At 51.7% G+C, this 55,032-nt stretch overlaps 2 protein-coding genes across 6 annotated transcripts; one reads left to right on the forward strand and one right to left on the reverse strand.

Moving 5' to 3' along the window:
• Positions 1–3,367: 3,367 nt before the first annotated feature.
• On the reverse strand, positions 3,368–15,053 carry ANKRD16 (ankyrin repeat domain 16). The gene is made up of 7 exons (XM_016189765.2): positions 14,577–15,053; positions 12,902–13,122; positions 10,806–10,848; positions 9,206–9,314; positions 8,052–8,213; positions 6,118–6,196; positions 3,368–4,465 (listed from the first exon to the last, which is right to left on the reverse strand). The coding sequence occupies exons 1-7, from the start codon at positions 14,891–14,893 to the stop codon at positions 4,296–4,298; spliced, it is 1,101 nt and encodes a 366-aa protein (XP_016045251.2). The 5' UTR covers positions 14,894–15,053; the 3' UTR covers positions 3,368–4,295.
• On the forward strand, positions 15,018–54,832 carry FBH1 (F-box DNA helicase 1). 5 transcript variants are annotated; one of them, XM_060192411.1, is made up of 22 exons: positions 15,360–15,417; positions 26,229–26,293; positions 27,374–27,535; positions 29,243–29,802; positions 29,947–30,077; positions 30,174–30,309; positions 32,560–32,750; positions 33,915–34,007; positions 37,046–37,137; positions 38,065–38,233; positions 38,840–39,062; positions 39,920–40,007; positions 40,086–40,172; positions 42,002–42,138; positions 46,046–46,145; positions 46,240–46,361; positions 49,373–49,448; positions 49,981–50,178; positions 50,532–50,657; positions 51,985–52,091; positions 53,191–53,322; positions 54,102–54,832. In XM_060192411.1, exons 1-22 carry the CDS (start codon positions 15,362–15,364, stop codon positions 54,270–54,272), a joined length of 3,222 nt encoding a protein of 1,073 aa, XP_060048394.1. In that variant the 5' UTR covers positions 15,360–15,361; the 3' UTR covers positions 54,273–54,832. The 5 variants fall into 5 exon arrangements, with proteins under 5 accessions (XP_060048395.1, XP_016045257.1, XP_016045256.1 ...); XM_060192412.1 differs by lacking the exons at positions 15,360–15,417; positions 26,229–26,293 and adding an exon at positions 15,018–15,108; XM_016189770.2 differs by lacking the exon at positions 26,229–26,293 and having other exon boundaries at positions 15,329–15,417.
• The last annotated feature ends 200 nt before the right edge of the window (positions 54,833–55,032 follow it).

Below are 55,032 nucleotides of genomic sequence, written 5' to 3' on the forward strand. Positions count from 1 at the left end.
CACACATTTCGTGAGCATGATGCAGTTACAGTTCAGTAAGATTTCTAATGGAAGTATCAGGACGTGTGACATCAGCAACCTTCAGCACATGCTGACATGCTTGCTGCTTGTCCAGCTATGATGGGCTGCACCTCCCCACCAGCCCATCGTCCTGATGGCATTCCTGGGAAAGCCCCTTCTTATCCCCTGCAGGAAGAGGACAGCCCTGCAGATGTTTCTGTCTCTCTGTCCCCCCATCAATTTCTGTCTGTATCCAATAAATAAATACACATTAAAAAGGGGGCCGGGGGGAGTCAGGTGGTAGCTCAGTGGGTTAAGTGTAGGTGGCGCGAAGCACAAGGACCAGTGTGAGGATCCCGGTTTGAGCCCCCAGCTCCCTACCTGCAGGGGAGTCACTTCACAGGCGGTGAAGCAGGTCTGTAGGTGTCTTTCTCTCCTCCTCTCTGTCTTCCCCTCCTCTCTCCATTTCTCTCTGTCCTATCCAACAACGAACAACAATAATGACCACAGCAAAGATACAACAACAAGGGCAACAAAAGGGGAAAAAATGGCCTCCAGGAGCAGTGGACTCATGGTGCAGGCGCATTGAGCCCCAGCAATAACCCTGGAGGCAAAAAAAAAAAAAGAAAAAAGAAAAAAAAGAAAGCCTGAAGCCCCAGAAATCCCTGGTTCAGTGCTCTGTAGTGCCCCATGGCAGAGCTCAGCAGTGTGTGTCCTGGTCTCTTGCTCATGAGCATCTTCTAAAGAACCATTGTGACTCTGCTCCGCCACCTGCTGGTGGGTTCTGGTGGTGTCTCCCACTAGGGAGCTTGAGACCCGAGCATCCTGTTTGAAGTCCCTTCACTTTTATTTTTTGAATGCCTCCGGGGTTACCACTGGGGTTTGGTAGCCTGCACTACAATTCTACTGCTCCCGGTAGCCATTTTTCACTCTCCTCCTCCCCTTCTATCATCTTTGATAGGACAGAGAAAAAGTGAGAAAGGAAGGGGGAGAGATAGAGACACCTGTAGACCTGAAGCAGGTCTGCAGGTGTCTTTCTCCCCCTCCTCTATTTTCCCTATCTCTATCCATTTCTCTCTGTCCTAGGCAACAATGACACTAATCACAACAACAATCACAACAATAAAAACAAGGACAACAAAAGGGAATATTTAAAAATAAATACACCCTTGAAAAGAAGTGAACGACTATCATCCACTTGTTTTTTAATTTATTTATTTATTGGAGACAGCCAGAAGTTGAGAGGGAAGAGGGAGACAGAGAGACACCTGCAGCTCTGCTTCACCCCTTGTGAAGCTCCCCCCCCCTGCACGTGGGGACTGGGGGCTTGAAGCCGGGCCCTTGCATGCTGGAACATGTGCGCTCAGCCAGGTGCGCCAGCACCCAGCCCCGGTGATGTGTTATTTCTCCTTTCAACATCAAGAGGGAGAGGAGACACTCTGGCATCGCCCCACCCCCTGGAACATTGCCATGCAGGTGCTCACGTGTGGTGCCTAGGATTCGATCCTGGATCTGCCTGCAAGGAAGTGTGCCATCAGCTGAGTTCTTTCTTCTGGCCCCTAAAACCTTGCTAAGTTCAAGAACAAGTATGTTGTTAACCTTACACACAGAGAAAGCGAGTGAAAGTCCTGGCCCAAGAGGCTTGCATTCTCAGGGGGAAGACAGACCAGGCAAAATACATCATTGATCAACATACTTAATGGTGGTGAATGCTAAGAAAACAAAACAACAAAGCAAGCAAGTAAACACAAGAGGAGGGAAAAAGACATTGAAAATACTGCAGGAGGGGATAAAGTATTATAAAGGTTGGGAGTCGAGTGGTAGCGCAGCGGGTTAAGTGCACATGGTCCAAAGTGCAAGGACAGGTACAAGGATCCCGGCTCCCCACCTGCAGGGGAGTCGCTTCACAGGCGGTGAAGCAGGTCTGCAGGTGTCTGTCTTTCTCTCCCCGACTTCCTCTCCTCTCTCCATTTCCCTCTGTCCTATCCCAAAACGGCGACATCAATAATAACTACAACAATAAAAAACAAGGGCAACAAATGGAAATAAATAAATATTTTAAAAAAGTATTATAAAGGGTGGCTTGGGAAGGGCTCTGAGGTGATTAAGGCCCAAAGGAAAAGCCACAACTAACTAGGAAGTAAGGGACCGGGCTGGGATGCTGTCACCGTCATTAGTAGCATTCTTGCTGCTATAGTAAGATGCCGTTGTGTTGTCACTGTCCTCCCACGGTTAAGTTAGACACCACCAGCCCCTGGCTTCTGAGCAATGGTGCTGCAGGAGTCGCCATTCACGTTCGGGCTGAGTGGGCAGAGAATCTCCCGAGACAAGTGGCCTGATCATCACTGCCAGTGAGGGCAGAGGCTAAGTGACCGGTGTGAGCAGATGGTGCAGGTGACATGTGTGACCAGGGGACCAGCCCATTTGTCATCCTGTTGGCACAGCCGGATGTCCAAGTAATGGGACCTTGGGCCCCCGAGGGCATCACGCCACACAGAGCGGCTCCAGTCTGCAGATGTCCAGTGTGGTTTAGTCACAAGGCAGGATCCACAGTCACACTGTGTTTCCAGCAGAAAGCTTGCTGGGCTGCCAGGGAGGGCAGGAGCCAGCACCAGCTGGGAACACTTGAGACCTGGAAAGTCGGGAGATGGGCGGCAACACAGCGGGTTAAGTGCAGGTGGCACAAAATGCAAGGACCAGTGTAAGGATCCTGGTTCGAGCCCCTGGCTTCCCACCTGCAGGGGAGTTGCTTCACAAGTGGTGAAGCAGGTCTGCAGGTGTCTGTCTTTCTCTCCCTGTCTCCCATCCTCTCTCCATTTCTCTCTGTCCTATCCAACAACGACGTCAATAACAACAACAATAAAACAAGGGTAACAAAAGGGAAAAAAAAAACAGGCCTGAGAACTGATCTGCTACAGCATTTTTAAAAAGATTTTTAAGTGGTCTGGGAAGTGGTTCAGTGGATAAAACATTGGACTTTTAAGCATGAGGTCCCAAGTTCAATCCCCGGCATCACATGTACCAGAGTGGTATCTGGTTCTCTCTCTCTCTCTCTCATGAATAAATAAATGAAATCTTATAAAAAATTTAAAAAAAAATATTTATTCCCTTTTGTTGTCCTTGTTGTTTTATTGTTGTTATTGATGTCATCATTGTTGGATAGGACAGAGAGAAAATGGAGAGAGGGGGACCTGCAGACCTGCTTCACTGCCTGTGAGGCGACTCCTCTGCAGGTGGGGAGCTGGGGACTAGAACCAGGATCCTTACGCCGGTCCTTGTGCTTCATGCTACGTGCGGTTAACCCGCTACGCTACTGCCCAAGTCTCCTGCTACAGCATTTTTACAGTGACAGCGTCCAGAACCTTCATTCCTTTTAACATTTATTTAACGGCTTTAGTGCCCAGATGGGATGGTACAGTAAACCTGTGGGTTTAAGAAAAAGGAGCCTATTTTTAAATCATTATTATTATTATTATTAACTATTGGATAGAGATAGAAATTGAGAGGAGAGATAGAGAGGAAAGACAGACACCCGCAGCCTTGCTTCACCACTCATGAACCACTCTTGCCAGTGGGGCAGGAGCTCGAACCCGAGTCCTCGTGCACTGTAATGTGAGCACTTAACCAGGTGTGCCACCACCAAGTCCCCGTGAATCCCATCAGTTCACCTAAGGTGACAGGAAAGCTTGAAAAAAATCTCAATGTATTTTTAGGGCACATTTATCACCCGAGGGGTCTGCAGAGAACTTGTCTCCTCCAAAGGAAGACCTCCGGGTTGGAGCAGCACGGCTTAACCAGCAGCGCGGTGCTCAGTGCCCAGTGCTCGGAGCAAGTGGCTTCTGCAAATGCCTGTGTAAACAGATCATCGACATCTCCCTCCTCTTGGCAGAAGTCAAGCTGCTGTAATGTCAAGGAAGACGTTGTTTTATGGTCCAAGCACACAGCAACCTCAGAGTTTCAAAGTTCTTGTTCTTACAGGAAAGGTATGAACATTGCAGGTAACGGAAGTACACAGACACCACACACAACATAGCTTCTCCTGGGGTGCTGGGTACTGGCTCCTCACACTTCAAGGGCAGAAGAAGTGAAATGTGGACAGTGGGGGATGTGTTGTGGCTCCACATATCTCACTGCGCTCACACGCAGCTGGGGCCCAGCTGGGGCCCAGCCTCCCCGTCGCCCGGGGCTCTCCAGCTGGGATGGAGAGGGCTGTTGCCAGAAGAACATCATGGCCCCCGACTGCTTCTCCTGGAAGCCGAACAGGAAGCGAGCCGTCAGGCATCCACCGCCTTCCGTTAGACACCCCCCGGCGCTGTTTCACTGTGGCTGAAGCACCGGAGGATGTCTGCTCTCTCTGTGAGCTGCCGAGCCCAGGAGCCTGAGCTGTCTGGACTATCCTGGAGGCCAGCCTGAAGGAGGAAGTCCACGCAGGCCGCATGCTGCCCTGAGCAGGCCAGATGCAGGGCTGGAGGGAGACAGAAGGCAGGGACTCACTGGGACCCCCTAGAGCCACACCGACCTGGGCAAGGGCCGCCCTAAATCAAAGCAGATCTCCAGCTACATGGGTGTGCTGTTTCCTCACTGCCTGTACAATGTCAGGATGTTTCTGACTCCCCCCACCCCCCTCACCAGAGCTCTGGCTCGTGAACTTGGAACTTCTGGTGCCTCAGGCATGAGAGTCCTTCACATGACCATTATGCTATCTCCTCCACCCTACAGACTTCTTCCAAAGGTGGAGAGTGCAGGAATCTTGGTCATAGCGCTGTAGGAGCCCTTAGCACAGACCTCTAGCCTGAATGGGGGGAGATCTGTCAGCAGTTTTAGTCCCGTATTCTTACTTATGGTGACTTTGTTTTTTTCTTACAAGGAGAATTTACAGTAATTTTGGAAAGATTCTCTTTACCTCTGAAAGTCTCCTATTCTTCTTCCACTTGTTTTGTCACGACACAAGTCTTGAATAGCTTCCCCAACTGGTTTTGTTACCTTTAAGCCTGTTTCAACCCCGATCAGATCAGAAGGCAAACATCCTGATCTTGTACAAGCAGTGAGGAATGTTTTTAAGCCTGGAGAGCCAGCAACATGGATATCCATGCCTGAGGCTCTGGGATCCAAGGTTCAACCCCCAGTACTACCATAAGCCAGTGCTGAGCAGTGCTCTGCTCTCTCTCTGTCTTCCTCTCACTAAAATATCAAAACAAGGGGGTGGATGGTAGCTTACCTGGTTAAGCACAACATGGCACAAAGCGCAAGGATCCCGGTTAGAGCCCCTGGCTCTCCACCTACAGGGGGGTCGCTTCACAAGCGGTGAAGCAGGTCTGCAGGTGTCTGTCTTTCTCTCCCCGCCTTCCCCATCTCACTCGATTTCTCTCTGTTCTACCCAACAACAGCGATAACAATAACAAGGGCAACAAAAATGGGAAAGATGGCCTCCAGAGCAGTGGATTGGTAGTGCAAGCACTGAGTCCCAGTGATAACCCTGGAGGCAAAAAAAAAAAAAAGTGGTCTGGAAGGTGGCACAGTGATAAAGCTTTGAACTTTCAAGCATGAGGTCCTCAGTTCGATCCCCGTCAGCGCGGGTGCCACAGTGACGTTCTTTCTCTCTCCTATCTTTCTCATTAATAAATATATTTAAAAAAACAGTTTTTAGTTTTTAATGTGAAAGTGACCATGTTGTTTGCATTCAGTTCAGTATTCTTTCCGACCCAGCAGGTAGAACAGTGGGTAAAGTATCAGGTAACCAAGTTTGATCTCCAGCATTACACGTGCCCATGAGAGATTCTGGTTCTTTCTCCCCACACCCGGCCCTCACCGATTAATAATCCTTAAGCAAACAAAAAGGCTTCTTTCTTTGCCTGCTGGGGCTTCACACCTGCCTGGTTCCATGGATCCCAACAGACCTCCGCCCCCCCTTCAACTTGAGAGAGACAGAGTGGGAGACTGTGAAGGACAGAGAGAGAGAACACAGCGCCACTCCACTGGCCATGAAAGCTCCCTTTTGCATGGTGCTCCCACGTGGTGCTGGGGGCTCATACCAAGCTCCATGCTCCGGGTGAGGTGTGCACTCTCCTGGGTGAGCTGTTTCCGGGCCCATGCCCATGGCTGTCAAGGCATCCATACCTGATCTGTCTCTGGCGTCCTTTGAGTTGATGGCAGCACCCAAGGATAACAGTGTCTGCACCGTGTCCACGTGTCCTTCCTGGGTATGGAATGAACTTGTCAGCAGTGGGGCAAGTAGCACAGGCAAGCCTGACACACAGATTCTTTCCTTCTTCCCCCTCCAGGGTTATTGCTGGGGCTCGGTGTCTACACTATGAATCCACTGCTCCTGGAGGCCATCCCCCCCCCTTCTGTTGCTATTATTGTCATTGCTGTTATTATTGGATAGGACAGAGAGAAATTGGGAGAGGAGGGGAAGACAGCGGTGGGGGGCTTGGAGGGGGGGGAGAAAGACATACACCTCCCGGCCTGCTTCACCGCCTGTGAAGCGACCCCCCTGCAGGTGGGGAGCTGGGGCTCAAACTGGGATCCTTGAGCTGGTCCTTACGCTTCATGCCATGCACTGAACCCGCTGCGCTACTGCCCAGCCCCCGACACAGATTCTAACGCCCCCTTGGGACTTCTCCCAAACGCTCCACTAGGAAACATATTTTCTATGCCAAGGAAGACTTGCTGCATCACACTCAAGACCCAGTATGAATCAGAGATGTTGGTGGCACTCGGAAACCAGCACAGAGATGATCAGCCGTGGGCCAGAGGATTCCCCACTCCAACTGGGTCTCTTCCAGTGTAAGGACTGGAAATTCTGTGATTCTTTGGTTTTGTATTGTTACCAGTGTTACCACTGGGGCTTGGTGTCTGCAGGACGAATCTACTGCTCCTGGCAACCATTTTTTTCCTTTCTTTCTTTCTTTCTTTGATAGAACAGAGAGAATTTGAGAAGAAAGGGGAAGAGAGAGGGAGAGAGACAGCGGCACCTGGAGTACCTGCTTCACTGCTTGTGAAGCTTCCCTCCCGCAGGTGGGGAGCAGGGGCTCAAACCTGGGTCCTTGTGCCTGGTAAAACTTCCCCCAAATACTCGTTGTGAAAATTTCTAGGGCAGAGATAGACTCACAGAGATGGGCTCCCGACTGGGCTTTTTACCACCACCAGCTTTACTCTCTGTCCACCTGCACACAGTGGGGTCAGTCTACTAGCCCGCGGTGAGACTTCAACCGAGGTGGCAGGTCCAGTCCTCCTGGGGGAGGGACGCCCTCTGGCCTTGTCCCCAGGTCCCTGCCGATTCCATCCTTGGGCTGTGAGAGACTGTGGAAGCCCGCCTCCTTGGACCCCCGCTTTCTCATCAGAAGGAGGGAGATGCACCTGCTGCTTGCCTTGCCGAGCGAAACTCTTCACCTGCGAGTCTGTGCCGAAAGCCCAGTGTTTGCTGGGCGCCCCACACTATAGTCAGAGACACCCCGGCTTTCTAAACTGGCTCGCGACAGAGAACTAGAAGTCCACATGGTGGATCTATATGGCTGCAAGTAATATTCTTCCAGAAAACAAAAAGAAGGGTGCAGGGGGGACTGAGCCCAGTGTCTTTCCTAGAAAGAAAGTCAGGTCTCTCTTTAAATGAACATCGGGTTTCACAATCATCCAACATTTTGGGAATAGATCACTGGTAACTTCTTCCATAGAGATGGTGTCAAAGAAACCAGGGTTTGGGGGCTGGGCGGTAGCGCACTGGGTTAAGCGCACACAGTACAAAGTGCAAGGACTGGCATAAGGATCCCAGTTCGAGCCCCCTGGCTCCCCAACCGCAGGGGAATTGCTTCAGAAGTGGTGAAGCAGGTGTACAGGTGTCTATCTTTTTTCTCCCCAAGTTCTCTCTGTCCTAGTCTATTAAAAAAAAAAAAGGAAAAATGGCCTTCAGGCGCAGTGGAAGCTTAGTGCTGGCACTGAGTCCCAATAACCCTGGAGGCAAAAAAAAAAAAAAAAAAGAAGCCAGGGTTCAGCGGGAGGCCAGCTGTAGGAAGCAAGCGCCCTTCCTTACAATGGCACGAGAAAGAACGAACCTTGGCTGCGCAGTGAAGTGCGGTGAGGTGGGTAGACGTGGCTCTCACATTTACGTCAACGCCCAGGTCGGAGACCAGGAACCAGATGGCTTCACTCTGCCCAGTGACCGCTGCTTTATGGAGAGCCTGGGCCCCCAGAGCGTCCTCGGAAGAAACACAGGCCTGGCGCATCGGAGAGACAGGAAGAGAGTTAGAAGCCTGAAAATGGGGGTCTCTATGCGGGGGCCTTCTGGTGAACTTCACCTGTGTGTATTCTTCTGGGCCAGATTCTTAAAGACTTCCAGATCCGCTGCTCTCGGACAAACTGCAGGGGTGCGGTCTGCAGGAGACATGGTTGTCCCCCACACAGCGGCTACTGGAACAGTGTCACCTCACCCTCACCCAACCCCTGATGAGGTCAAACCCACGGTCACTTTCCAGACGGGAAACTGATGTTGAAAGAGGCCATGAGTGAGTTGGGGGGCGGCAGTGCAGCGGGTTAAGCGCAGGTGGCGCAAAGCGCAAGGGCCAGCATAAAGATCCCAGTTTGAGCCCCCGGTTCCCCACCTGCAGGTGTCTCTCTTTCTCTTCCCCCCTCCATTTCTCTCTGTTCTATCCAATAACAATGACATTAGTAACAATAATAACTACAACAATAAAACAACAAGGGCAACAAAAGGGAAAAAAATAATTAAAAAAAGACTAGGAAAGCTACCGAGGGGAGGCCATGGGATACGGAGCTCTGGTGCTGGGAATTGTCTGGAGTTGTACCCCTCTTATCCTGTGGTTTTTGTCAGTGTTTCCTTTTCATAAATAACAATTTTAAAAAGACAATAACAACAAAAACCAGTATGCTACAATTCTCAAGGACCCAGGTTTGAGCCCCCAGTCCCCACCTGCAGGGGGATAGCTTTGCAAGCGGTAAAGCAGGGCTGCAGGGGTCTCTCTCCCTCCCGTTCTACCTCCCCCTATTCTCAATTTCTGGCTGTCTTTGTCCAATAAATAACTAAAAAAAATTAAAAAATACATAAAAAAAAAGAGGCCACAGAGCTTCAAGGGAGGAGTGTGGCAGAGACAAGATCTGAACCTAGAAACGAAATCACTAAGCTTTCTGCGTAGGGTCCGAAACTTTGCAGAACTGAACCAACCCAACCCAAACCAAACCAGTTCAATACCTTGTGTTTCTCGAGAAGCAGCTTGGCCACGTTGAGGTGCCCACACTGAATGGCGTCCATGAAGGGGGTGAGGCCACAGTTGTCTTTGTAGTCTGGTTCGTACTGGCACCTAGAGTCCAAACCCAAAACGACAGAGCTGAGCAAAGTCACTATTGCCAACGCAGGGGACTGGGGATTCTCGCCCACTGGAGCTGGGTGATGCGTCTGACACCGGCTGTTGAGGAAAACTCCTTCCCCACCGTCTGCTCCTGCTTTAGGGCTCACTGCCCTGTTCACGGCCTGTCGTGACCCACCTATCAAGCCTCAGGGCTACATACCCACTTCCCCGCCTTACCCACTCTCACTCCTCATGACCAACTGTCTAGGCACCAGCCTCTTGTCCTCGTCTTGTGGGCTCCTGCCTTGCTAATGGACTCTCCGGATTATCTTCCCGCCATGTAACATGGCGGTGGCCCGGAAGGGCTCCCTGTCACATAGGGTGACGCCTAGAGCATGACCCCCAGCAGTCTCTGTGCTCTCCTGGCCTCTGGAGTCCTTACATGTGCTCTAGAGCCCAGTGTCTATCAGACAGCAAATAGCTGGTGAATAAGTGAATAGACGATTTTCCCTGGAGTTTGCTATCTTTGATTTACATTCCCTTGAGTTCTTTGCTTGTTTCTCAGTAGCTTAGTTTTTCTCCTTTCATTTTTTAAAAAATATTTATTTATTCCCTTTAGTTGCCCCCTTTTTTTATTGTAGTTACTGATGTAGTTATTGTTGGATAGGACAGAGAGAAATGGAGAGAGGAGGGGAAGACAGAGAAGGAGAGAGAAAGACAGACACCTGCAGACGTGCTTCACCGCCTGTGAAGTGATTCCCCTGCAGGTGGGGAGCCGGGGGCTCAAACCGGGATCCTTGTGCCGGTCTTTGCGCTATGCACCACCTGTGCTTAACCCGCTGCGCCACCGCATGACTCCTTTTTCTCCTTTCTTTCTTCCTTTCTCACCAGGGCCTTTTCACTGAAGCTTGTGTCTATGTGACCCCACTGTTCCTGGCAAACTTTTTTCTTTTAAAATTATTATTATCGTTTTTAAATATTTATCTCTCTTGTTGCTTATTGTTGTAGTTATTACTGTCATTGTTGGATAGGACAGAAAGAAGTGGAGAGAGGGAAAGGCAGAGAGGGAGAGAGAAAGACAGACACCTGCAGACCTGCTTCACCGCCTGTGAAGTGACTCCCCTGCAGGTGGGGAGCCGGGGGCTCGAACTGGGATCCTTACGCCGGTCCTTGTGTTTTACCCCATCTGTGGTTAACTCGTTGTGCTACCGCCTGACTTCCCCCACTTTTCTTTTATTTTTTAAGAGGGAGACACCGAAGCTCTGCTCCACTGTTTGCAAAGCTTCCCCTTTGTCAGGCGTTCCCACGTGGTGGTGGCTGAGGGCTCCAACCCAGCCCTGAGGCTCGGCAAAGGGTGTGCTCAGAGGGTGAGCTATCACCTGACCCTCGTGCCAGTGGAGTTTCTCCCCGAGCTGGCCACCTGCGCGCTGTGCAGGCTCGGCATCAATTCTGCTATGACCACGTTTAGCAAGTATCTCCCTCAGATTGCTGTTTCCTTCTTACCTCTGCAGCAGCACCTGTACTGCCTCCAAGCAGCCATGCATTGCTGGGAGAAGAGGTTGAGAACGAGAGCTTTTTTTAGTGCATATTTGAAACGCTTTTTTTCTCTCCCTGCCCCATCCTTTTAGCCATGACTTGCAGATGGAGTAATTAAATGAGGCCACTGTCAGTGTCCTAGGGGGAAAAAAAAGCTAGGTAAGCGGTAAAGAATGTTTTTTACTTTACAGGCACACGGCCATTACTCAATTATCTTGTCTCCATGGGGACCTTCACAGCAAACGGTCACTCCCCAGCTCGTCTCCTCACTTAAGTGCTACTAATCTGTAGGCCCAGCTGCTTCTCACCCAGGAAGTGGAGAATCTCTATTCTAACCGTGGCTCATGACAAGATAGTTGGGAACTTATTTCTCTCACTTGATTGCCTTCAACCATCAAGACTCTGTCTCTGTGTGCTCCACTGCGTTGTGTGAGTGACAGGGTTCTGTCTCTCCAAACAGCTCCTGAGCAGAGGGCAGTTCTCCTATTCAGCTTCAGGCCCTACCTGTCTCTGTGGTTACAGAATAGCTGTCCGTGTTTCCTGAGCCATGCCTTAGTCTTGTCTCTTAGAGACACTAGACGTTCTCCATTCTTTTTTTTTAAAGAATTTCTTCTTTCTTAATTTATTTTTCCCTTTTGTTGCCCTTGTTGTCTTTTTATTGTTGTTGTAGTTATTATTGTTGTTATTGATGTCATCGTTGTTGGATAGGACAGAGAGAAATGGAGAGAGGAGGGGAAGACCGAGAGAGGGAGAGAAAGATAGACACTGGCAGACCTGCTTCACCTGCTTGTGAAGCGACTCCCCTGCAGGTGGGGAGTTGGGGGCTTGAACCGGGATCCTTACTCCGGTCCTTGTGCTTGGCGCCGCCTGTGCTTAACCCGCTGCACTACCTCCCAACTCCCTAATTTTCCATTCTTTATGTCTGTGAAGCGACTCCCCTGCAGTGGGTGCGCTTACCACCCAACTCCCTTTTTTTTTTTTTTTTACCAGAGCACTGCTCAGCTCTGGCTTATAGCAGTGTGGGGGATTGAACCTGGGACTTGAAAGCCTCAGGCATGAAAGTCTCTTTGCATAACCATTATGCTATACACCCACCCTAGAAGTTCTCCATTCTAATTTAGTGAGCCACCTAGGATAGACATTGTTCATATTTATTGATCTAAATTTTCTTTTAATGCCACTGCTTCCCTCCTTCCTGTGATGCCACTACCCTGGTGGATTTTTTTCTCCTCTTGACAATACAAGGTACAGACAGACAGAGAGAGAAAGAGACAGAACGGTAGTCCAGAAGGTAGCTCAGTGCATAAAAGTGCTGGACATTCAAGCCTGAGGCCCCAGAGTGGCCCCTTGCATCACATGTGCCAGACAGATACTCTTGTTCATTTTCATAAATGATTTTTTTGTATTATCTTGATTTATTGGATAGAGGCAGTTATAAATCAAGAGGGAAAGGGGTGATAGAGAGGAAGAGACACCTGCAACACTGCTTCACCACTTGCAAAGCTTTCCCCCTGCAGGTGGGGACCAGGGGCTCGAACCTTTGGTGGCTTGCACCAAGAGGAATCTTGGAGTCTTTGAGATTAAAAAAAGGAAAAAAGGGGAAAAGACACAGACTGAGGGAGGGATGCCACAACACCACCTACTACTCATGTTTTCCACATGATGCCAGGGGTTTGAGCTCATGCTAAAACAGGCCCCTACAGGGAGAACTGTCTTCCAGCCCTGCAGACTCCCAAGTTCAAGACCCACTCCATCTCAGGCTCTAGTACCTTTGTTTTCAACTAATTTTAAATAATCAAACAAGCAGGTAATTCAGAATAAAGAATAATCACTCCAAATAGCAAAAACTATACTTAAATTTACACTGGACATTATCAACAGATAAATGAAATACAAACTCAGTCTCAGGTATCTAACTGGGGGCGGGGGGAAAGGGGGACCGGGTCAGGAGAGACTTTATGAAAAGTGAACTTATTCAAGAGACACCCCGTTCACAGGCAAGTCACACGAGCTTTAGGAGTCGCGGCCCAAACACACCAGAACTGCTGGCTCCCTGTCAATACCTGCGGTGTGCAGTGGTGTTCTCCTGATTTTGCTCTCAGTCTTCCAGACAGTCGGGCACACCGTGAGCAAATACTGGAGGATCAGGGGGTCGCCTTCTCGGCTGGCAATGTGGAAACAGTTCCAGCCATCCTTGTTCTTCAGAAGAGGGTTGGCACCATATTCCACGAGGTCCTGGATCACTCCAAGATTCCTCTTGGTGCAAGCCATCATCAAAGGAGTCCTATGATCAACCAGGACAAGCTGTCAGCAGGGCAACTGGGATACCGGAAGTGAGGAGATAAATGCACATCCTTGGCAGAGACGAGCCCTCAGCACTTGGCAAAGTGGACAGGGACACAGCTTTGACAGGCAACTTCTCTGTTGGCTGTGAGGACAAGAGCCAACTGTGCTGCATACAAAAATAGCATCTGACAAAGCGTCTAGCCACGCGGAGCTCGGTGGTGCTGACAGCAGGAACACTGTCTGCTCTCAGTTGTGTCCATGGTTGTGGGACCCTGAACATTCGTATTAAGGGAGGACTCTGGCCTTTCTCTTCTCCTATACAAATGATTCTGGGTAAGCCACTTGACATCTATGAGTTTCTCATTCTTGTCTGCAAAATGAGGGAGCTAAGATTCTTGAATCCTGCTTGTCTAGGATCTGTCTTCAAAGATGGCTAAAACAATAATCACCAACACTATATGAGGACTGAGCCTGAGACTTGCTCTGAATCTGTTGCATAAACCACTGAGCTATTTTCCCCCTGTCCAGTCCTTGTCATTTTAATGGACTGGGTGTGTGTGTGTGGGGGCTTTATCACTGAATTGTTTGGATGACTCTGTGACGGAGTGTTCTTCTTCTAAGTGACTTTAAATCAACTCCTACAGCTGCTCATGTAAATAAGTCTACAGCAACCACCCTGCTCTGTGTGTATGTGTGTGTGTGAGCTGAATGGGTAGGGGACTGGGGAAGACAGTCTAATTGTTATGCAAAAAGACTTTCATGTATGAGGCTCCAAGGTTCCAGGTTCAATCCCCAGCACCACTATAAACCAGAGCTGAGCAGTATTCTGATTAAAAATAAAATTAGTCTGGTGCTTAGTCAGAACCAAAGTACAACCCTGAGAACATCACCGGGCTGACTGCTCTCCCCACACCCCGACAGGCAAAAAATTAAAGCACTTCACTTAAGACTCTGTGTGAGTTGTTCGATTAGGTCAGCTGCCTGGAGTGCACCCATGCACACACCGGGTGAAGTCCTAGCATATTTCATAGCCAACGAGTGCATTGTCTGCAGCCATTCCTGGCTGGCCTGCAGTGCGGTGACATGCTAACTTTGGGGGGCAGGGAGTAAGGTGCAGAAGGCCTCTGCAGCTGTCTGGGGCTGTAACGGCACACAGTCATTAAGCTGACTGCAGCCAGGCCCACCCAGTTCATACACTTGACCGCAGGATGGTTGCATGCTGTGGGGGGGGAGTGTGTGGGGGAAGACTGCACCGGGCCCGCCTGGCCGGTTCAGTAACTGCACCGGCTGTAGACTGTCCCACTTGCACCCCTTATCCTGCAATAGTTGGGCAGCTTGCTAACTTTGGGGACCTCCTTGAACGTTCCTCGGCAGCCCACCGCTCTTGGTGTGTCTGGAGGCCCCCCCGCCCCGCCCGCGATGCCCGTGCAGCTTTGCCCCCGTTGCACCCACCAGTCGGCCCTCTTGAGGGAGTCCACCTTGGCGCCGCGCCGCAGCAGGTAGCGCAGGCAGTCGCGCTGGCCCGCGGCGGCCGCCTCGTGCAGCGGGCGCCGGGCGTCACGGTCGGCGGCCTCCAGGTCCAGGTGGCAGGCCTCGACCAGGTGGGCCAGGATGGCGGCGCGGCCGTACCGGGCGGCGCAGTGCAGTAGCGAGGCCCCCGCCGGCCCGGGCCCCACGCTCGCCGCCCCGCGCAGCGCCTCCCGCACCGCCTCCAGCTGTCCCTCTCGTACCAGCCGCCACAGGAGCTGTGGATCCGTGGGCGCCGCCATGTCTCCGGGTGGTCCACCCCCGCGCCTGCGCAGACCACGCAGCCCCCGGAATTAAGGGCGGGGCCACATCCGCGCCTGCGAAGACCACGCCTCTTCGGGCTCGGGGGCGGGGCCTCAAGGCGCGACGGGGCCTGTTGGCGGGGCGGGGCCTCCGAATTGAGAACTCTGGGAGACGAGGAGAAACCTGGGAGATGGGGCGGAGCCTCGGGTATCAGGTGGGTTGCGCGCCCCACCGACAGCCCCTCTCTTATCCCGCCTGCCCCGCTCCGTCCCCCCCCCCGTCGGCCCCGGGACCTCGGAGGAGCTCTGGGAAAGTTTCCACCCGCTCCTGGACCCCAGCGGAAGCAAGGGTAGGGCGGAGCCTGCGCGTCCCGCCTGCCGCGCTCTGCGATTGGACGCAGGGGCCGTCGGTCACGAGGGTGGGTGGGGCGAGCACCCGGAGTCGGAAGTGTTGGTGCAGGGCAAGGCATGCCGGGACGGGGACCGGGAGGCCGGCGGCTGGAGCCTGAGCCCTCGGATCCCCAGTGCGTGAGGCAGTGGGGGGCGGCTGCGGGCGGTGAGGGCCTCCGAGGGTCCTGAAGGGGGGCTGGCGGGGGCGGCCTGGCCGGCGGAGTTGCTAAACCGGGGGGCCCCGGTGCGACCGACCCCGGGACCTGGTGGCCCCTGGGTAGCGGGAGCCCCGGGCTGGGCTGCCGGCGGGCGCGGCATCCTCCTGCCCTGCGGTGCTTTGACCTTGGAGACGAGTCGTTTATTCGTGTTCTCTGCGCCCCGTCCCTCGATTGCACCTCGTACCCGGATGTTTAGGAAGTCGGAGGAGAGGGAGGGGTCCTGCTCGGGGCTGGGGACCGGGACCCGGATAGGGACCCTTCAGGGCCGCAACGGGAGCTGCTGCTGCTCTCCAGGCATAGAAGCGCTCCTGCTCTCCGAATGGCCGCTGCACCCGTTTTTCCTGGAGGATGCTGTTTGTGAATGGGAGAGCCAGGTCGTGTCTTTGGCAAAGGCGATACCCGGATGGAGCTGGGGGTGGGGGGCTCATGGCTGCAAATCCAGAGCTCCAGCACCGCATCGCTCGCTTATGGAGCATGAGCTCCAGGACTCCGGGAACCTCCCCGCGTGCAGAAGCTGCGCCGCCCGCCGCCCCCCGGCCCCTCCCCGCCGGGCTGTCACTTCTCTCCGCGGAGGGGACAGTCGAGGCCCATTGAAGGCGGTGATGACATCTGGGAGGGAAGGAGGGAGCGTCTGCTAGAGCCTGGCACTGTGCTCCTACCCAGGAAGGGAGAGGAAGTGAAATCAGACCCGGGGCCCAGGAAAGCGGCCGCCCGTTACCAGACTGGATTTGGGTCACTAGCTGAGGGACGGGGTGGCCCTGGGAGACAGAAGTCGGTCTGAGTCAGGTTTTTATTTGCTTCTTTACTATTACCATTTTTAGCTTTTTATTATCTTTATTTATTTATTGGAGAGACCGTCAGAAATTGAGAGGGAAGATTGAGATAGAGAAGAAGAAAGAACCTGCAGCCCTGCCTGCTCCACCACTTGCAAAGCTTTCACCTTGCAGGGGGGCACCGGGGGCCTCGGCCGGGATCCCTACGCCTTGTAACGTGTGCTATGCCACCACCCAGCCCCGTTACTTATTACTATTATTATTTTATCAGAGTCCTTATTAGCTCTGACTGGGGACTTTGTAGCCTCCGGCACGAGAGTCTTCGTAGCTAAACCATTATGCCATCTACCTCCGTCCTGGAATCAGTTTTGTTGAACTTCCTGCTCCCTCGGGTCCCTGGTGCTGGGAAATGTCTGGAGTTTTGGCACCTGCCAGGTGCTTTTCTTACAGCCGCTGCCAGGCCTGTTGGAATGAATTGAGCCCCCTGCAGCCTTTGATGCCAGTGCCCTTCCCCTCCTCCATATGGCTGCAAAGGTACCAGCTGTGTAATGCAAAGTTGGGGCTGAGGCACAGTAAGAGAAAATCTGACATCCAGGTGGGTGCTCACTTACCTGGTGTTCTCAGTGCTCTTCCGCCGCTCCTGCTTTCTTCTAGGGTCTTACTTTGGCTTTGGACAGTTAGTTGGATGATAATGTGTGGCTGCCCACAGCTGCTGAGGCTCTCAGGAACAAAGTGGGGTTAAGAAAAGGAGCTCGTGGTCCGGGAGGTGGCGCAGTGATAAAGCTTTGGGCTCTCAAGCATGAGGTCCAGAATTCGATCCCCGGCAGCACATGTGCCAGAGTGATGTCTGGTTCTTTCTCCTATCTTCCTCATTTATAAATAAATAAAATCTTTTTTTTAATGTTTATTTTATTTATTTATTCCCTTTTGTTGCCCTTGTTGTTTTATTGTTGTAGTTATTATTGTTGTTGTTGGATAGGACAGAGAGAAGTGGAGAGAGGAGGGGAAGACAGAGAGGAGGAGAGAAAGACAGACACCTGCAGACCTGCTTCACCACCTGTGAAGCGACTCCCCTGCAGGTGGGGAGCCGGGGTTCGAACCGGGATCCTTATGCCGTCCTTGTGCTTTGCGCCACCTGCGTTTAACCCGCTGTGCTACAGCCCGACTCCCCAAATAAATAAAATCTTAAAAAAAAAAAAAAGAGAGAAGGAGCTCATGGGAGTCGGGCGGTTGTGCAGCAGGTTAAACACACTTGGTGCAAAGCACAAGGACTGATATAAGGATCCGGGTTCGAGCCCCAGCTCCCCACCTGCATGAGGTCGCTTGGCAAGTGGTAAAGCAGGTCTGCAGGTGTCTTATCTTTCTCTCCCCCTCTGTCTCTTCCCCTTCTCTCTCCATTTCTCTCTGTCCTATCCTACAGTGATGGTATCAACAACAGTAAGTACAACAAAACAAGGCAACAAAAGGGAATAAATAAATATTAAAGAGTGAGAAGGCGCTCATTTGACAGGTTTTGTGACCTGTGAGTATGTGCGAGTGAGATAAACTTCAAATTTCAATTTTAGATTGTTTGTCACCAACTTTCTCTCCTTATCTAACCCACCTCTCCTACCTGATTGTAGTTTAAGACTGAATGTGGTTTGGTCTCTGCCCTTAGGAGTTAATCACCAAAGCAATTCAAGTCTTATGTCTCCAGATGTCACCCATACGTGCTTTTTTGAAGACCTGGGCTTAACAGTCCTTCCTGGACTCTAAGCTGTCATTTCACTGATAGCTTGAAAATAAGACACTAACTTGAAAGCTGAAAGCTTTCGCTTTCTCTTCACTCCAGGAAGAAGCGATGCAAAGAAAACCCCTTCTCTGGCCATAATATGGTAATTGCCTTTTAAGTACTAGCTAGAAATGTCAGCTGTCTTTCTTTTTCATTCTTATCAAGGAAGATTTGGTCTTCACACCTTTCGCATTGCTGTTGCTGCAGCTTTCAGTTGCCTGGTTAGTAAAGCCTGACTATCTCTAGCTGCCCAGTTCTCCCTGACCACTATAGAGTGTGGGTTTGTTTTTTTGTTGACCCTGCGCCTAAGCTTAGTGATTCCCTGAATTGCCTTAGGATCAAAGTCAGTATTCTTAAAGAACTCCAGTTTGGGAGCTAGGCGATAGCACAGCGGGTTAAGCGCACAAAGCGCAAAGCACAAAGACTGGCTGGTTCTTGCCCCCAGCTCTCCACCTGCAGGGGTCTCTTTGCAAGCGGTGAAGCAGGTGTCTATCTTTTTCTCCTCCTCTCTGTCTTCCCCTCCTCTCTCCATTTCTCTGTCCTATCCAACAATAACAACAACAGCTATGACAACAACAAGGGCAACAAAATGGGGAAAATGGCCTCCAGGAGCAGTGGATTCATAGTGCAGGCACCGAGCCCCAGTGATAACTCTGGAGGCAAAAAAAAAACCCAAAACACCAAAAAAACAAAACACTCCAGTTTAAGGGCCTGCAGAGTCTGTGCCTCCAGATACTTTTCTCAGCTTCGTCCCCTCCTTGGGACTTTTGTCCTATTGAAACACCACTTTCTGGCCACAGCAGCACTGGCCTGACTCTTGGTGTCTTTGCACACATTTCTTTTGTCTCCTTTGGAGAGCTGAACTGGTGGTAGAACTTTTCCAACCTTCCCTGCTCTGTTGGCTTTTCTCTGCAAGATTTAGTGCATCACACCTGAATCTGGAGTGCTTAAATGTGCTATGCTTGTGTTATAGAGTAACTTGTGTTTGCTTCGATAGCCGCCTTCTGTGTAGACTTAAGTCTTAATTCAGCTTTGTTGTCTTACTGTCTAAAATAGCATTTGATTCCCAAAAGAGCAGCAGAGAAAGCCTCAGAAATTTATAAAGAGGGAGCCGGGCAGTGGTGCAGTGGGTCAAGCGCACACTCACGGACTGGCGTAAGGATGCTGGTTCGAGCCCCTGGCTCCCCACCTGCAGGGGTCACTTCTCAGGCAGTGAAGCAGGTCTGCAAGTGTCTTTCTCTCCTCTTTCTTCCCTTCCTCTCTCAAATTCTCTGTCCTATCCAACAACAACAGCAATAACAACAACGATAAACAAGAACAACAAAAGGGGGAAAATTAAATAAATAAAAGTTAAAAAATATATAAAGAATTGGTGGATGGGTGGTGGCACACCTGGTTGAGCACACATGTTACAATGTGCAAAGACCCAGGTTTAAGCCCCTGGTCCCCCCCACGGGGGAAAGCTTTTTGAGCAATGAAGCAGGGTTGCAGGTGTCTTTCCATCTCTCTCTCTCTCTCTTTTTTTCCACCAGAGCACTGCTCAGCTCTGGCTTATGGTGGTGCAGCGGATTGAACCTGGGACTTTGGAGCCTCAGACGTTGTCGGGTACCTTTGGGGACCAGCCAGCCCAACTCCCACTTCTCCGTCTGGCCTGTTGGCCACCAGGAGACAACAGATGGAGAGTGGGGAATCTCAGGCCAGTAGAGTCAGGGGTGAGCTCGCTGAGGGGTCTCCCCGCGTACCGTGTGGGCGGACGAGGCTGATAGGAAGGTTGGAATTCCCCCAGGTACTGTGACCACATCTCTCTCGACCACAAGGCTGGCATGCCAAGGGGAGTCTGATAGACAAGCTTCTGGGGGGGGGGGGGGTCATCCATCCACGCTCCAACACACTTTAGGCCCACAGTTCCCCCTTTTTTCTTTTGTTAAAGAAGGTCAGCCATGACTTCCAAGTCAGCTGTGGGGATAGGAGAGTAGGGTTGAACCGAGACTCTCTGGATCGTCACTTGGACCATGTTCTGGAGGCGGTTCTTTAGGAACTGCAGGAGCCATGTGGCGACAAGGAGCAGCACGCCAGTAGCAAAGAGGGGTCAGGAGGGGAAGAATCCAAGATAACACGGGGAGGACATCCAAGAGTCCAGGGCTGAGGGAACAAGACTTTTTTTTTTTAAAGTTTTGGGAGGGATGGAGGATTAGTTCAAGAGCAAGATGGCATAGCGCAGATACGCAGGCCAAGATGAACAGTTAAGGCTGGGTGGTGAGGCGAGAGTGTGACAGAGGGCTTGTTCTTGTTGGGTGATCTTATTCTGGATTTGGACAGCTCTGGGGATGGGGATCAGCTGTCAGGAGATAAAAATGCTGGCTATGGGGGAGGAGGAAAACGTGTTATAGTTTTCCGGTAACTCCACTAGCCCATCTATTATCCCATGGGTCATGGATGGTGAACTTGAGGGAGCCTAGGCCCGAGAAATACTGTTTCTTGGGCTTGTATCAGCTATAATATTGGTCATAAGCGTCGGGGACCCCGTGAATATTACATGACCAATAGTGGCATCCTCCATAGTAGTTGACCCACTCTAGGCAGCTCCCGGTATTGTCAAAGGGGAAGCAGACACAGGGACATCCTTGGGCACGGTGGGAGCAAGGTGTCATGGAGGCAGGGGAGACTGGGATGATGATGGCTGACTGGCGTCCTTGGTTGGAGCAATTCCCAGCTCATATAACCTTATTAACCTCATTGTAGGTCTCCCACACCTGAAACTGCCAGAGAGTAGCAGGTGCAGCAGAGGTGGGAAGGGTGGATAATAAGACAAGATACACGGAAAGAGCAAGGGGTAAAAGGTGGGCCGAAGGGGGGATTTTGTCCCTGAGCTCTGTGGATTAGGCCCTTCAGGTCATGCCATGTCATGTTATGAGTCTCGGGGGGCGCTGTTCTGCTGCGGGTCTTCTGGCATCTCCTGTTCTTTGTTAAGGAGAGTCGTGCCATCCTGTGGGCAATGCCGGACATGGCGGGCAGGGACCCAGATGGGTTTCAGAGAGTCCTGTGGAAAAACACATGCAAATCTCCTTCCCATGGTTAGCAGGGGGTCTGGTCCCTTCCAAAGGCCATCTGGGGGCCCTTCCATCTGACCTGTATAGCAGGGAGGGAGTGGGGAGCTTGCCAGTGGTTAACTATAGGGGCTTTTTCAGAATTTTTAGAAATATTAAAGACATTAAGTGTAGTGAGAGCCATGGTGAGCTGAACGCTGAACATTCACAGGGTATATTCCCCCTTTTTCTTTATTAATGATTTTTTTTTTTTTTTTTAGCGTTTGGTGAGCTCTCTCGACGATGCCTTGGCCTTGCGGATTGTAAGGAATACCCGTATTATGAGTAATACCCCATAGTGAGCAAAAGGTTTTGAATTGTTGGCTAGTAAGTGCAGGACCATTATCAGTTTTGACCTGTAAGGGGAGGCCCATAATGGCAAAACAAGATAACATGTGGGACACAAGTTTTTTGGCATTTTCACCAGTTAGGGCTGTATCCCGGATGACTTTTGCCTGCCGAACTGTGGGATGTGGGTGATGGAGATTTGCCACAGAGCATTGGCCTTAAGGCCACGGGGGTTCTGATAAGGGAGGTGCAGGAGGAGCAGGTTCTTCTTCTTCTAGCGTTTGCCCTTCTTCCGTAGCCAGTCAACAGCGTCAGGTTGAGCCTGATGTCTGCTTGTTGCTGGCTTTGAAAGTGACTGGGATCCATGTGGATTCAGTCGGCTAGGAAGGATCGTCAGTTTCCCCAATAAATGGGTACTCACGGGATGCACCACGAGAAGGTTGATCCTTAAGCTGGGCTATAGGAATGTCTGGGAAATGCGCTTGTAAGCCTTTAAGGTTGGTATGGGTACAGCAGCAGGAATGGGTCTTTGGAGAGAGCCACACACAAACCAGTGAGAGGCATTGGGGGGTAGTTTGCAAATCTAAATTTTTGTAAATTTTGAAAAGATTAAGTGTAGCTAAGGCTATGGCTAATTGTATGTTGGAGGAGTATAAAAAAACTAGGGATATGAGTGACCTTAGTGATCAGTACACACCCATGAGTAAAACATGAATATTGTTGTTAAGTCACATAAGCTGAAATTGGATTACAAATAGGGGGAACTTCTTATATTAAGATCTTACCATATGAGCAGTTGGTTCTTCATGTGAAGGCTTGTCACAGCTGTAATCATTCACTTGTGAAGAAAAACTTGTACCAGGTTAGAAGTTCACTAGAATTGGCTTAAATATCTTTATATAATTTTGGAAGGCCTTTTTAACAATAAAATAATTATCATCTCTTTAGTATGATTTAAAGCTGCGTAAACAATTTAAGCACAATATTAGAACTTCGTTTACTGCTAGGATCTTAGCAATTTATTGATTATAGAGTTATCACAAGTTTATTCGATTACTTGCTCATACTCTTATATTTTAGCTGTATTTTATTTTATTTAAAAAAAATTATTTTCCCTTTTGTTGCCCTTGTTGTTGTAGTTAATGTTGTTGATGTCATCATTGTTAGATAAGACAGAGAGAAATGGAAAGAGGAGGGGATGATAGAGGGGGAGAGAAAGACAGACACCTGCAGACCTGCTTAACCACTTCTGAAGCGACTCCCCTGCAGGTGAGGAGCCGGGGGCTTGAACCAGGATCCTTACACTGGTCCTTGCACTTTGCGCCACCTGTGCTTAACCTGCTGTACTACCGCCCGACTCCCTGTATTTTATTTTTTATATAACACCTTTTGAGTGGTTATGAGTAAGGGTGGATATAAGACTTTACTAGATCTTACACTTTAAATTCTGACATGGGCATGCTTGTTGGGAAAGCAGAGGCCAGCAGCAAGCCTCGTGTGCCCTGGATATTTATAGTTTTGTTGAAAGCCCTTTAGATCTTGAAGGGGCCTTATTTAAAACAGAGGCCTTGAAGGCCAAGAAAAATGGCTGGTGTTTAAATGCCACGGTTTTTTTCTGACGCGCAGAGCACTCCCTCTGCCTAAGGAGGGTTGGAGCCAGGGGAGGAGGTTAGTGACATGTAGGCTATCAGAGAAAAGATGGAAAGGGTCTCTGACATGGTGAAGAGCCAGATAGACGCATATAATTCTTTAAGTTGAGGGGAACTGCCGGGGAATTCCTCAAAGAGACTCTGGGGGGGATGGTCAGGGTCATAACTAATAGCTCCCTGAGCACCCCCATCTGTGAAGACGTTGGTGGCGTTAGGGATAGGGGATTCCTGGGAGAGTTTGGGGCTCACCCAGGGCAGATGGGGGAGGTATTAAAGATCAGCAGCTGGAGAGGCAGGGTGGGATCATATCTGGCCAGCTCCATATCTCATAGGGCCTGATTAACCTGTCTGAGGGAGAGGCACTGGGTGTCAGATGCCTGTGGGAGGCAGGGTTCTTATCGATGGGATGGGTATGAGGTCTCTCCATACAAGAATGTAAAGTCCTTTCTTTATATGCAAGAGTAGGGCAGCTTTCACAGCCTCCAGGCAAATAGTGGGGTTATTAGCCCTGCCCTGGGGCAGGACCACCCACTCAAACTGCGCCCCCCCCCCCCCCCCCCCCCCCAGTAATTGAGCACTGCAGCCATGGAAGTGTAGGGTATGGAGAAGAAACAATTCCGAAGTAACTACCATTTTCCAGACTTTTTCTGGATGGTAAATACTGGGGTACTCCTGAGGCTACCACAAGTCACCTATACATGCCCTTTTGAAGACCTCACAGTCCTTCCTGGAGTCTGAGCTGCCATTTCACAGATAGTTTGAAAATAAGACACTAATTTGAAAGCTGAAAGCTTTCACTGTCTAGGCTTTAAGTCATCATCAGCTTCCGGTTTTTCCTTTCTTTCACTATTCCTCTTTCCTGGGTGCGGGAGACACACTCAGATGCAGAGTCCTGTGCTATTGTGAGGGAGTGCTGTCTGCACGGGGAGGGGGACAGGTCCTGCAGGGGGCACAGGGCTTGCACCCTTTGGGGGGCTCAAGAAGCGGGCCGTGGAGCTGGCACCACGGTGTCTTCTTGCTGTGTTGATTGCTTCTAGAACTGATGAGACAGTATTTTTTGGCTTTTTCATTTTGAGTGTACAGTATATTATTATTATTATTACTATTTACCAGCTCTGACTTACGGTGGTCCAGAGAATTGAACTTGGAGCCTCAGGCGTGAAGGCCTTTTGCATAATAAGCAAAGTATGCAGTATTCAGTGATGTTTTCCTTACAACTACTTCCTCTAACACTTGTTGCGAAGCCTTTGGTTATGCTTCACTGTGGTGGGGGAAAAAAAATGACCTTGACACTGAACTTTTCAGAAGGCGCTGTAAATCTGCGTGGGTACAGAATGGAGGCTCAGTCTCCTAGTCAGGCTGCTGTGAGCTCAGGTTTAATTTGGGGGGGGGGGTGGCGGCTGTGTGAGATGAGACGAGAACATGGGAAAGAACTTCAGAAGCCATGGGGTTCCACACTCTTGGCGCCTCGAGGTAGTTGGGGGCTTCAAAGCCAAGGAAGACGGCTTCAAGGTGGGCTAAGGGGAGCGTGGTGCTGCACACCTGTTCACTTGCGGGAGGATGGCGATGGAGCTCCAGGCCCTGTCTCGCTTGCCCCTCTCAAGGCCAGAGCTTTCAGCCCTGCGCTGGGAGACATGGTACTTTAGACACCCCCACCCACCAGCTCTGAATACAGTAGAGCACCCATACCCGAATATGGCAGCTCTCATAGCTAGTGACTGCAGGGGTCTCAGAAACGCTCTGGTGGTCTTACTGCTGCGGAGTGCTTGCTTCCTGGCTGGGGTACGTACGTTCCTGGAGCAGGAGCCAGGGGTGGCGCCGTGAGCTGGGAGAGGTGTGGGGAAATTCGCAAGGGATTTGGTCCTGGAAGGCACTGAGCCCTCAGCAGAATCGTGGGAGACACCCAAGGCCTCGTGTGTGTTTGTCCTCTTCACTGAGACCCTTGGAACAAAGCGGGGTCGGTGGGGACTGGCAGGATGAGGCAGGGCAGCCTGGCAATTTGGTCAGTGCGAGTGCCCCTCTTCTAAGTCACACGCCTTGTCCTGGAGGGCTCCCGTGATCCCCTTCATCTTATAGAAATGGCTGCTGAGCAGAAGGCTTTCACTCCAGACCCTGTAAGTACCCGCCTTCTTCAGTTTGTCTGGCTGGGGCTGTGACCCGTCAGCTTTGGGTCGGTGTCAGATGCTCCTGGAACGACTTGGGTCAAGCTTGACTGCAGTAACAAACAGAGCCTAGGTGTGGATTGACCTCCCAGGGGAAGTTCATTTCCTGACCCCGTAGTATTCCAGAAGCTTCCAGCTGGTCGGAGAGTTTGTGTGTTGGCAAGGAGTGGCAGTCTGCAAAGCAGCGATGGAGGGACTGAGTCTGCTAGCTGCATTTCCTTTTTTGGGTGTGAGCCTTCTAAGACTGTCTTGGGGAGTCTACTCCAGCAGAACTGAAAGGAGAGCAGACCTTGAGAGGCCAATGAGCCTGTCGGGTAGGCCTGCCAGAAATACCCCTTTCGTAGCTTCCATTGGCGGGAGCCCCGTCCTGGCTATGCTTACCCACAAGCAGGAGAGGAAATGCAGAGCAGCTGTGGGGTGCAAACAGACTAATTCAGGAGGATGCGGAGCCTGGCCTTGTCCACAGAACCCTGAGCGCTGTCTGTGATGTATTTGGACCGTCATTTTTAGCAATAAAAATAAGTAAAAAAAAAAAAAAAATGAACGCAGGAATCACAGCTGATGAGTCTGCATCCAGCAAGCCTTTATATATTTGTTGTTTATAATGATAACGTGCTGAACACGCAGGGGTAACGCTCAGGATAATCATGTCTCTGTCCTTCAGAGCATCACAGGCTAGTGGCTCACAGTAGAGGCTTAGTACTTGAAGGGAGACTGGAGAAATGGGCAGGGACAGACTCAGGGTGGAGAAGATGTGGTGTCAGAAGAGCTAGTTTTATTCTGGCCATCTCCTGGAAGTGTTATCCTGCATTTCGTTAGAGCTGTACTTGCAGCCGCCCTCTTTAAAGTATAAGTTTTCTACTTGACAATGATTCTGTGACTCTACTGTACCAACGGAACTAGATCAGAAGTGTGAAGAGTCTCACTTAAACACAGGAAAGAGGGATCAGCTGTCAAAGGACTAAAGGGTAGCTAACTCTCCCTTGCTCTGGAGACAGGACCCTAGCCACAGGGGCTGCTGCCGTGTGCTGTGGAGGACGGCTTTCCCCTCCAGATCTGTCAGGTGTGTTCGACTCCCCCATCTTGTCAGCTCGGTGCTCTGTTCTGGGTGCTCTGGGGGCAGAGAGAGGTTAACAGTGTAGCCACTGCATTCTGTTGCTGAGACTTGGAGAAGCCAGCATGCACAGCTAACAGTGTATGAGTTTGTCTTGGAAAAGTTACAGACAACTGGTAGCTACTCCGGTTACTAGAGAAAGGGAAGTGGCCCAAGTAACGTCAAGGAGAAGGGGCCAGGGCGCAAACTGCCCATTGCTGATAACTGATAACTTTTCTCCCTCTTTCTTTCTTCCTTTCTTTCTTTCTTTCTTCCTTTCTTTCTTTCTTTCTTTCCTTCCTTCCTGCCTTCCTTCCTTCTTTTTTATTATCTTTATTTATTGATTGGATAGAGACAGAAATCGAGAGGGAAGGGAGGGATAGAGAGGGTGAGAAACAGAGAGACACCTGCGGCACTGCTTCACCACTTACAAAGCTTTCCCCCTGCAGGTGGGGACTGGGGGCTCGAACCCAGGTCCTTGCGCATTGTAATATGTGCGCTCAACCAGGTGCGCTACCACCCATCCCCCCCGTTTTTAAATTTTTTGCTGATAATTTTTTTTTTGAATGAGCATTGTACAGTCTGGGCATCTAGAAAAAGTAAGGAGTGAACAAGGCCACATCTTTTTTTTTAAAATTTTTTTTTCTTTTTATTTTCCCTTTTGTTGCCCTTGTTTTTAATGTTGTTTTCGTTGTTAATGTTGTCGTTGTTAGATAGGACAGAGAGAAATGGAGAGAGGAGGGGAAGACAGGGAGCGAGAAAGAGAGACACCTGCAGACCTGCTTCACCGCCTGTGAAGCGACTCCCCTGCAGGTGGGGAGCCGGGGGCTTGAACTGGAATCCTTATGCCGGTCACAAGGCCACATCTTATTTGAGGGTTGTCTTTACAATTCTAAGGAAGAAAAAGCTAAGAAAATACGAAACGACCAGATGTAGCTGGGAGGAGAGGAAAGGAGCTGCCTGGTGGTCCCAGAGTCTGTAGTCTGAAAGCTGTTGGGTTGGTGATGACTAAGGAGTGTCCTGTTTTCTCCTGCCTGGGATCTGACACAGTGAGCCGGTGTAAGCGGAAGCATCTTACAGCCATCGACTGCCAGCACTTGGCTCGGAGGCACTTGGCTGTGACCCAGGCCTTCGGTCAGAGATGGACAAGTCGAGACCCTAACCACGGTCTCTATCCTCGGCCCAGAGCAAAGCGAGGGACGAGGACAAGGGGTATGTCTTTCTAAAAATGTACCTTAGCTTTTGGAATCTCATCTGTGTGTGTGGCCCTTGACACTGCCCAGCACCTGCCAGTGTTGCCGGTGTCATTTTGCAGCCCCTGTGGCAACAGCTGGACACTGTTTCCATGGAGACGCCACCCTTCGTTGGAGGGCTTGGTAAAGACCCCAGGAAGTGTGTTTGAAGGAATTCTCTCGGCCTGTTTGGTTATCCTTACTGCTTCACCTAGAAGCTTTCTGATTTCCTGGGGCCACTGAGTAATCGCACATAGTAAGTACCTTCTGCAAGGTTCTGGCTTCGAGTCCCTGGTCCTCACCTGCAGGGGGGATGCTTCATGAACAGTGAAGCCAGTCTGCAGGTGTCTCCCCCCTCCTCAAATTCTCTCTGTCCTATTGAATAAAATAGGGGGAAGAGAAAACAAAAAATGGCTGCCAGGAGCAGTGGATTTGTACTGCTGGCACTGAGCCCCAGCGATAACACTGGAGGCAAAAAACCCCTCTGATTTCTTTTTTCCTTTTTTTTTTTTTTAATTTTTAAATTAATTAATTTTCCCTTTTGTTGCCCTTGTTGTCTTTTTATTGTTGTTGTAGTTATTGATGTCATTGTTGTTGGATAGGACAGAGAGAAATGGAGAGAGGAGGGGGAGACAGAGGAGGAGAGAAAGACAGACACCTGCAGACCTGCTTCACCGCCTGTGAAGCGACTCCCCTGCAGGTGGAGAGCCGGGGGCTCGAACCAGGACCGCTGACATATACTGAGTTGTCAGAAGAGACAAGTCTCTGTGTGTGTGTGTGTGTGTGTATTTTAATTTAAGCGGCTGGTCTTAAATCCCACTGTTCCTAGCAGACTTTATTTACTTATATGAATGGTTTTACTTACTTACTTGGATAGAGACAGAAATTGAGGGGAGGGTGGAGGTAGGGAGAGAGCGAGAGAGACAACTGCAGCACTGCTTCGCTATTTGTGAAGCTTCCCTCCACAGGAGAGGACCAGGGCCTTGAACCCAGGTCCTTGTGCCCTGTAGAGTATACATTCAACCTGGTGTGCCACTGCCCAGTGCCTTTATTTATTTTGATTTTTAGATAGACAGAGAGAGAGAGAGAGAAAGGATGGAGCAGCCCTGCCTCCTCTGTTCATGGAGGCTCTCCTGGTACAATTCATGGTGCTTCCTTGTGCCAGGGCTCAGACCTGGCCTGTGCACAGAACAAGGCATGCACCCTGCCTTGTGAGCTACCTCTGCAGCCTCTGTAGATAGATTTCTTAGATTTTTTTTATATTTACTTATTTTCCCTTTTGTTGTCCTTGTTGTTTTTTATTGTTGTTGTTTTTGATGTCGTCGTCATTAGGTAGGACAGAGAGAAATGGAGAGAAGAGGGGAAGACAGACAGGAAGAGAGAAAGACAGACACCTGCAGACCTGCTTCACCGCCTGTGAAGTGACTCCCCTGCAGGTGGGGAGCCGAGGGCTCGAACCGGGATCTTTACACCAGTCCTTGCACTTCATACCACGTGAATTTAACCCGCTGCGCTACCACCGACTCCCTGTGAATATTTTTTGATTAGCTATTTAATGATTAGTTTATGGAACAATGTCTGTCCCTTTCCTCCATGAGTGGGACTAAACGTTTGTCCTGTTCGGGTCAGCGCTGGGTCCCCGGGCACCCCGATCCTCTCAGCCACTCTGTCCATGTTCTGTCCACAGGCCCAGAGCATCAGAGACAGATCACCGAGTTCTTTCCAGTCGGCCATCAACGGGGCACCAATGACATGGCCAAGAGCAACCCTGGGAGCCAGGACAGCTCTCAGGACTCAGAGGGGGAAGTGACTTTTGCCTTGGAGAGCGACTGCGCCCCCTCTCCAGAGGGGGCCGGGGGGCCCAGGAAGCGGCCGTGCCCCTGGGAGGATGAGCAGAGTCAAGGCCCGGGGGCCCGGCAGCAGGATGGAGCCTCGAAGAGAAGGCTGCAAGCTTGCGTGCCCCTGTCCTGCTCAGGGCCCCAGGGCGCCGGGTACGAGGCAGGGGACTCCCTGGCCCAGCTCTCTGCGGAGCCCGACCAGGAGCTAGAGGACATGGGGCCCGAGCCCATTCCCGACGCCTGCTATGGGCTCCTGGGGACCTCGCCCTGCCCAGAAGCCCAGAGCCACATCTGCGGCCTGCCCAGCGAGGTCCTAAGGCACATCTTTGCCTTCCTGCCCGTGGAAGACCTCTTCTGGAACCTCAGCCTGGTCTGTCACCTGTGGAGGGATATCATCAGAGACCCGCTGGTATGTGGAGCGGGGAACACCACTGCCTGTACCGCCTAGAACCTCCTAGAACCAGAGGCTGGTTGACGTCAGCAAGCCCCCCTTAGTCTGTAGTCTGACAGCCACGGTCTGCGTCTCACTCGGGATTATCTTAAACTCTCTTAGTTCATTCCCTGGAAAAAGCTCTACCACCGCTACCTGATGAACGAAGAGCAGGCGGTCAGCAAGGTGGACGGCATCCTGCTGAGCTCGGGCATCGAGAAGGAGCAAGACTCCTGCGTGCTGAACCTGATCCGGTGAGCGCCCCGTCCCTGGGGGGCGGCCGTGGGGCCTGTCCCCCAGGGGCGACCCTGATCACCTCGTTCGGGGGCTCTTCTGTGACTATCTTGCAGATACACAGCCACCAGTAAATGCTCCCCCAGCGTGGACCCCAGACGGGCCCTGTGGAGCTTGCGGGACCACCCCCTCCTTCCTGAGGCGGAAGCGTGTGTGCGCCAGCAGCTGCCCGACCTGCACGAAGCCACTGGGGTATGTGCCGGGAGCTGGGAGGAGGCAGCCTCTTTGCTCACGGGAGGAAGGTGCTTGGTGATGTCCTTCGGCTGGAGGTTGCTTTAGATGTTTTCCCAGCCTTGAACTTCTGACTTGAAACATTCATGTTGCCCTTGATCCCACTAGAGAAATAGAAGGCTGGGGCTGGGCGGTAGCACAGCAGGTTAAGCGCACATGGCATGAATTGTAGGAACTGGAATAAGGATCCTGTTTCGAGCCCCTGGATCCCCACCTGCAGGGGGGGTTACTTCATGGGCAGTGAAGCAGATCTGCAGGTGTCCATCTCTCTCTCTCTCTCTCTCTTCCTCTCCTTTCTCAGTTTCTCTCTGTCCTATCCAACAACAACAACAACAAGAGCAATAAATTGGGAAAAATGGCCTCCAGGAGCAGTGGAGTTATAGTGCAGGCACCGAGCCCCAGCGATAACCCTGGAGGCAAAAAATAAATTAAGTAAATAAAAAATAAATGTCTGTGTGATGGTGGAGTTTTAGATGGAGAAGGGCAAATGCACAGTCCAGTTTCCTTCCCACTGTGTTGAGAAATCCTTGGCAGAGGGAGATCCGCTGTGCTCTGCACACAGAGAAGTTTAGGGTCCTTACATGGCAGAGAGGTGAGTGGCCTTGCTGCGGACACGCTGACGAGAAGCCAGAGCTCTCAGATCTCAGTTTCCACATCATCTTACGGTTCCTCGTCTGGATCAGAGCCTCACTTAAAGGAAAAAAAAACAAACCTCATTTATTTGTTGTGAGAGAGGCAGTGAGAAGAACCAGAGCACTAAGCTCTGGTATAAGATGGATTGGGGGGGAAGGGTCGGGCAGTAGCGCAGCGGGTTAAGCACACATTGTGTGCTTAAGCACACAATAACAACAACAATGATAAACAAGAGCAACAAAAGGGAAAAAACAGCCTCCATGATTCAAAGTGTGGGCACCGAGCCCCAGCAATAACCCTGGAAAAAAAAAAGAAAAAAAATATATATATAATCATTATTTTTAAAGGGCCACAAGGACTCTGAGAAAAGACAGTTTCATGTGTCCACAACCTTCCTGTGAAGGAAAGCTCACTGCAGCAGCATGGGCAGACACTTCTCTCCAGATACACTTCCAACGCTCGCTGGCTGCAGAAGACAGGGCAGTTTCCGAGGCACTACCCAAGGCTCAACTGGGGAGACAGCTCAGGCTGGCAGAGCACCAAGTGGTATAGCTGAGCCCCCAAAGCAACCTCCCACTCCATCTTTTTTCCCCCCTTTTGTTGCCCTTGTTGTTTTACTATTGTTGTAGTTGTTACTTGTTGTCATTGTTGTTGAATAGGACAGAGAGAAATGGAGAGAGGAGGGGAAGACAGAGAGGAGGAGAGAAAGACAGACACCTGCAGACCTGCTTCACCACTTGTGAAGCGACTCCCCTGCAGGTGGGGAGCCGGGGCTGGAACTGGGATCCTTACACTGGTCCTTGCGCTTTGTGCCACCTGCGCTTAACCCGCTGTGCTACCTACTGCCCGATTCTATATCTATATCTATATCTATATCTATATCTATATCTATATCTATATCTATATATACATATATATATATATATATATATATATATTTTTTTTTTTTTAACAAGAGATACAGAGGGAAAGGTAAGAGAGAAAATAGGAGATCAGAGTCCTGCACAGCTCAGGCTTATGGCAGTCCTGGGGATTGAGCCTGGAACCTCAGAGCCTCAGGCATGGAAGTGTTTTGCAGAACCACTGTGCTGTCTCCCCAGCCCTGTGGCCCCATTTTTAACAGTTCCGTGTATTTCTTTCAAAAATATTTATATATTTGGTACAATAGACAAATTGAGATGGGGAGGGGAGATAAGAGAGCAGAAAAGACAGATAGACCTGCAACACTGCTTCACTGCTCTTGAACCTTGCCCCCTGCAGGTGGGGATCGGGACTTGAACCCGAGCCCTTTAGGGATGGCAACATGCAGTTCAGAGTCACTGGTCTTGATTTAACCCCATCTGTGTTGGCCACCCAGTGGAGCAGCTCTGGGTAGTGAGCATGCATTGACTCTCTTGAACCCTGGACCTCGCGTGATCTGAGAGGAGGGGCAGGGGCGAGAGCATCATCCCTGGTGCAGATAAAGGAGGCCGGGGCATGAGGGAAGGTTCCCGTTGCTCCCCACCCCAGCTCTGCTCTCTGCACCGCCGTCCGTGTTCTTTGCTGACGGTCTCCGGGCCCTCCCTCCCTCCCTGACAGGCTGTCAACGTGTGGGCTCTAGTGGCAGCCGTGGTCCTGCTCTCTGGCAGCGTGCGTGACATCCAGCAGCTGCTCTTCTGCCTCCGGAGGCCCAGCTCCACCGTGACCATGGCCGACGTCACCGAGACCCTGTACTGCATGGCGGTGCTCCTCTACGCCATGAGGGAGAAGGGCATCAGCATCAGCAACCGGTGAGGTGCTGGGGCGGGGAAGGCAGGGCCCAGCCGAGACCTGCCTGGCTCCGGCACTGTGCATGGTGCCCCTTGCCATCCCTTCCCTGCTCGGCGTGCGGGAGCTGAGTAGAAGAGGCAGCCACCGCCGCCCACGGGGTGGTGCCTGGTGGAGCGCAGGACTTGCAGGCATGAATTCCTGGCATCACATGTGCCAAAGTGAGGCTCTGGTCTCTGTCCTGTGAAATAAAACCAGTCTTTTTTTTTTTTTTTTGCCTCCAACGTTGTTGCTGGGGCTTGGTGCCTGCACCATGAACCTACTGCTCCCGGAGGCTGTTTCTTTCCCCTTTTGTTTCCCTTACTGTTTAACGTTGTTGTAGTTAATGTTATTGTTGCTGCTGTCATTGTTGTTGGATAGGACAGAGAGAAATCAAGAGAGGAGGAGAGAGAAAGACAGACACCTGCAGACCTGCTTCACCGCTTGTGAAGTGACACCCCCCCCCCACAGGTGGGGAGCTGGGTGCTCGAACTGGGACCCTTACGCCAGTCCTTGGACTTTGTACCACCTGCCTTTAACCCACTGTGCTACCGCCCCACCCTATAAAACCACTCTTTCAAGTACCAAGTCTGGTGTCTTTTTTTTTTTTTTTTAATTCTGTATTTTTTAGAGAGTGCGAAAGGGTATTTCTGGAGAATCTGGAATTTTTAGAGGTGAGGAGGGAGAGACACCGAAGCAACTCTTCACCATTTATGGAGCTCCCTTGGGTCGTCCGTGGTGATCCTACATGGTGCTGGGGGTGGGACTCGGCCTTGTGTGGGGCAAGGCATGCACTCTGCCCGCTGAGCCGCCTCCCAGCCCTCTCCGGGGCTTCTAGGACTGTAGAAAGTCCTCTCAGGCAGAGACTCCATCAGTGTGCGCCGCATTGTCCCAGAGACACGTTCCTGTTACTCAGGGGTCTGGGGTGTAAATGTGGCTGAGCCTTGTCCACCCTGTCATCTCCGTGTGCAGCGGGCTTGGCCACAGAGACCCACAGCCAGGAAAGCCACAGGAGCAGCCGGAAACAAATGCGGGTGCCTCTCCCCCCACGAGACTCTTGCCAGGCGCCATTTCACGTCTTCTCTGTGTAGAGATAGGAAGCAGTTCTGACCTTGTGACTTCGTTTGAAAACCCTTCTTCCCCACCAGGATTCACTACAACATCTTCTACTGCCTGTACCTTCAGGAGAATTCCTGCACCCAGAGCACAGAAGTCAAGGAGGGGCCGTCCGTGTGCTCCAGGTGTGTGTGCGTTGTGCGTTGGGCTGCACTTGGTCCTGTCATGGTGATGGCGGGGTGTTGTCTCCACAGCTTCACTGGAGTGGCGTTTACTTTATGTGAAATTCACTTCCTTTTGTTTTTATTTTTATTTTTATTTTTTACAAGTCTTTCCTACCCAATGTATGGATTTCTTTAAAAAAATTATTTACTTATTACCTTTTGTTACCCTTGTTGTAGTTATTATTATTATTATTATTATTACTGATGTCATCATTGTTGGATAGGATGGAGAGAGATGGGGAAGACAGAGATGAGGAGAGAAAGGTAGACACCTGCAGACCTGCTTCACCGTCTGTGAAGCGACTCCCCTGCAGGTGGGGAGCCGGGGGCTCGAACCGGGATCCTTAAGCCAGTCCTTGCACTTCGCGCCACATGTGCTTAGCCCCGTTGTGCTACTGCCCGACTCCCTGTATGGATTTTTTTTTTCTTTCTTTTTTTCTTTTACCAGAGCACTGCTCAGCTTTGGTTTATGGTGGTGGTGGTGGTGGGGGATTGAACCTGGGACTATGGAGCCTCAGGCATGAGAGTCTTTTTGCATAACCATTATGCTCTCTTTTCCGCCCATGGATTTTTATTCTAGATACTTCCTTTGCATTTGTGTTACCTGCACTTAGATGGCAGGTGTTTCTCGTCGTTTATTCATAAACCACGAGTATGAGGAATATGAAAAAGCGAGAATGACAAAGTTTAGTTGCATGCGCTTGGCACCAAATCTGTGCGCTTTCTTTTTTTTTTTAAATTTAATTTATTTATTTATTTTCCCTTTTGTTGCCCTTGTTGTCTTTTTTATTGTTGTTGTAGTTATTATTGTTGTTGTTATTGATGTGGTTGTTATTGGATAGGACAGAGAGAAATGGAGAGAGGAGGGGAAGACAGAGGGGGGAGAGAAAGATAGACACCTGCAGACCTGCTTCACCGCCTGTGAAGCGACTCCCCTGCAGGTGGGGAGCCGGGGGCTGGAACCTGGATCCTTACGTCGGTCCTTGCGCTTTGCGCCACCTGCGCTTAACCCACTGCGCTACCGCCCGACTCCCATCTGTGCGCATTCGAAGGCGTTGATGATTGGTCAGCGTTGTCTTTGCTTATCCAGTCTTAGAAATCACTTGAAATGATCTTTCTGTCAGTTTCTGTCTTTTAGTCTGTGAGGGTACTAAGGACACAGACTGAGTTTTTCATCCTTAAAATTAGCCACTTTAGGGGCTAGGCAGTGGTGCACCTGGTTAAGCACACACATTACAGTGCGCAAGGACCCAGGTTCAAGCCCCATGGCCCCCACCTGCAGGGGGAAAGCTTTGTGAGTGGTGAAGCAGGGCTGCAGGTGTCTCTCTGTCTCTTTCACTCACTATCTCCCCCTCCCCTCCATTTTAGGTGTACTTTTAATTAAGTGCAACCAACATCAGAGTCTGTTTGTTTGTTTTTTAACTGCCACAAGGGTTATTGCTGGGGCTTGGTGCTGGCGTGAAGAATATATTGCTCACAGTGGCCTTTTTTTAATATTTATTTTATTTATTTATTCCCTTTTGTTGCCCTTGTTGCAGTGGCCTTTTTTTATGAAAATATTTTTTTTGTGGGGATTAATGATTTGCAGTCAACAGTATATACAGGTGTTAGTACATGTAGGAAATTTCTCAGTTCTCTGCATAGCACTCTAACCCCCTTTGTTTTTTTAAAAAGAGACAGACAGAAATTGAGAGGGAATGAGGGAGAAAGACATCTATCTGCAGCACCACATCACTGTTTGTGAAGCTCCCCCTGCAGGTGGGGCCTGGGGGTTAAACCTTGGATTTCTGCGCATGCTAAGGTATGCACTCTACCCGATACACCACTGCTTGGCCCCTAGAGTCGGTTGCTCTCAGGGAAGATTGTTCATGGGAGTTTATGTTTTGTTCATTCAGTTTTTTTTAAAAAAATATTTATTCTCTTTTGTTGCCCTTGTTTTTTTTCCCCTTGTTATTGATGTCATCGTCATTGGATAGGACAGAGAGACATGGAGAGAGGAGGGGAAGACAGGGGGAGAGAAAGATAGACACCTGCAGACCTGCTTCACCGCCTGTGAAGCAACTCCCGTGCAGGTGGGGAGCCGGGGGCTCGAACTGGGATCCTTACTCCGGTCCTTGTGCTTTGCGCCACATGCGCTTAACCTGCTGCGCTACCACCGGACTCCCTGTTCATTCAGTTTTATCATTGATTTATTTGCTTCTTTTGAGTTTCCTTCACCTGGAGTTTGTTGTGCTATTATTATGTTACTACTACTATTTTTATTGCCACCAGACTTATTACAGGGGCTTTGTGCTGGCACTACGAATCCAGTGGCTTTTTTTTCTTCTTCTTCTTTCTGTGTTATTGGGTAGGACAGAGAGAAATTGAGATGCCGGGCTAGCCTGAGGGTGCTTCTTCCCGAGCACGTGCTCTCTGGGTTGGAGACAACTCGACTGGAGCCAACCTGGCCTGCTGCGTGGGAGAGGAATCAGGAACTCGTGCCGGGCTAGCAGGCTAGCATCTAGTGTCGTCTTCGTTGCAGGAGAGAGACTCTGGGACTCTGGGAGCCGGAAGGCAATTCCATGTGTGTTTAATCAGAAGAGCAGTTGTAATCCTACTCCCCAAGTAGGGTGGAAACATAGAGAGGGTGGAGTGAAAAGAGTAAACTAGTGGTGGAAAACAGGGTGTGACTAGGAGAGGGGGTGGAGCCAAAAGAGTGTGAACCAGTGGGGATTAAGTCAATGCTCTGCAGGCAGGGCGGTGCTTAGGTAACTGGTTATGTAAATAGACTGCAAGCAGGGTGAAGCTGGCGTACTGCCCAACATTGAGAGAAGAGGGAGAGAGAGAGAGAGACAGAATGATAGACACATGTAGCCCTGCTTCATTGCTAGTGAAGTATCCCCCTATGGGTGGGGAGCAGGGCCTTGCGCCCGGACGTCTGCACATGGTAACGTGTGCGCCTAAACGCCACCTGGTCTCTTTGATCCCTCCCTGTCTGTGTACATCTGTGATGACCACAGCAAGAAGACCATCCAGCTCACTCATGAGCAGCAGCTGATTCTGAGCCATAAGATGGAGCCTCTCCAGGTGGTCAAAATCATGGCGTTTGCAGGTGAGAAGCTGCCCTCCCCCAAACAGTCAGCTGCGGGCCTCTCGCCACCCCACTTCCTCTCCCGCCGGCTGCCAAGTCCTCCTCGCCTTGATCTGCTGCCAGACCACTACAAGCCAGGGAGCCCTTGCATGCTCTTAGTCCTCCAGGGAGCACGTGCTCTGGACTTCCGGGGAGACTGGCAGTCCGTAGGGGCCCTCACGGTCATCCCTGATGCTTGTCTAGCATTTTTTATTTATTTATTTATTTATATATATCTTTTTAATTTTTCTTTAATTATATTTATTTATTGGATAGAGGCAGCCAGAAATTGAGAGGGAAGGGGGAGATAGAAGAGAGAGACACCTGCAGCCCTGTTTCACCACTTGTGAAGCTTTCCTCCTGCAGGTGGGGACCAGGGGCTCGAACCTTGGTCCTTAAGCACTGTAACATGTGCGCCCAACCTGGTGCGCCACCACCTGGCCCCAGCATTTATTATTTTTTTTAGATAACACTGGGGCACGAACCCAGGGCCACACACCTATGCAGCAGCACCGCTGAGTGGCCTCTCTGACCCCACTTTGTCATGATTTATTCGGAGAGAGAGGGAGAGACACTCTACCACTGCTCCATCATCCGTGGAGCTCCCACATGGTGCTGGGATTTGAATCCAGGGCTCCAGACATAAAAGTTCACACTTAGCCCAGTGATTTCTCTCCCCATGTGACCTCGCTTAGTGACAACAGATAGCTCTACTGGAACCTTCCAGAAGGGCCATCCCAGTCCCGCCATTCTGCCTCAGGACTATTTTCACTGCGAGGTTTCTGTGAGAGTTGGGAAATTGACCCTGTCTGGTCTCAAGCAAGAAATGAGATAAGCACGGGTCAGGGATTCTTTCGGACGTTTTCCGCTGGCTCGGAGCGTCACCACCTTGACTCTCGGCTCCTGCAGGCACCGGGAAGACCTCCACACTGGTCAAGTATGCCGAGAAGTGGTCCCAGAGCAGGTTCCTGTATGTGACCTTCAACAAGAGCATTGCCAAGCAGGCTGAGCACGTCTTCCCCAGCAACGTCACCTGCAAAACCTTCCACTCCATGGCCTACAAACATGTGGGGCGGAAGTGAGCATCACCGTGCCCTGGCGCTGGGCTTTGGGGCTGCGTAGACACTGCGGCCACATCAGCCCAGTGCTTTTCCCTCTCCTCACAGGAGATGGAGACATAGTGACGTGTACTGTGCCCTAAAAAGACATGCTGGTCACCGGTAGCGGTGTCCCAGAGGGGCTGTTTTCATTTCTGTGAAGCTGAGGTCCAGGAAGTCAGAACACCTTGTCTAAAGATCATGATATGAGCAGTCTCCACAGTTTTGGGTTTTCTCTGGAAGGGTGGGTGTTGGGGGGAGGAGAAACAAGTGAGGTCTCCTTTGGACTTGATGGCTTCAGAGGAGTTGGGGTGTTCCACCACAGGCCTCTTGGCCTCACCTCAGAATAATAGTCTCACCTGTCAGGGGCTTCGTCTTCCCCGTCACTCATTGTGAAGTCTCAGAAATCCAACAGAGCCATTTCAGACCCCGCCTGGGTCTTGTTCAGCCTCTCGGGCTCCCCCCTCACCGCTCTGTGATGCACAGGTGGCCTTTGGTTGTCACTGCAGAGAAGGGCTGGGAGTGAGGGAGATGCAGTATCACCGGGCCAGTAACGCAGATGCCGCCCTCTTTGCTGTCTGTCCCAGGTACCAGTTAAAGAAGAAACTGAACCCCTTCAAGTTGACCCCTTTCATGGTCAACTCTGTCCTGGCAGAAGGGAAAGCGGGCTTCATCAGGGCCAAGCTGGTGTGTAAGACACTGGAGAACTTCTTTGCCTCTGCTGACGAGGAGGTGACCGTCGACCACGTGCCCATCTGGTGTAAAAACAACCAGGGGCAGAGGGTCATGGTGAAGCAGAGTGAAAAGCTGGTGAGTGTCCCCTCACCCTGAGTGCTGGGGGGGGGTGGTCTGTGGGCAGAGGCGTAGCTTTGGCGGGGCCCCTTGTGTTTTTCTGGACTGTGAGCACGTGAGTTCAAGGTGGAGACAAGCCCAGGCTTGGTGTGTAAGCAGCATGTTCTGCAAGGGGGCTCACGGGCACCTCACTGTTCCTTGGGCCAGTCAGCCCATCTACCCACTATCCAGAGAGCTTGTCACTGGTGTGGGGGTCTCCGTGGTGGGCCTTGCATCTCCAGGGCTCTTGTCTGATAGTTGTATGGGTCCACGTGTTGGCTAGATCTTCTTTTTTTAAATTTTTTTAAAAATTATTTTTATTTATTGGATAGAAACAGCCAGAAATTGAGAGGGAAGGGGGTGATAGGGAAAGAGACAGAGACCCGCAGCCCTGCTTCACCACTTGTGAAGCTTTCCCCCTGCAGGTGGGAACCGGGGGCTCGAACCTGGGTCCTTGTGCACTGTGACATGTGCACTCAACCAGGTGCACCACCACCTGGCCCCCCGGCTACATCTTCTTAGTCATCGGCAGCTCTTTCTGTGATTGAACTTTCGGTCGTAAGTCTGGACAAACAGCCTGGCGACCTTCTCTGGGCCGGCAGAGGTCATGGTCTCCCTCTGATCTGTGTCTGGTCCTGGGGCGTGGCATGGCACCAGCTGCCTCGTCTCTGCATCTGTGGGAAAGCTGTTGGAGAATAAAGGGAGGCATGGCAGGAAAGCACCCACCACCCACACAGCTGCCCGGGTGCCTTTGCTCTGACCTCTGTGTGGGAAGGGCCATCCGTCTTCTGTGGGGGTCTCACCCCGAGTTAGCACACCACTTACTTGCTCTCTAGAACGGTGTCCTGGAAGCCAGCCGACTGTGGGACAACATGCGGAAGCTGGGGGAATGCAGAGAGGAGGCGTACCAGATGACTCACGATGGTGCGTATTCTCCAGCTGGCCCCCAGCCCCTGGAGTGCTTCAGCACTGAGCCCTGAGCCTCGCTGCTTCTCTTTCCAGGCTACCTGAAACTCTGGCAGCTGAGCAAGCCCCTGCTGGCCTCTTACGACGCCATCTTTGTGGACGAGGCCCAGGACTGCACCCCAGGTGAGAAGCTCGTGACGGTCGGTACATAGAAACAGCCTTGCGATTCTGCAAGAGGACAGAGGTGTGAAATAAGCTCATTTTCCCCACTTGTGAGAAGAGGAGCAAAGGATGGTTAGTTGTTGAGAAATCTCTTACCTTTCATCGGGACTTAGTAGGTGTCCCTCCCCCAAACCCAGATTTATTTTTCTCTGTCTTGCTCCAGTTACCCCTCAAATGTGACAAAATTTTGCCTCTACAAAGCTGATTAGATTCTAGGAGTCAGACTCTGGCTGGATTGGAAAGCTGGTCGGCTTTGGTGTCGTATGTTTTTCAAGTGACTACTAGAAAATGCCCTACTTTGCATGTTATTTTTGGGAGACAGTATGATATTAGAGAAGAAAATTACCTTTTTAACATTTGCCCTTTTATTTTATTCATATTTATTTTACTGGCAAGAGAGGGAGAGATATTGAGAGGGGAGGGGAAGGGACAGAGAGAGACACCTACAGCACTGCTTCACTGCTTGTGGAGCTTTCTCCTGCATGTGGGAACCAGGGTCTTGTACCTGGGTCCTTGAGCATGGTAACATGGGCTCTACCCAGATGTGCCACGGCCCAGCCCCACCCTTGTGTTTTCATAGGCTCATTGATTTATCCGGGGCTATAACCCACCTGTGATAATTTTCTGGAAACTGTTTCTTTTGTCCATTGTAAAATGGACTCTTTGCACTGACGGTGCCATCCTGCCAGGCCACGGTGCCCTGGCTGTGAGCAGTGGAACCCGTACAGGCTTTTTTTTTTTTTTTCCTTTTTCTTTTTTTTTTGGTTTTTTTTTTAAATTTTTTTTATATTTATTTTATTTATTCCCTTTTGTTGCCCTTGTTGTTTTATTGTTGTAGTTATTATTGTTGTTGTCGTTGTTGGATAGGACAGAGAGAAATGGAGAGAGGGAGGGGAAGACAGAGAGGAGGAGAGAAAGACAGACACCTGCAGACCTGCTTCACCGCCTGTGAAGCGACTCCCCTGCAGGTGGGGAGCCGGGGTTCGAACCGGGATCCTTATGCCGGTCCTTGTGCTTTGCGCCACCTGCGCTTAACCCGCTGCGCTACAGCCCGACTCCCTTTTTTTTCCTTTTTCTATTTTTCATCATTTTCTTGTTTTTATTGCCATCAGAATTCTTGCTGAGGTTCACTGCCTGCACAACAAATCCACCACTCTGGGCAGTGATTTTTTTTTCCCTTTTTTTTTTTTTTTTTAATTGATCTTTTATTTGTTAGAACAGGTAGAAATTAAGGGAGGGGAAATAGATGGGAGAGAGAAAGCAGTACCTGCCTCACTGCAGGTGGCTTGAACCCGGGTCCTCACTCTTGGTGATGTGTGCACTTAACTGGGTGTGCCACCACCTGGCCCCCAGGCTTTTCTTTTTTCCTTTTTTTCTTCTTCTTTTTTTTTTTTGCCTCCAGGGTTATTGCTGGGGCTCGGTGTCTGCACCATGAATCCACTGCTCCTGGAAGCTATTTTTTTCCCTTCTGTTGCCCTTGTTATTTTATTGCTGAAGTTATTATTGTTGTTGTTATTGATGTCGTTGTTGGATAGGACAGAGAGAAATGGAGAGAGGAGGGGAAGACAGAGAGGGGGAGAGAAAGACAGACACCTGCAGACCTTCACCGCCTGTGAAGCGACGCCCCTGCAGGTGGGAGGCCAGAGGCTCGAACCGGGATCCTTATGTCTGTCCTTGTGCTTCCGCTGCGCAGCCGCCCGCCCCCTGCTTTTCTTTCTTACACACGGTTGTTTGCTGCTCTGCGGTGCAGCGCTGCTTCTGACTTTTGACCTTCCCTCTTTTGGCTGCAGCGATCATGAACATAGTTCTGTCTCAGCCCTGTGGGAAAATCTTTGTCGGGGACCCACACCAGCAGATCTATACCTTCCGTGGTGCTGTCAATGCTCTCTTCACAGTCCCCCACACTCACGTCTTCTACCTCACGCAGGTAAGCGCTCTTGACCTCCACGACCCCAGAAACGCATCCAGGGCATATGTCGTGTGCCCAGCGTTGCGCCAGGGCTCATCCTCCCTTCTTCAGGAGCCCATGGGCCTTGGGGCCGTTACGTCAGGGTTGTTGGGGCGGAGTGAAAGAGCAGAGGCCTTACCTGTATGAAGCCCTGGACTCTCCACCTTGCTCCAAAGACAAAAAGCCAGACTAAACACCCTGAATCTGCTTGTCTTACCACTGAGTTGACATTTGCCTGGAGAAACGTTGGTGGGAACCAAGCTGCCGACTTTCCTCGACCTGGGCCAGCGAGCACTGAGCATCACAGCTCGTGTCACAGATGGAGAAGGCAGAGTTGCAGAGTAAAGAAGCAGCTCCCTTCAGACTGGCCTTGAGGGCACAGCCGGAGCGATCAGTTTGACTGCGACTGAGCACAGAGTCCGGCTTGTAGTTACACTGAGAAGCAGCAGGAAGTGAGTCCTTTTTTCTGCCCCCACTGGGACTTCACCACTCCAGGATGACTTTTTGAGAGAGACGGAAAGAGAACATGAAAGAAACCACAGAGCTAAAACTTCCTTCATTGTGGTAGGGACTGGGCTCAAACCTAGGTCATACACCGCAAAGCGGGTACACAGTCCAAGTCAGTTATGTGCCAACTCTCTCAGCCGGCGGTCATCTGAGTGGGCCCACTGTGGAGACCAGGCTGTGACTTGCCCTGGGGGCTCTTCTCTGGCCTCTCCCCTTGTGCTTGGAAGAGCTACTTGCACACCAGGTCTGGTCGTGTCACCTTGGGGATTTGGCATCTCTTCAGAAAGTAATGAAATGAGCTGTGCCTCCGAGCAGAACCACCAACAGATGTCTGTTGCCAAAGAGAGAATTCTCGCTTTCACGTCAAAGTAGGAACTGGGAAGCTTATGGCTACCGCCACTTGTGAGTCTGTCTGACAAGGCAGCTGCTCTCTCTGCCTTCCTCATCTGTGTGAGCCTGGACAGTCTAGCCCAGCAGGCTGGATGCAAGACTAGAAGGGGAATGGGGAACCCTCTTTGTCTCCCCTTGGCTAGAAAGGAAAGGAGACCCCAGGGGCCAGGCGGCGGTGCACCTGGTTAAGCGCACACATTACAGTGCACAAGGACTGGGGTTCAAGCCCTTGTTCCCCACCTGCAGGGGGAAAGCTTCATGAGTGATGAAGCAGGGCTGCAGGTGTCTCTCTCTCTCTCTCTCTTTCCTTCTCTATCCCCCCCCACAATTTCTCTCTGTCTCTATTCAATAACAAGTAAAGAAAATAAAAAGATTTAAAAAAAAAGAGGAAGATTCTGGGGGCTGGCAGGTAGTATACCACTTCAGTGCACATATCACCATATGAAAGGACCAGGATTTGAGCCCCTGCTCCAGCAGGGGTGTGGAATGCTTCACCAGAGGTAAAGCTAGCTATCTGTTAAGTAGGACATTAAAGAGGTTTATACAAATGTGGGAAATGTTTTTGTCTTAGTGTTTTTTTTAAATATTCCCTTTTGTTGCCCTTGTTGTTTTATTGTTGTAGTCATTAATTGTTGTTACTGATGTCATTGTTGTTGGATAGGACAGAGAGAAATGGAGAGAGGAGAGTAAGACAGAGAGGGGGAGAGAAAGACACCTGCAGACCTGCTTGCGAAGCAATTCCCCTGCAGGTGGGGAGCCAGGCACTCAAACCGGGATCCTTAAGCCGGCCCTTGGGTTTCGCGCCACATGCGCTTAGCCCGCTGCGCTACCGCCCAACTCCCATCGTAGTGTGTTTTATATTATCATGTAAGTGGATTTACTTGAAGTAGCTGAAGTTTATAAAATGAAAAGTCCAGGGGGCTGGGCGGTGGTGCACCCAGTGAAGTGCACGTAGTACTAAGTGCAAGGACCTGCACAAGGGTCAGGGATCAAGCCCTACTCCCCCCCTGCAGGTGGGGACTGGGGGTTTGAACCTGGGTCCTTGCTCATTGTAATGTGCTCAGCCAGGTGTGCCACTACCACTACCCGGCCCTAACTGCTATTTCTTTTCTTTTCTTTGCCTCCAAGGTTCTTTCTGGGGCTTGGTTCCTGCACCATGAATCCACTGCTCCTAGAGGCCATTTATTTTCCTCTTTTGTTGCCCTTGTTGTAGCAGCCTTGTTGTGGTTATTATTGTTGATGTCGTTTGTTGTTGGATAGGACAGAGAGAAATGGAGAGAGGAGGGGAAGACAGAGAGGGGGAGAGAAAGATAGACACCTGCAGACCTGCTTCACCGCCTGGGAAGCGACTCCCCTGCAGGTGGGGAGCCGGGGGCTTGTACCGGGATCCTTATGCCAGTCCTTGCACTTTGCACCACGTGCGCTTAACCCGCTGCACTACTGCCGGATCCCCCCCCCCCCCGCTTTTATTCTTCTTAACAGTTTAATATAATGGATTTTGAGGGGGAAAGGAGCTCAAAAGTTACTTCCATTTCCATCACATGACATCAGCGGCCCATACTGTGACCATGACTGGACATTGGCCTTGGCAGCCTGGTCTAACCTGTGTCGGTCAGGTGCTTCTCCCCCCCCCCCCCACGTGCATTGGAAATCTCCATGTGCAGAACTTTGCTCAGGGACAAGTGGGGAAGCACTGTGAGCCTGAGTTTGTAGTTCTTCTGAAAGGAGGAGTGTGCGTTCCTTCCTGTTCATTGAGTCAAGCACTCATTTATGCTCCCATGGACTTGGGGCTGTATACTTTACAATTTGGCTTATGGTTCACTCAAAATAGGTTTTTTTAAAAAATATTTTATTTTCCTTTTTGTTGCCCTTTTTTATTGTTGTAGTTATTATTGTTGTTATTGATGTCGTTGTAGTTGGATAGGACAGAGAGAAATGGAGAGAGGAGGGGAAGACAGAGAGGGGGAGAGAAAGAGAGACACCTGCAGACCTGCTTCACCGCCTGTGAAGCGACTCCCCTGCAGGTGAGGAGCCGGGGCCTCAAACCAGAATCCTTCTGCCAGTCCTTGCGCTTTGCGCCATGTGCGCTTAACCCACTGCGCTACCGCCCGACTCCCTCAAAATAGTTCTAGAACAACAAAGTACTATTTGTTGGAAGTCTCAGGCTTGATTGTATTACTGACAGTCAACAAGCTACATCAGAATTAAGTTGTACATTCACAGGGAGAGAAGTACGTTACGTACCTTGAGTTTGAGGAAGCATGGTGTCCTCCCGATTCCGCTAGCCAGGGAAATAGGTATAGGCTGAGCTTGGAAGGGCGGGAATGCTTTTGCTCAGTGAGAGAAACTTCTCAGTGAAACCCAGGCAGGGACTGTCCGATGCCCTCAGGAACATTCAGGAAGGGTGACTACCGTCTGCCTCTTGCTTTTAAATTGATGACAAAAGGGGTTGCAGAGACGAGGCAAATTCTCCTTGTCCTTCTGAACTCTCTGAACATAGTTGATGTTTCTCCGCTAGACGTGGTTTGGAAAGAAGGCCGCTTTCGCTCTAAAGAAACTCCTACCTTTGGTGTGGGGCGGACGGAGGGTGAGCAGAGAGACTCTGCAGTGGGGGAAGACTAGACGGGGAGGGTCAGGGGAGTGACACTGGGCTTCGGAGACGGGCTCAGAGCGGCTGTGAGAAAAAGGGGCTGGGAAGGGTGACACACTGTCCGCCTTGGAATTAGGAGGCGGGGACACAGGAAAGCTTGGTAAGTAATGTCTCGTGGGAGAACAGGTTTTCCTGAGAGCACAGACAGAGGTAGTGATCTTGGTCTGCTGGACTCCTGTTGACAGGTGGTTTTCCGGGAGGGAGTTTCCTCCTAGCCATGCCAGTCAGGAAGGCCCTGTTGGAGTTGGCAGGGCAGTTGGGCAGTGGTGGGTAGAACTGTGCTCACACACGCCCAGAGTGGCCACCACTAACTCCCCCTGCTTTGTTGTTTTCCAATAGAGTTTTCGCTTTGGTGTGGAAATAGCTTATGTGGGAGCCACCATCTTGGATGTCTGCAAAAGAGTAAGAAGAAAGACTTTGGTAGGAGGCCCCCATCAGAGTAAGACTTTTGCTGCCATCTCTTTTTTATTTATAGCACAAACCCAGTCGCCTCTCTGCTTGAACTCACCACAGTCTGTGCTCTCTCCTCAAAGGTGGCATTCGTGGTGACACCCAGGGACAGGTGGCTCTGTTGTCCCGGACCAATGCCAACGTGTTTGACGAGGCTGTGCGGGTGACTGAGGGAGAAGTCCCTGCCAGGATCCATCTGATCGGGGTAAGAGCTCGTTCCTGCTGCTCACTGCCACCGACAAGCTCCTGGTGAGCTGGGGCTTTGCGCTGATGGGCTCGTGGGCTTTGATCCTGGCCGTTCTGAGATGCGAGTCAGATCCGCTGAGGACGGAGGTCCTTCTCTTCCACTCTTTTTTAAAACAATTCTTATTTGTAAAAAGGAAACACTGGGGAGTTGGGCGGTAGCGCAGCGGGTTGAGCACACGTGGCGCAAAGCCAAGGACCGGCCTAAGGATCCCAGTTTGAGCCCCTGGCTCCCCACCCCACAGGCGGTGAAGCAGGTCTGCAGGTGTCTGTCTTTCTCTCCCCCTCTCTGTCTTCCCCTCCTCTCTCCATTTCTCTCTGTCCTATCTAGCAATGCCGACATCAATAACAATAGTAACTACAGCAATGAAAGAAGGGCAACAAAAGGAAATAAATAAATATATAAATATTTTTTTTAAAAAAGAAACATTGACAAAAACCATCAGATAAGAGGGGGACAACTCCACACAATTCCCACCACCAGATCTCTGTATCCCTTGCCCTCCCCTGCTAGCTTTCCTATTCTTTATCCCTCTGGGAGCATGGACCCAAGGTCATTGTGGGATGCAGAAGGTGGAAGGTCTGGCTTCTGTAATTGCTTCCCCGCTGAACATGGGCATTGGCAGGTCGATCCATACTCCCAGCCTGTCTCTCTCTCTTCCATTAGTGGGGTGGGGCTCTGGGGAAGCAGGGCTCCAGGACACATTGGTGTGGGGTCCACTGCCCAGGAAAGTCTGGTTAGCCTCATGGTAGTATCTGTAACCTGGTGGCTGAAAAAAGAGTTAACATATAGAGCCAAGCAAACTGTTGTCTGATCATGAACCTAAAGGCTGGAATAGTTCAGATGATGAGTGTGTGTGTGGGGTCTCCGTTTCGTAGCTAGCTAGTAGGCCTATTTTAGTTCCACTCTTCTACTCTCTAACCTGAGTCCACCCCTCCTCACTCCCGACTGCAGATGAGGCAGCTGCCGCTGCTCGTGTGTGTGTGTGTGTGTGTGTGTGTGTGTGTGTGTGTGTGTGTGTGTGTGTGTGTGAGACGAGGTGATGGCCCAGGCAGTGCCTGAGGGCTCGGAACATACACTTGGACACCTGGCTTCTAGCCGCTTTTAATCACTGCCTTCGGGTGGCTAATGGCAAGTCATAGCTTATGTGTGCCTCCCTCTCTCCAGCTCCTGCTCCAGGAGAAAACCAACATCGCACCTGGCTATTCCACAGGGAAGGCAGGATTGAGGGATGTGTGCGTGTTATTTTTAACGCTTCCCAGCAAAGTTGACATGACTGTCACTCATTCATTTGTGACAGAAGTGCTTCCTGCGGGCCTTCTGTATGTCGGCACTAAGTGTCGTCACTAAGTGTTGTGAGTGAGCCGTGCCGAGATGTCGTCCTGATTTTTTTCTTCATTTGAAGAAGCACGTCAGCAAAACTGTAGGAAATTCAGAAACAAAGGAGAAGCCTCCCATAATGTCCACACTCGTTCAGCAGTCCTCCTTTTTGGTACTGACTCGGGTCGTTGTGTAGCTTTGTGTAACTGCAGCCACAGTGCAGAGACACGGAGGCCTTTTCTCTCGTTTCCTGTCACGCTGCGACTTTAATGGCTCTGCAGTTTCTCGCCTGGTGGTGGTAGCATTACGTAGGGTCCTTTCTGTTACTGTAAGCAAAAGGCACTATGGGCCTAGTATCCAGTCTGGACGTGCGCTAAGGTAAGAGCTGTCCGCCCACCACGTCTGCGCACGCACGTCTACACACGCACGCCTGTGGACCACCACATCTCCCTCTTTCATTTCCATGGCCTCTGACCACGCCCATGGTCTCATCTTGGTCTCTGTTTCTGTCGACATTCTGCATGTCATTTTGCAGAAAGATGTTCAGCCCCCACGCCCAAGCCCCATCCCCCCCAACGTGAGCCCTTCCCATGCCATTCTGCTGTGCGAGGCCACTGGTCAGGGCTCAGCAGGCTTCCGCGTGGGCGTGGCTGAGCTGTGGCAGGCAGGCCCCCCGGGGACGAGCCTTTGCAGACACTCACTCAGCTGCACCTCTGGACAGTCTAGTTCTTTCCCCAAAGGAGCCATGGTAAGTGTTGACCCCTGCTTTCTACAGGCGCCCCAGCTGGTTCCAGCTACTCGCTGTTCCTGGGAACTAGATGACTGAACGACCCCTTGAGAGAAAGTCACACACAGCTAGTTTGGACCTGTTATCCGTCTAAATGTGTATTTTTTGTGAACCAGGACCTGGTGCGCGCACAGTCCGTACTGCTTCTGCTCCCTTTTATTCTTTGGGGAAAAGGCAGTGTACTCGTAAGGGCCACCCCTATGCCAGAGTGTTCCCATGTGGTGCCAGGGCTCTCACCTAGGTCGTCAGGGTGGCAAGGCGGGTACCCTGCCCCGTGAGTCATCCACCGGCCCCTTGGCCCGGCTTTCCTTTCTGTTGTTAGCTGTGTGAGCAGCAGCCCAGGGAGCACCTGCCAGGCCTGGGCGGTCAGGCTGCTGGGTGTGCAGAAGTTCTCCCTCCCGCTGTCTTTGCGTTTTGTGTGCGACTTGAGATCCCTGTCCAAGAAGCCATCTCATCTCAGTGTCCCATCTCTGTTTGCTTTACCTGCTTTTGTTAAAACCACCATACGGGAAGTCGGGCGGTAGCGCAGCAGCTTAAGCGCACTTGGTGCAAAGCGCAAGGACAGGCGTTAGGATCCCGGTTCGAGCCCCTGGCTCCCCACCTGCAGGGGAGTCGCTTCACAGGCAGTGAAGCAGGTCTGCAGATGTGTCTCTTTCTCTCCCCGTTTCCCCCTCCTCTCTCCATTTCTCTCTGTCCTATCCAACAACAATGACATCAATAACAACAGTAGCAGTAACTACAACAATAAAAACAAGGGCAATAAAAGGGAATAAATAAATATTAAAAAAAAAAAATACCACACCCTCAAAGCGAAACAAAAACAAAATGCAAAACAACCAGAAATCCCACCAAAAAACTTTTTCAGGGCACTAGATCATTTGGATTGGACAGAATCATTGATATCTGGATCCTTCTTCAGCCAGAGGAAGAACGCAAGAAGCGTGAGTACCTCCTGGCCTTGGGGTCAAGGAGTGCGAGGGAGGGGAGGGCTGTTCCCAGGTAACACTGCTGCGTGCTTCTGAGGAGGGGGAGCTGATGCCACTCCGTCCCCATCAAGTTCCCAAAGGTGCTGACAGCTCATTCCTGACCCCTCCCCGGCTGTCCACACTCCTTTTCATTCTGGCCCTGCGGCTGGCTGTCTTCCCGCTGTCTTGTCTTCCTGGTAGCTAGACCCCAGCAGACTTCCACTTGGGTCTGAACCAGTGGTTTCCAGCCTTGGTATAGTGGGTTTCCCCTTCCGTGCTCACCGCAGCATGGGCCCCTTGCAGGAGGCCACGGCCTCCGGGGGTAGGGCAGATCCCTGTGTGGAGGTGGGGAGGCTGAGCTCAGGCCACTTAGTGATTTGTCCCGGGACCCACTGCAGGTCTGTGATGGCATCGGGACTGGAGCTTGGGTCTCCCGGCTGCAGGACTGATGGCTAGAGGGGCAGAGCTGCCCTCACTGCGTGTCCGTGTCTCCTGTGTCCCCCCTCAGACAACCTCGTCATCAAGGACAGGTTCATCCGCAGATGGGCGCACAAGGAGGGCTTCAGCGGCCTCAGGAGGTACGTGTGTGCGGCCGAGGACAAGGAGCTGGAGGCCAAGATCGCGGTTGTGGAGAAGTACAACATCCGCATCCCCGAGCTGGTCAGAAGGATAGAGAAGTGCCACATAGATGACCGTGACTTTGCAGGTGAGGTGCTGCTCTTCCCCACGAGCTGGGTGACCTTGTGGCCCAGCTTGGCCTGGACAGCATCAGAGTTTTTCCAGCAGAGCTGGGCCTCCCACATGCAGTGTCACTGCTTCTCAGCAGCCTTCCATTCATTCATTCGTTCGTTCATTCATTCATTCAGACAGAGGGAGGGAGGAGCACTTAACACCCGAGCTTCCCTGGTGCTGTAAGCAGCTCCGCCGCGGGCAGGTCCTTGAACCTGGACCCTGTTGGTGGCGAGGCACATGGCCTCCTCAGCGGCCAGTCACGACCGTTTGCCCCTGTGAGTTCTTGTCCCCCTAGCCCTTGTCTGAGGCTCCTGTGCTTCACTGCAGAGTACATCCTGGGCACCGTGCACAAAGCCAAGGGCCTGGAGTTTGACACCGTGCACGTTCTGGATGACTTCGTGAAGGTGCCGTGCGCCAGGCACAACCTGGCGCAGCTGCCCCACTTCCGAGTCGGTAAGGAGACCGGCGTTCACTGGCTGCCGACGGCCGGGTCACCGGGCGTGTCCTCAGGTGAGGTGGCGCATGGAGGTTTCTTCCAGAGGACGAAGCCACCTGCTGGTTCTCAGCTTTTGGCATCTATACCGTGGCAGCTGGAAGCCTGCTGCCTCCCCGGCCACCTGCAGGTGGCGGATTCAGAGTGGCCCCATTTAGCTGGGACGGCGCCCAGTTTCGGGGCTTTCTCACCATCAGACAGTGGGTGTCCCCGCCCTCCCTCAGAAGCTGTAAGCGTAGTTCACCTGCTCGCGAACTTGTCTCGGCTTCAGATCTTAGAACTTGGGTGACCTTGTCTTGGCCTCAGATCTTAGAACAGGTCCGGAGAGATGGCTCCCTGGGCAGGCCGTGCAGACCCCCAGGCTCACAAAGCTGCAGTACCTATGGGAGAGCTATGCCCTCTTCCTGTGTCTATGTGAATGGAAAAAAGTGGGCCAGAAATAAATTGTATGTGTCGGTTTCTCACGAAAACAAAACAAAACACTCTGGACAAAACCATTTGTACGTCTCCTGTAATGTAAGAAGCAAAAGCCTTTGTTAAGTGTAAATTTGAGCTGTGTGTTGTTGGAGGGCTACAAACGCTGGCGCTCCCTTCTCTCTGTTAAGGTATCTGAGGAGAGACGGGCATGGCGCTGAGCACGAGTGGTGGATAGCGTGGGGCAGGCCGGGCTGCCTCTCACTGCTGTGCCACCGCCTCCTTCCCTGCTGGCACGGCCACTTCTGCTTTGTTGTTGTTGTCAGCGTCTTTACTGAGCTCTAACCCACATGCCACACGGTCCACCTGTTCCCAGCATGTGACCCGCAGCTTTACGGGCATTCCCAGCTCTGCCGCTCTCACCTCTTCCCGTCCTGCTGGGTTTCGGTGGCTGAGGGAGAGGCAGAGGGCAGGCAGGGAAGACTTGTAAGCGCGTCTTTCTTCTCCCGGTGTCACGTGACACCACGAGACCTTTGCAGATCATTCTGTGAGAGAGAAGTGTCGGGTGGGAGGAAGGTGGGCCCTGGAGCCTCTGCGAGGCTCGGGTTCGGCTCCTGGGTCCTTTGCTCAGCTGTGGCCAGTTTTCCCCAAGTGACAGGGTTACGTGGAGCACAGGGGTCGGGGAACAGGTTCCCGGGGCTCAGCAGCAGAGGCCTGAGAGGAAACCCAGCATCTCCGGCCGCTGTTCTCGCCGGTTTCGCGGCGTTTCGGTGGTGCCGTCTGCAGGGAAGTTCTGCCCTCACAGCCAACGGCTCTGGGTGGCAAAGCTCACAGGCGGGCTTTGAGTTCCGTGTCCCCCTTCTCTCTCCTTAGAGTCCTTCTCTGAGGATGAGTGGAATCTGCTGTACGTCGCGGTGACTCGTGCCAAGAAGTGTCTAATCATGACCAAATCCTTGGAGAACATTCTGACGTTGGCTGGGGTAAGAGGGAGCGAGCAAGGGTGTGGGCTAGATGGGCAGCGTTTGGGTTTTGCTGTGCTTGACGAGCAGTCAGCCGCCAAGCCTGGGCTGGGCACTGGGGGGTGGGGGGTCCAGAAACTAAAACACAGGTGCTCTTCTAAACTCCTGCCTCACTTTGCTTCAAAAGTCTGTTTCCAGATGTTTACCACTGGGCAGGGACACGGCCCCATAATGGAGCATGCGTGCCACACGTGTGAAGACCAGGGCACGTTGTCCCCGGCGCCGAAACTAAAAACCAAAGTGTTAGCTGCGCTCATGTCCCTCTTCATTTTTCCCTTACTCAGTGAGTTCTCAGTGCTCTTAGAGGACAAAAAGAGAGTGAAGAGGATTTTTTTTTTTTTTGAGATTTATTATTTATGATGGGGGGAAGAGAAAGGGAGAGGTGTGGGCGAGAAAGAGGCCCAGGAGGTGGCCCCGCGAGCAGGGCGCTGAGCTTGGAGGCTTGGAATCCCGACTTCAGTCCCTGGCAGCCTGTGTCCTGGGGCAACGCTCTGGCTTTTCCTTCTTTCTCTCTCTGTCAGTAAACAAATAAATAAAAAATGTGAAAGAGAAGGAAAGACAACCGGAACGCTGCCCAACTATGGCAGAAGGTGCTGCTGGGGCTTGATCCTGTGGTTCCTGAGGCCTCGGATGTGCACGGCGCTTCTCTGCAGGCTGAGCTAGCTCTCCGCCCTGGGAGCCAGGAGCTCCCCGGCCTGTTTCTGTCTTTCCCTAGTGGGGCAGGGCTCTGGGGAGGCTAGTCTCCAGCACACAGGTCTGTCCAGTGAAGTCAGGTTGGCATCTTGGTAGCATCTGTGACTTGGTGGCTGAAAAGCATTACAAAATAAAGCAGAACAAATTGTTGAATAATCAGGAACCGAAAGGTAAGACTATAGCAGATGAGATTTGGGGTCTTAGAAACCAGCACGTTCCCCCAAGGAGCTGGTTGGACTGCTCTGCCTGCTGTGCCTTGACCCGGCAGTGACAGTGGACACAGGCCCAGGTGTCTGTCCTGCCCGGGCCTCGCCCCCAGCTGGGCCGGAGCCTCAGAGGCCCCGCCCCAGCCCTCGTTCCCTCACAGGAGTACTTCTTGCAAGCGGAGCTGACGAGCAGCGTCCTGCAGGCGGGCGTGGTCCACTGCTGCGTGGACCAGTGCAGCAACGCCATCCCCGCGGACACCGTGCTCTCCATGAGGAAGCTGCCCATCACCTACGTACGCGGGGCCGCGCGGGCTGTGACGCAGGGGCTGGGGGGGAGGGGTGGCCCTTGGGTGGGGTGTGGGGGCCAGGTCAGTCTGTCTCTGTCGCGGTGATGCAGCAGCCTGGAGTCTGGGCTGTGTGCAGGCTGGGAGAGACTGGGCGGGACGGGGGTGGAGGAGGGGGGCACCCCACAGAGCCCTTGGCCCCGTTTGCTTTTCCCTGCTTGGACCCAGGGCCTCTGCCTTCCTAACCTGATTCTCTTTTGTTTAGTTTTCATGAAAGAGAGAGAGAAAGATACAGAGACAGAGAGCCCAGAGCCCGGCTCAGCACTGGCTGTTGGTGGTGCTGGGGATTGAACCCAGGACCTCAGAGCCTCAGGCAGGAGAGTTTTCTGTAGAACCACTGGGCTGTCTCTCCCCAGCCCCCCAACCTGATTCTTTATTCCTTATTTTTTCTGAGAAAGTGATGGGTGTTGGGGGGCAGAGGAGATGCCACTGCACTGCTCCTGGAGGGCCCCCCGGCTCCCCCATGTGGTGCTGGGACCTGAGGCCTCACGCACAGCAGGGCGTGTTTTTGGAGGGCCCCCGCCCTGGTGAGATCTAGACCTGGTTTCCCCTGGGTCCTCATCCCCGGCCTTCTTGATACACGCTGGTTTCTGCTGCGAGGAGCCAGCCTGTGTTGCTCAACCCCGGCAGACGTCCTCTCAGGGACTCCTAGGTGAGAAACCCCAAGTCCCTGCCACAGCACCACCTTCAGCTCCCCTCACCCTCCTCCTCCTCGTCTGTTCCTGCAGAGCAACCGGAAGGAGAGCAAGGAGGGCCACTTGTGCCACTCGTGTGTGGAGCAGCGCATCGGGCCCCTGGCCTTCCTCACAGCCTCCCCCGAGCAGGTGCGAGCCATGGAGCGCACGCAGGAGGCCGTCGTGCTGCCCAGACACGAGGCCCTGCTTTTCCTCGTCTTCTGAGGCCCAGGAATCGGCTCCAAGTGACGGGTGGCCTGTGGGGGTCAGGCCCACCCGAGGACCCTTGACCCCTCTGGGAGCCTGGACTCAGGCCCAGGCCTCTGGACTCCTTCCTGGCTCCCTGGACTTATTCCCAGGGCCCTAGCCTCACTCGAGGGCCCTGGACTTGTTCCTAGGATCCTGACCTCATTCTGGGACCCTGGACTAGGTCCCAGTACCCCAGCCTTACTATGGGACCCTGGACTCGCTCCCAGGACCCCTGGACTTACTTTGGAACTCCAGGTTGCCTCCCGGGAGCCTGGGCTTGTTCCCAAGACCCTGACCTCATCTGGGACCCAGGACTCTCCCTACACCCGGCCCTGCTCCCAGGACATCAGTGGAGGAGGCCACAGGAGTGGGACCCGCCCTTTGTCTCCCCAGAAGGTGGCAGGTTCCCCGACATCCTTCTGGGGTTGGAGGGTCATTTTGATAAAAAAAAAAAAAAAAAAAAAAAGCAGTTTATGTCTTTAAACTTTTATTTTAAGATCCCGATTAAACAGGTGCTTTAGCACCTTAGACCCTGTGGCCTCGGTCTCCACCTCTCTCCCGGCTCCTGTGCTCTTCCCAGCAGCTGCTACTGTCCACTCGATACACCAGACTGAGGCCTCCTGTCTGGGGGCACAGAAATGAGGCTCCCCACCCTGGGGTGTCACACGGAGATGTGATGGATATGTGATGCGTGCCGGGGCACTTGATGTCCGAGGGGAGGCTGTGCTCCACGACG

Source organism: Erinaceus europaeus, chromosome 6, assembly GCF_950295315.1.
Source record: "Erinaceus europaeus chromosome 6, mEriEur2.1, whole genome shotgun sequence".
NCBI classification, from domain to species: domain Eukaryota; kingdom Metazoa; phylum Chordata; class Mammalia; order Eulipotyphla; family Erinaceidae; genus Erinaceus; species Erinaceus europaeus.

Bases quoted from the DNA above. Each gene is read 5' to 3' on its own strand.
- ANKRD16 (XM_016189765.2), bottom strand. From the start codon at position 14,893: ATGGCGGCGCCCACGGATCCACAGCTCCTGTGGCGGCTGGTACGAGAG. The intron at 10,849-12,901 runs GTATTGACAGGG...CTCTTCTCCCAG, and splicing joins AACACCACTGCACACCGCAG to CAATGCATGGCTGCTTGGAG. The intron at 4,466-6,117 runs GTATGGATGCCT...GTCTCCCTCCAG, and splicing joins GGACGCCAGAGACAGATCAG to CCCTGCATCTGGCCTGCTCA.
- FBH1 (XM_060192411.1), top strand. From the start codon at position 15,362: ATGCCGGGACGGGGACCGGGAGGCCGGCGGCTGGAGCCTGAGCCCTCG. The intron at 38,234-38,839 runs GTGAGCATCACC...TGTCTGTCCCAG, and splicing joins TACAAACATGTGGGGCGGAA to GTACCAGTTAAAGAAGAAAC. The intron at 50,658-51,984 runs GTAAGGAGACCG...CTCTCTCCTTAG, and splicing joins GCTGCCCCACTTCCGAGTCG to AGTCCTTCTCTGAGGATGAG.